Consider the following 68,342-nt stretch of genomic DNA (forward strand, 5'->3'; position numbering starts at 1 on the left):
GTGGGTTTTGATGTACCTTTCTTCAAGTTCAAGGAAACCCCCCCTGTAGCCAGGGTTGGCAGAGCAGGTCTCAGCAACCCAGCGGTGGCTTTGCAGAGAAGAAGGCAGTAGGCATGCGTGCGAAATACACCAAGAACCAAGAACCATTTTACCCAAGGAAGCCAAGAAAAGAAGGGGTCCAGAGGAATACAGAGTTCCAACTCATGAAAGTGTCTAAGGAAATGTTTAGGATGGTATCATATAGAGAGAAATTCAAGTATTTCCCAGATCGGGTGGAACTCCACGGTTGGAATACTGAGATGAACTAAAATTGCCTCTCCACAAACTGTCCCTCACCTTCTCTCTGCTTCCCTTCCCTTCCGTCCTGGCTTTGGCAACCTCTAGACCCATTAGGTTTTACACAAATTATGCAAGAAAAAAAAAAAACCTTCCATTTCCTAAGCACTGAAACCAAAGACTAACAGAGAATGAACTGTAGTGAACGGGAATTAACTAACTGTAGTGAACGCCACCCTAGCCACCTCCGGCTTTGTCCGAACAGACCGCAAGGGCCCTGCGCGCTGACAAAGATGTCTACCGCTCATTCCCTGTCTGCCTTGTGGCTTTTCACAGTTCCATCCTCCGCTCCCCTTGGACAAAGGCCCCTAGCAAGCTGAAACTGAGAAAATCTGCCTTTTCCTTGTCCCCCACACTCCCTCGTTCAAAGACAAGAAAAAGAGCAGCAGCAGGAATCTGGGGGTGGGGGTGGTGGGGATGTTCCCTCGCCCAAGTCCTAGCGCCCACAATTCCCTCCCTGTGTCGCGGCACCACCACTCCCCCCCCCGGGGGGTAACTCGGTCCCCGAGGCTGATCAGCCGCGACTGGACACGTGGGGAGTTGTCTTCTGGAGACCCGGGACTCCAGACAGGTGGAAAGCGGGGCCTGCAAAGCGGGAACCACATTTAGAAGAAGGCGTAGGGTTAGGGGGGTGTGGGGAGCAGAGGAAGCTAGGTTGGAGATACAAAAATAGAGATCATTTTGGGGGAACCCCGCCAGGCCTTCACAGCGGCCCCTCCCCCCACTCCCCAACTCGGGCAGGTTCCTTTCACCCTCCCGTGCCCCGGGGCGCCCCCTGGAGGCAGCACTAGCGGAGGGCCAAACGGGGACGGGGGTGGGGGGGGAACCCCGACGGGGCGCACGCCCAGAGGCTCGGCGCGGCCCCTGGCGGCGGCGTAGTTATCTGGTGAGCGGCGCCTCGTCCCTCTGGTCCGGCGGGCTGACGGCGGTCTTGCTGAGCACCGCGGCCGAATAGGGCAGGAAGCCGCTCTCGGAGCGCGGCGCCGCGGCGCTGCAGCCGAAGTCCGAGCCACCCGCCGTCCCGGTCCCCCCGCCGCCACCCCCGCCGCCGCCGCCGCCGCCGCCCCGGGAGCCCAGCGCTGCCGCGGCGGCGGCGGCGGCGGCGGCGGCCGACTGGCTGCTGTGACAACTGAGGCACGAGCAGGGCGCCGAGCCACCGCTGGGGGGCGCCCCGGCCGCCGCCGCCGAGGAGGCCGCCGCGGCTGCAGCCGCCGCCGCCGCCGCCGCCGACGCCGCGCTGTTGAGCCCCGCGGCGGCGGCCGGCGCCTGGTAGAGCCCCGGGTGGCGGAAGCTGCAGAGCAGTTCCGGCCGCGAGTAGGGATGCGAGAGCGCGCGGAAGGTGTCCAGGGGACGGATGGATGTGGCGAAGGGCGAGGAGGCCGCCGCCGCCGCTCCCGACGCCGCGGCCGCCGCTGCCGCCGCGGTGACGCCCACGTGCGGGTAGTAGTGCAGCGGCACGTGCGAGTGGAAAGGGTAGGGGAGGCTTCCGGTGGCCGCCGCGTGCGTCATCATGTAGGTGTAGAAGCTGGGGTCCGCTGGATGAGGCCACGACATGGCCAGGCGCTGCCGCTTGTCCTTCATGCGCCGGTTCTGGAACCACACCTGCGGGGACAGCCGCGCCACCGCCCGGGTTAGGGAGCGCTGGGCATTCCCAGTCCCTGCCCAGGGCTCTCCAAGCCCTCCCTGGGTCCCAGAGTGGCCTGGCCTGCTTTTCTGGCTCTGGGCTTAATCCCTCTGTGCTCCTATGCAGGACGGGGTGCACATTAACTTGCTGGCTGTCTAGGGTACACCCTCCTCAGCCACAAGAGTCTCCCGCTCCTGAGTTTTAGTGGGATTCCTCAGGTCCTGTCTCTACGCTTGCTGCTTTTTGTTTTTCCATCCCAAACTAACCTTTTTTTTTTTTTTATCTCCCTCTGTCTAACCACCCACCGGCGCCCAGCCTCACTGAACACCGGTCTGTCAATCCCAGGATTTGCACGGGGATTCTAGGCAGCCTTTGAAGAGAGGCTGTCTAGTAGTTTTTCTGAGAGGAAGCAGCTCCAGGTCTTGAGCCCTCGGAGCTGCAAGGACTGTTCCCTAGGGTTATGGGTCCGATTAGGGTATTGAAAAGATGATTTTGTTGGAATCATTTGCTTTAAATGTGTGACCAAAAAAAAAAAAAAAAAGGCTGTGTGCCCACTCTGTCTAGCACAGAATCGAATAAAGACATCATTCGTCACAACTCTAAATAAAAGAAAGCCCGATCAAACTAGAGGAAGACTTCTAGACTAGTCTCTTATCCCATGGGAGATGGGATAAGAGAGTCCTCTTTTGCTGGAGAAGAGCGCTCCGTGAAACGTTCACCAAGCCTACCTGGTTTCTAGCCATCTCTTCTGGATGCATAATAAAAAATTAATAACCTAAATATATACATATATACATAAGTGTATATACACAAACAAGAGCAATTTCGTTCTTTCACGCTGTCCAGGAGGAAAAAAAATCTTCAGGAAACCTCGTTTTCAATCCAATCGACTTTTTAAAAAAATATTGTAACCTTTTCTTCAGGTAACAACGCTTTATGTGGGAAATAAATCTCTGAGATCAGGAACGAACGAAAAGTTGCACCTCAGGTTTGTGCCAGAGAAACAAAAACCAGCCCGCCTTGCTGCTTGGGACAAAGTAGAACCTTGGGCACAAGTAAGGGGACACCTGGACAACCGTTGGGCAGAACTGAGGTAGGCGAGGGGCCGCTCTGAAGCACGGCCTCGGGATTCAGGGCTCCTCAGTTCAGCCAGGCCTGTCAACCGATTCCAGTTCGGCACAGGAGAAATAAAGAAGCCTGCTCCTTCGGAGACAAACCCCGGTGGATTTCCACACCGAATTCTCGCCACCCAGAAGGAGAGGGGAAGGGGGTAAAAACCCAAACCCACCCAGGTGCCCCGAGGGGCAATCGATACCTTGATGGTGGTTTCGGGCAGGTTGAGGGCGGCGGCCAGCTCGCACCGGCGGGGCCGAGACACATAGTTCTCTCTGTAGAACTCCTTCTCCAGGCGCGCGATCTGTTCGCGGGTGAATGCCGTTCGGTACCGCCGCACCTGATCGGCGCCCGAACCGGAGCCAGAGCCGCCCAACGCCGCACCCCCGCTACTGCCGCCGCCGCCTCCGTGCAGACTGCCGAGGCCGGAGCCGGAGGCCGACGTCGTGGTGCCCGCGACAGAGCCGCTCTCCGCATACCCTAGCAAGCAAACAGTCCACAGCGCATGAGTAGTTGGAAGGGCCGAGAACACAAAGTTGGGGTTGCTAGCTGGTGGCAAAAGAGGCTTTGGGAAGGAAAGTCGCTGTCACAATTGATGGGATCTGTCAGGCTTACAAATTGCTGCCGTTAATGGAATCAATGAAGTTTGGGGGAGCCTTTCCTAACCAAATAATAGAAACGGAATTTGAAAAGGTTGTTCTTTCCCCAGCAATTAGGAAATTTCCACTCGGTTAGGAAAACTCGCTGGGGGAAAGAACGCCTGCCTCCTCGGGAGCAGTTGAAGAAGCTGTGGGTTTGACATAGTCTAGAAACCGCAGGTCAACTCTTTCTTTATACGGCCCCCAACCTTTCTTTGACAGCCTTTGGGTTTAAAATATCTTAAGATTAGAAAGCGTCTGCAGCTCAAACCCGAGCCAGTCAAGGGGAAAAGGTGTCCACTTTTCAAACTCTTTTCTGCCCGCCGACTTAAGCGGTTGAGCAGAGGCGTGAGGCCAGACTGTCTGTCTCACACTTACCCAGAGGAGTGCTTCCTCCACCCGGCCCTGGGGGCTCCAAAAGCACCAGAGTTCGGAGCTCCTGCCCTGGGCACCCTTACCGCCAAAGCAACTAAGCCACACGGGCTAGCGCTGTGTCGCCTCGCCCCAGCGCTTAGATCCGCAAGCGAACCATTTACTGTGACTCGGGCCGGAGCCTGGGCGCGTGGGCCTGGCTCCTTAGGCTCCACGGGCCCGGGCTGTGCAGGGAAGCTCAAACAGCAGAGCAGGGGAGGGGGATCGGTTCCTAGCCTGGGTCCCTCCCCAGCCCCTGCTAGCTCTGTGCAGCACTTAAGTTAAGAGTCAGACACCGGCTAAGGCGTGGAAAGGGCTGGTGAGGCCCCCGAGAGAGCCCGGAGGATGGGGCTGGAGTCCGCGGGGTACCCGGTTACCTTTGGCATTGTTTTCCTTGAGCGGCGCGGCGCCCAGGCCGCTGGGGGAGCGCAGTGCGGAGCAGCCCACCTCCACGTCGCTGCTCATGTCGGCCTCAGCGGCCGCCTCTGAGAAATGACTAGGCTTCTTGCGGCTCTCGGCGGCGGAGGCGATTTCGGAGGAGACGGTGCTTTCGCTGGTCGGGTGCTGCAGGTTGAACAAAGTGTCTATTTCGAATTTGCCCTTGGCGGGGAGGTCTCCCAGAGCACCGTGCAGCGGGGCGGACGGCAGGCGCGGACTGAGGCGAGCCGGGTGCTGCGAATTTTCCAGGGCCTCCAGCACAGCACTGCCAGCCGAGTCGGACAAATTGGAGAACCTCTTACCAGCAGCAGGGCTATGGAGCCCTCTCTCCATCAGAATCATCTCTTTTCTTATTCTTTCCATCATCTCAGCTTTATAAAAAAAAATGTCACAATGGCCTGGCTGTCCCGTCCTAATGATGGGCTGAGCCTAGGGCTGATTCTCATTCAGCCCCAGCAAGCGGCTCTAAATATTATTATCTCTTTTGGAGGGAGGCGGAAAAATTGTGGGATGCCAGAGCGAGGGAATGACTGGTCAAAATGACCCATACATCCTTCCGAGTCGGAGATGTCATTCATCAAAAAGTAGCGCCCGCTCGTCATTAAGGTACGAATGACGCCGTTCGAATAATCATTTATTGTAACAGGTTTATAAGCAAATAAATACACGCTCCTGTCAGTGGGTAATGAAGGCGACTTCAGAGCAGACAAATAGATCCAGGTAGGAGTCGAGAAGACACGAGAAGTGAGGAAGAAGGCTCCGGTCCTTTGCCCGCTCCCAGCCAGTTCTGCTCGCCCGGGGGTTTGGCCTCGGGGGTGAAATTGACAGTCTGATTAATAGAGCACTCCGCGGCACATTTCCCCCTTCATTTAGGGGCATCATTACGTTCTCAGTTTGCTGGGTTGCCCCTCAGGTCCTAATCACGCAGCTCCTTCCTCATTTTTTTCCACGAACACAGATACGTGCTAAATAATAGATAATGCTTTGAATTTTCCAGGATAGATTCTTGAGAAGTTTTTGTTTTGTTTTGTTTTAACATTTACAAGCTGGGCGCGCAAGGGGGGCGGGTAAGGGGGAGGATACAGGAAGAGTTGCGTAAGAAGACCTTATGCCCACTCCTGTCAGGATTACTTATCTTTCTGTTTTAAGAACCAAATATTAATAATAAGTATTTTATTTAACAAATAGGATCCTGAGTTCTTTTCTCTCCTTCTTCCTCTCAGTCTGGGTGCTCCCCTCTAACAGACACAGACACAGAGACAGGCAGAGACAGAATATGTCTTGTCGACTTTTAAAAATGCTTTCTTGCTACGTGGCTGGGGAGGTACGTAGGGCCCGTGCCTCCAAACGGAAATCATTACATCTTCTCTGATTTTTCTACCACCGTTTGCAGGCTGACTTCTGAACTCGAAGACCCTAGATTTTTAGTTTTATAATCTGGCTGATGGATAAGCTTCTCACCCTCGCATTTTCCCTTAGGGGAAATAAACTAGACTGGAGGGTTTGATAGTAGAATTCGACAGCTAACTTTAAACACAGTCATGATTTACCGTACCATAGGGGCCCCACGCAGAATCCACTTTTTTTTAATTGCCGGCTTTCTCCTACCCTTTTCAAATAGAGGAATTCGTGGTGAAGTAACTGGGTTTCAGGGGTGGGGGTCAAAGTGGAGGGAATGGGATCTCTGGCTGCCTCCCTTCCTTTCTCACTTTGTTCTTCTTCCCCTTCTTCGTCTCCCCCACCCCCTTCTCCACCCTAGCCCCTTACCTGTGGCCCCCGGTGTTCCTGGTGCTGACTCGGGGCACAGAGAATCTCTGACCAGCCTTGCCTCTTCTTCCCGCCCGAGGTTGGAGGCTGAGCCTCTTGACGATAACTTTGATAGTCATAATGACGCCGGTGGCAACCATTTTAAGGAAGATCAATCTTCACTCAAATGCGCTCATCTCCTCCCGCGCTTGCGCCCCACCCTGCCCCACTCAGATGCGTGGTGCCAGCTGCCCCAGAGGAAGAGCTTCGCCCGCACTGGCGAGGTCCACAAAGGACAGGGACAGGACACAGTGGTCTTTCCGAAGCAGCCTAAGGAGCCTGGAAATCTGAACGCTGGTCTCGGGTTTTGCATCCCGGTCACAAACACTAACTCAGACCCTAACCCGGGCCCCCCTCCTTCCCGCCTTGAGACACACCCAGCATATTGGGGTGTGTTAGGGGGCAAACCCCTGATCTAATTGCCCATCTGTCTGTTGGCGCTTTCTTTTTAACCTTGGACCCGTTGGGGGCGCGTCAGGAATGTAAGGGGAGGTGAGGTGTGAGGTATATTTATATACATGTGTACACATATATAGTCAATGCCAAAAGTTTTTCTTCTCTTCCCCTTGGCGCCAACTTATTTCTACAGGCAAGCTTTGCTGCTGGGGGGGGGGTGTCAATCCCACCTCTTTAAAGTCCTAACGGGAAAGCCGGATAGGCTCCTGGGCTCAGGAGAATGGTCTGGTGGGCAATGACCTCTATTTGAGAACTTGACCCAGCATCCACCTTTGCCCCGTCCCATTGGCTATTCTACCCCAGTGGTCATTCTGCTCCTGACACTTGCGTTCACCTCAGGCAGGTTTTTGGCTACCTCTCTTCGCTCTTCACTCGAATAAGAGCCCAGCTCTGCGAGAACCCCCAACCGCTTCACAGCCAGGACTCCTAGCTCCACCGGTCCAGGTAGTCGTTGTCCCAGTGTCTCTGGGAGGATCCGGCTACCTAATCGTTCCCTGCCCAAGGGACTATAAGAGACTCTTTGGTCTAGGTTAAGCTCCATGGGGGGGCCAAGACCCTGGCCGCAAGTGGTCGCTCAGCCTGGGCGGAAATCCGCCCGATGCCTTTATTGCTGTCATTTGGCGCCCCCATCTGTTTTCCTCGCGGTTTCAGCGGCTGTGAGCTACTTTTCTGTCCCAGAAGCCCCAACAGCCTAGGAAGATTTCTTACCTTCTTCTAGGACGTCACCCCCCCCCCGCAACACACACCCCTGCCTCTGGTTTCAAAAGCTAACCAAGTACGACCTTATTGAAAATGAAAAAAATTATCATTTCTCCGCGACATCTTCATTCATTAGTGGTTTTGAAACTAGCTTACACCTTTTAAGTAATAGTGATATGGCATTTCTAGAATGTTTATTGAAGCACATATACTGTGATCGTGTCGGGGAAGCTATCACTGTGAGAAACACCGATAACTGTTCACTGCACTTAGCAGGCCATAGCATTTCACAGTGACTATTCCATTTTAATTGTTAATAGCCCTTTAGATCCCATACCAATCACTAGTAATAATATTGGCTAATTTATGCAACTCAATTACTATGCAACTACAAGTGGCTTTTGACATGGATTATAGCTTCTGAAGACCTGAAGACCAGAGAACCCCTGAATAATTAGTCCCCCCGCTTTTAGGAGAGAAGAACGTCTTACACTGAACACTTTGGTAATAATTCATGATTTATGCTTGTCTTCAATAATACATAAGTCATGGAGTGGGGGCTGAAAGTTTTGCATAACAGTTTTTTCCTTTGTGTTGCCTGTCTTATTTTGAGGCAGGCTTACCTCAAAAAACGTTACACCAGTGAAGAAAGTGGGGGGCGGGGGGGGAGAGAGAAGTACTGTTGTATTTGTTCTTTAAAAATACAGTAACTTCATACCCTTCCCAGAATGGAGAGGCTGAGGCTAAAAACTGACCCAGTTTTAAGCCTCTGGTGTGTTCAAAGTACCACCCCCAAAGAGCAGGACCACCCAATTAGAGAAAAATCTCACCGATGCCCCCATGTCTTCAAAGGGCATCTTCCACCTATGACAAAGGACGTGCCAACATTTCAAGATTGGTGAGTGCGGTGACGTACAGGAAAAACTTTCTCCATATTACCCAAAAAGCAAGTTTTCCTGGCAAAACTGACATAAATAAAGCAGGGCCTGTTTTTTTCCTTTTCTTTCCTCTCCTTTTTTTTCCTCCTTCTCTTTTTCTTCATTTCTTTCTTTTTCTTTCTTCCTTTCCCTCGACGTGGGGTTAGACCGCCAAACTAAGTGTTTTGTTTTTTTGTGAGCAGTTGGGTCCTCCAGTTAAAGTGGTGAACGGTTGACCTGTAATTTCAGGTAAAATCTTGTTCTAGATTTACAGAGGGATGGGGCAAGAGTAAAGCCGGAGCCTCAAAGGGGCCTCACGGTGCGAGCGGTGGTCTCAGCCACCTCTTCCGGTGGAAGATGCCAGTCAGTAAGACCCACCCTTTCTCAGCCTGCGTCTCAAGCTCGCTGGGGAACTGGGAATGCAGATGGTGTGGAAGGGCAGTAGGCACCTGCAGAGTCTTAGCTGCGGGCACGGCACGTTTTCTTTAGGCTAAGTGTGGTCTTTGGGACCAGGTTTCGATTTATAGGAGAGGGTGAGGATTGGAGTAACAAAACCTGCCTTCGCTACGCTTCATTCTCCCATTTCTCCTCAGGCAAGCGTCTCGCTCTCTGCCTTACCTGGGTTAACCCATTTATTTCAGTTTTCCTTCTCCCCTCCGCCTACAACCCCAGGCTAGAATGGTTGTAAGAGAGGTCATTGGTGGCTACATCTTCCTGGACCCCGAGGCTACTCAGATTTGCCGACAGCCAGGAGTTTACGTGCCCTCAGATCAGACCCAAGAACTTGCAGGGACATCTAGCGCCAGGCGCGGGGAACTGCGGACGCCTTTCAGGGATCCGAGCCCCACCACTGGCATCCTTTGCCCGCCTCTCAACTCCTCCTACACTGTTAGGTGGCTTTCTATTCCTCATTCGCTTTGCTTTGCTGATATCCACGATGTGGAATGCCCGTGGAGAATGTGAATTCTTTGAAATGGTAATAAGCTTCTATTTAGCAAGTTAGAAAAGCTGTTGCTAGAAATGCAGTTTCAACAAGTCAGACAAAACAGCAAACTGTGGTCTTTGTTTCTATTTAGGAAGAAAGAAGTCCATCCTTACCTTCTAGAGCCTCCTCTCTAGAAAAGCTCAGCATTTCTTTGGAAGAGAAACTCTTCCTGATTCCTATAGTCTACAGCTAGAGGAGTTCTGTCATCTCAAATAGGAGGCCTGCTGTCCAGTGGGAGGCAAACTCACAATTTTTTTAATCACATGGTATTTGAGGGAGGGGTGTCTTTATTGTTGCCTGAGATTTTCATTAAATAGAAGCTCATTTTGCTGCTAAACCCAAAAGGAGCCCAGCTTTTAGATTTAGAAAATGTTCCAAACACAGGACACCTTCTGGGCTGTCGCTAGAATCTGCCCTCTACACAACATTCTGTGCTTCTGTTGGGTTTCGCTTCATACTTTGTTTGCTCTTTTGTTTCTTTCCCAGACTGAGTGAAGTTGATTATTAGCTGGAGAGGGAAAATTAGCTCCAGAGCTTGCAGACACATGTGGTAAAAAAGAAACAGTAACCAGCCAGTTCTCAGCTTAAGACTGTGCTTCTGAATTGAGATTTTTTTTTTCTACTGAAACTTTTGTTTCTCAAAAGTTAATTAAAGGGGTGTCCTGCATTTCCTGGTTGTGATCATCAAGGTGAATCCTTTCAAAGGAATCTCCCACAACTCCTTCCTGATAGGATCCTGCCATTCTGGCTGTAATGCTAAGCAGTCTGTTGTTGTCTTGGTAAACAGGACACTTGAATAAGTCTAAATCCCAGCCCGTATCTACTCGCTTTCCATCCCCAAACAGATGTACAATTTGTGAGACCTACCAGAACAGAAACTACATCTCCAGCACAGGTTCAACACTCAAAGGGGTGCTTGAGAGAGGGAAGAAGAAAGAGGAGCCAATGGAGAGAAACGCAGGAGGACTTGGGGCGGCAACGAACATCATGGCCTCTTCACCAAAATCCAGAAATGTAGCTTTTTTAAAAAACAGAACAAAAGGTAAGTATTTGGAGACAATTGTCATTGCTAAACTCTTTTGCTTCGTTAAGATTTCGCTACGATTTGTGTGTGCTCCCACACAAATGTAGGGCTCACACTGTGTTCTTGGACATCTGAAGAAACTGGTTATGAGTCAGACACAGTGGCTCATGCCTGTAATCCCACCCCTTTTGAAAGTTTAAGGCCAGCCTTGACTATAGAGTGGGTCTATGTCTCAAAAAAAATTAAGAAAAAACCACGGATTACAATTAAAATTTCAGTTTGAATACAATTTGGACACAAGATATACAAACTATAGGAAAACCTTTCTTCTGATTTAACCTCAGAATTCTCTCCACACCTGCTTACCCACCTTGTAAACTCTGAACCTTATTAGTTCCCACACAGAGCAATCCTAATTTTGCCTCCTACTCAGCCTCAGTGGCATAGCAGTAACTTCCCTGGGATCCTTTGGAGTTCTCCTTGTGGGTCCTCTCAGAGACTTTTTCCAGTGTAACCTACCTCTGTGGACCTAGACTTAACTTTGTTGAAGTCACAGAAAAGCCAGCGATAGAAAAATGATAAAATCGATTATTTAAAGCTGTCTTTATTTCCAAATAACCTTTGAAATTGGCAGAGAGAGAAACCCTAAATTCTACAAGGGCACCACCGAGCCTTATAGGGAAGAAGCCAGACTGAGAGGTTTCAGCCTAAGCATGAACTCTAAGGTTCCTCTCCATCAAGTACTTTCTTGCATGATAAAGTAAACTAAGGCTGATGTGTGAACTGGAGTCTCAGAACATGACAGATTCTTCTCTTGTTTTAGCTTCTTCAATTAAAATATAAAGTGCTTATTAAATGTATTAGTCAGATTTTTTTTTAAAAAAATGTTACTGAAACCCAAAGAACACAAAACTACTACATTATTGAGTTTTAGGAGACTGAGGTGTGCTGGTTCCGGTTACTTCTCTTTCCTTACAGTAAGTGTTTGAAGCCATTGGGGGGAGGATCAATAGCTCCCATGTCTCTCTCTCTCTCTCTCTCTCTCACACACACACACACACACACACACAGAGAGAGAGAGAGAGAGAGAGAGAGAGAGAGAGAGAGAGAGAGAGAGAGAGAAACACGGGGGACAGGGGGGGGGGGGACAAAACAGCTAACTGTTAATCTTTTTCAAAAGCTCACAAACTCTGCTAACTGGCCCTTTAATTGCAACCCAGCTTCTATTCTAACCTTCAGACTCTCTCAAGTAATCAAAATTAAACAGGCTATCCATCCCAACTCCGCAAAACCCTGGATAGACCTTCTGGGTTTGCATCTGACCATGAACAAGTCTAGGATTTTTTTTAAACGTACACAAAATTTCTTACTTTCTCGTTCCAGTACCTCTCATAACCCCACCACCTTTATTTGAGCCTTTCATGGTTACTGTGATTTTTGTGCCAACACCCCCACGCCATCCGCCCACCCTGCGATGCCAGACCAGACCAGGCCCAGGAGGACCTTGCTCTCACTCTTTCTTCTTCTTTCTCGGATCCTGTTTTCAGAGAGCAGTGGCGCTGACTGACAAGCTGGCCTCAGTACAGGTTTGGGGGAACGATTTTCTTAAGAGATAAACTGACCCAAAGGTTGATAGTACAAAGTGGCTCACTTTGAGGCTGTCCCTTCTACCCAGCACTCTTAACTCACCAAGTCTACTATAGCTCCCCGGAGACCGACCTAGGTTCAACTCAGGGCTCACAGGGATGACCCATAAATTGTTAAGACTGCGTGAGGGGTGGAAATACGGAGAGATTAGAACTGCCCTGTCTAACTCTCTATCTGGGATTAGCTCCTCCAGTACTCCTATTAGAGCTTACCCTGTCTCTGTGAAATCGAACCTAAGTGCTCCGGACTGCGCCTGTCACCAGCCCGACTTTACTTGCAGGGGGTTAGGGGGTGGAGAAGAAACCAACATCCTTTTAACTTGGCACACTCCATTCTTTGCAGTTGGCAGCCTGGAAAAAGGAAGCGAAACAAAGGTCCCTGGGAAAGTGAAGTTTTCAATTAATTGGTGTGAGTAACGGGCGGGGGTGGGTGGTGGCTGCAAAATGCTGGAGGCCGGTAGGCTGTGGGCAAGGCGCAGAAAAATCGTGGCACTCTACTGAGTGGCTTTCTCCTCCTGCGCTGGTACGGAGTCTTTTGGGCTGGCCTGGAGGAGACCATGCCGAAGCTAAGAAGGCCAGCCAGGCGAAGTGACTGCCCGCTGGCCAAGAGTAGAGATGTGGGCTTTCCAGTTTTGCGCTGATTGTCAGGCTTGGGTTCCGAGAGGAGCTGTATGTCTTTGATGCTGCCCCAAGACAGTTTCGTGAGTATTTTTGTGGACCGATGGTGCTGAATAGAAAGGCTCTTCTCCGACTGACCGCCTATGTGTGGAATACTTTTACCCGCTAGGTATATTCAACGTAGGAGAAATGAGCTGTCTGGAATTTGGGGTGATGAGATAGACTAAGGAAAGATTAAGCAACAGGTTTACTAAAATAGATTTGTTCTGTTTTCACGTCACTCCGGTCATCTCTGTCCTTCATCCTGACTTTGGTTGTGCAGCTCGAGGAGCCAAAGAGCAGTGGCAAAAACAGCGGTTGCGGAGATGAGGCGCAGGCCTCGCCGCCCGCCTTTCAGACAGGCCCGAGAAGGGCCGTCGCGCAATCAACTCGAGGGGGTGGCTGCAAAGCAAACTCCTGAGTCTGGGGGAGGGCGGGAATGGGAGGTGGGCCTCCCAAAGGGCTGGGGAGGAGTGGGGATAGGGTGGGTGGGTCCAGCCGGACCTGGGCTGGGAGCCAGGCTCTCCCGCGCCCCCACCCCCACGTGTCCCAGCGCAGCCAATGGCACGGTCCCCGGCCGGCGCCCTCGGGGCGGGAGGCGGCCCCCCGATCGTCCCAGGCCCCCTCCCAACCTGAACTTCGTTTTTATAAACGTCCCGCGATGAGCTAACCTGTTGGAGGGCGGGCGGGCGGGCGGGCAGGAGGCGGGAGGCTCGCGGAGGGAGAGAGGACGGGAGGGAGAGGGCGGGAGCGAGCGCGGCGCGGAGCACAGCGAGGAGGGAGGAGGCGCAGCGCGCCATGGTGTCCTGCGCGGGGCCCAGGCCGGGGCCCGGGCCGGGCAGGGCCGGGCCATGAGCCGCTCGGGGACTTGGGACATGGATGGGCTGCGGGCGGACGGCGGGGCCGCTGGGGCGGCACCGGCCTCCTCCTCCTCCTCTGTGGCGGCGCCGGGCCAGTGTCGCGGCTTCCTGTCGGCGCCGGTGTTCGCGGGCGCACATTCCGGACGTGCGGCGGCGGCAGCGGCGGCAGCTGCGGCGGCGGCGGCGGCGGCATCCAGCTTCGCGTACCCAGGGACCTCTGAGCGCACGGGCTCGTCGTCGTCGTCGTCATCCTCGGCTGTGATCGCCACCCGCCCGGAGGCTCCAGTGGCCAAAGAGTGTCCCGCGCCAACGGCCGCCGCGACCGCTGCAGCACCTCCTGGCGCTCCCGCGCTGGGCTATGGCTACCACTTCGGCAATGGGTACTACAGCTGCCGCATGTCCCACGGCGTGGGCTTACAGCAGAACGCCCTCAAGTCGTCGCCGCACGCCTCTCTGGGAGGTTTCCCGGTGGAGAAGTACATGGACGTGTCGGGCCTGGCTAGCAGCAGCGTACCGACCAACGAGGTGCCCGCGCGAGCCAAGGAAGTGTCCTTCTACCAGGGCTACACGAGTCCCTATCAGCACGTGCCTGGGTATATCGACATGGTGTCCACTTTTGGATCCGGGGAACCTCGGCACGAGGCGTACATCTCCATGGAGGGCTACCAGTCTTGGACGCTAGCCAACGGGTGGAACAGCCAGGTGTACTGTGCCAAGGACCAGCCACAGGGGTCCCATTTTTGGAAATCATCCTTTCCAGGTAGGAGCAATGTAGAAAGGGGATGAACATGCGGGAGGAGGAGGGAGAGAAAAGAAAAGCCCCTATTTGGGAGTGGTTACTTATATTCCAGGCCTGACCAGGTATAATCCACTTGAACTTTGTTTAGTTTCTGCAATCTCTGACTTTCGCGACTAAAACTGTCTCTGCTCTCCTTTTCTTCCCGTGAAGCATAGGTGCTTTTTATCCATTAAAGTTCAAGTTACCTTTGCAGCTTCTCCTCCCCTTCCTCACTTCTCCCTCCTCTTTCTTCTTCCTCCCTCCCTCCTCCCTTCCTCACTCTCCTGACTAAAGAGGTTTTTGAAAGGTGTCAGAGTTTGGTCCCCATTTTTCAAGTGGGGTTCCAATAACCACTAAAGCTCCTAAGAGCCCAGAAACTCCAAACACGTAAAAGAAAGTAAAGCTTGAGTTAAAAAAAAAAAAAAAATTTGGTGTGTGTGTGTCTCTGTGTGTGTGTGTGTGAGAGAGAGAGAGAGAGAGAGAGAGAGAGAGAGAGAGAGAGAGAGAGAGAGAGCAACTGGCAATTGCAGAAACTGTCCTTATGAGCTTCCCCCAATAACCAGACCATAAAATCACAGGCTTGTTAAAATGCCGGTTTGAAAAACCATGATGATCCATCAAATTAGCCTTTGTCTTGAAGTGCAAATAGTCTTTCTTTAATACTGTGCAAAGAATAATAAAGTATAAACAATTGTATTTTCTTCATTCCTTATCCCTCCCCTCCCCCCCCCCCCCGCCCAGTACTAACAAATACACAAACACGTTCACATAACACAACTCAAAGCGTAGGGGTTCCAGCCTCCAGTCTAACTTTCCCATGTTGTTGTTTGTGGCAGGGGATGTGGCTTTAAACCAGCCGGACATGTGTGTCTACCGTCGGGGAAGGAAGAAAAGGGTACCCTACACCAAACTGCAGCTCAAAGAACTGGAGAATGAGTATGCCATTAACAAGTTCATTAACAAGGACAAGCGGCGGCGGATCTCCGCTGCTACGAACCTATCCGAGAGACAAGTAACCATTTGGTTTCAGAATCGAAGAGTGAAAGACAAGAAAATCGTCTCCAAGCTCAAAGATACTGTCTCCTGATGTGGGCCTGGTTGGCCACAGACAGTTTAAATGCTTTCAGTTGTCTCCAAAAATACCTTTGAAAAGACTTGAAAATGTATTTAATTCCACACCCCGCCCCCCTTCCCAGACTAGAACGGCAAGCATTGTGAACTGTTTTTTTCTCTCTTGACTTTTATCTGGCTCTAAAACGTTTTGCTGCCCAATCTGACTTTGTGATTCTGTTTCTTACTTGCTTGTTATTGGTTTTGTTCCTGTCTAGGATTTTTTTTTTATAATTTTTAAACATTGTTTCTCCCTCCAGGCCAGTATAAAAAAACTTGAAGTATTTTTTCCCCAATAATCCCCAAAAATGAATTTCAGAAGTGTCCTTGGATTTAAGGGTTTATTTTTTTAACAGGATTTTATATGTGTTTCCAGCACTGATTATGCCTATAACCCATTAGGCCAGAATCGTTTTCAGCCTCTCATACCCTGTGATTGTGTAATTGAATCATTAGCTCTCAGAAGTTTCCCCAAGGCAAGTGGAAACAGCTCTTTAGACATTCAATGATTTAGGATCGCTGGGAGAGTCTGAAACTCGGAGGTTGAAGGCACGTGATGACTTTCAAAGCCGCTACCTGATTAATATTGAAATGAAGACAACCTTCCTTATCTCTGGCAGCCTCCTCTGCTGTTCTGTGTGGTTTTAACATACCTTATAGCTGTCATCTTTGAATCTGAAAACAGTATTCCTTGTGAATACCTTCATTTCTCCAACTCTAGACGCAGCTATTAAAATATTTACACTCAGCAGAATGGCTCTAGATGGTACAAATTCTTTCCTTTCCGTGGGTCTGTGGGAATGGAACTGACCCAGTGCCATCTCCTCAATTCTTGGAAAGAGACTGAGCCAGTGTGGCCATGGGTGGGAATTCCTGTCCAGAACAGAAATTAATTATCTGAATGCATGAGCCTCTCTGAGCTTTAAAATATCTTACACAGTTTTCAAGTGTGGAGCTCTAAGGACTAAGAGGGGGAAAGATGCTTCTGAAAGTGATGATGAACTGCTTTCAAAAATGTTGCATATTCATGCGACTGAAAGATTATTTTTGTAGATGCAATGTGTGTGAGCGGTGCTTCAAGCATTTTTTTTTAAAAAGTCACATTTTACTCCTAGGGAGATATAAATAAAAAGAACTCTCTTGTCTCCACTGAGTCTTCACAATTTGTTTTCTTCAAGCTTGTGCTGCCTCTAGGAACTGTTCTTATTTATTATAAAATTTTGCTGTCCTCGACATCTGTAAATGAAGGAACCAACACCAGTTCTGATCTCTGAAACTTCCGTGTTCTGTCCTTCTCTGTCCTCCGCCTCCCTCCAGCACAAATAGTGATGTTTAAAAGGAGGATATTATCTGTGATGTCTAAAATGATCATCCTTTAACCAGGTCAACTCATTAAAAATCAATAAATTTTATTCCTTTCAATATTTTCAATGTATTTAACAAGTTTATTTATTTATTATTCAGTTGTGAATGTGGGCACCTGGGTAGAGGAAAACTCACTGGAACACTTGGGGCCTACAGTTCCCTGAGAAGGTTGTGAAATTAGGGAAAGCTATATTCGTATCTGGCAATCAATAAAGAAAAGAAACACTTCAACCATCCCATGTCACATGCAGTAGTTGACAACTGAGACTACTAATATATAACCCTGGCAGCTAGTCACAAGTTCCAGGAATCAGGAACTTTTTTTTCCTGATTCAGCCCTCTTTGCCACGCAGAGCCAAAAGAAAGGGTGGGGGTGGGGACTCTTTGTAGCCACTGCTACAATCTCCTGTGAGCTAACTTTCTGATGAGCAAGTTAGTTGAACAGATTTCTAAACGCTCACACATGTCAACTCTCGTGGTCCGAGGGCTCCTTTAGAGCTGTTGGGGAAACACGGGGCCTTCAAGATGAGAATTACTTTCGTTTTCTCTGGTCCTGCTCGACGCGTTTCACGTCTTACTGCCAACTGCCGAGGCTTCTTCCTTTATAGAGGGGGAGGATACGGGCAAAGATAGAGAAATAGGGATGCAGAGGGGGGTTCAATCTATGGGGGGTAAACCCCTGAGAAGGGGAGTCACATCATCCTGGACGTCCGTCACTTAGGGAAGGAAATCTTAATACCTTCTCTATTTTTTTCACAAGATATGTTGTGTGTGGGGGGGGAGGCAACCAACCAACCAACCAAAAATACAGGCCTTGTTTTTTTTTCAACCACCCTTCTCCCTGTTCCCTCATTTCTTTTTCTTATTTCGTTTTCAATTTCGTTCCTTCCTTTTTCTTTCCTTCTCCTCCTCCTCCTCCTCCTATTATTATCATCATCATCATTATTATTATTATTATTATTATTATTATTATTATTATTATTAATCTTCATCTTGTAGGTTCTAGTCCCCAAGGCCACACTTCATCACACAGGTCCATTTCTCAGGTTTCCTATATTGGATAGAGGGAATTGCCCCGAGGTTTTTCTTTCATCTGCAGGTCGCCCGTCAGTTTCGCTGAGCCTAAAAGAAATGGGGTTTGCAGAAGATTAAAACTGCGCTCAAATGCACTCTGGTGGTATTTGGATTGATGGCTAAATGAAGAACAGATGAAGGCTTTGTTATTTATATGTGTGCCTTTTATATTCGGAATTGCGGGAGGAGGAGAGCCAGAGGTTAGTGGCTGAGGCCCTGGAAGTGAGGCCCGCGGGGAGCCCGAAAGGCCGAGGGAGTTTGGAGAAAGGCTTTTCCTTCCGTTAGAGGCTGAGAGCCTCTCAAAAAATTAGCTCCGTTATTAGCGATCGGAGTAGGAACCAAGATCGGCACATCGACTAGTGATTCAAGAGATGAAAAAGGCGTTAGGACAGAAGCGGAAGATGAAACAAACAAAACCGTGGCCACAGGCTTCCTTGCGTCAGGTCCCTTGGCTCTGCTGTCTGGGCCAGTTGCTACAGTCTCTGGCTTTCTGAGAGTGTTCTTAGCGCCTTGGCAGCGGGCCATGACCGCGAGCACTGGAGACCCCAAGCCCGCCCCACCGCCCTTCACTGTTGATCTTGACCGTGCGGCGGCGCCTCGCCAGGCGTGGAGCACGCTCGCCATCTCCTGGGCGTTTGGTGACATTGGCAGACTTTGCCATTCGGCTCCTCAGCTTTCTCCCCTCACCCCCCACCTCCAGATAACAAGCCCCCCCTTCTCTCTCTCCAGCCTTCAGCCACCAGACTCCTCAAAAAGAACTTTGCCTTGGGGGAAATAAAGGGGAACTAAGGGGGGAAAAATCTAGCTGTTCTTTTCTTTCCTCGTTCACACTTATACATTTAGTCCCGAGAAGCAGTCTAAGGCTGCACCCTTAGGCCTTTAACTACCTGGGAATCGCTGTGCAGGAGGCAGGGGCACCGAGAATGCTGGGCCTATTAGAACTGAAAATTCAGGCCAGAAGCTGCTCTAGTAGAAAAGGGAGACTTCTTCAAAATGAAAGCTATGGATTACCTAAGGCTTGGGTCCCCCTGAACTTCTATAAACAGACTTGGAAAAAAAACAAAACAAAACAAAACGGAGTATGGAGTCTTGTCCCAGTGCCTGTGAAGGAGGAAACTCATGAAATGCCCCTGAGGAGCCCTAGACTTCCCCCACCCCCACTCTCCTCCCCAGAACAGGAGGAAGAGGCCGATTGCGTCCTGAGAGCCGCCCAATTGGTCGCCATAACTCACACAATAAAGTCCCAGCGAGGTGGTCAGCCTTGCCCTCCGGCGGCGCCTGTGTGGTCTCCTTGCCAGAGCTGGGGGCCTAACCAGTTCCAGCTTGGCTCAGGGACCGTGGGTCCTGCTATAGGCTAGAGCAGGCTCCCATAACACAGTCTCTGGAGGGGGGGAAAGCCTTATTCCCTCTGGATTATCCAGAAGACCCTGTCGCAGGGGCTAAGCATACTACTGCACGCGAGGAGCGGTTACTTTTCCTGCTTCCCCGTTTGCCTAGACAGTGAACCCGCAGTCACCCGCGTGCTGGCTGATTGTTCCTGTGCGACTGCTCTTCCTCAGCAAGGTGGCCCTGGCTTTTCTGCCTCCCCAACGCTCAGTTGGACAGCGAGGAGCTCTGACTAATAGGGACTAGTCACCAAGTTGACTCCAGGAGATAAAAGAAATGTAGTTTTTCCACAAGATTGGCTCCTCGGACTGCGGGATTACCTGAGGGGCTTGGATAACAACACAGTTCCTGGGAACAAATGTCGGTCAGGAACAGTGTGAAGAATTCTTAGGTACCACACTTGAGCCTCTCGCCATTGTTTGATCGACCTCTTGTATTGTGTGTGACCTGGGACTACAAAATCAAGTGAATGGGTCCTTGCTGCCATGTGCCTTGGGCAAAAGTCACTTTAGAGGCCCTTTCTATAAAAAGGATTGGTCTCGGAGAGGCATTGCTCAGAACCAGGAGCAGGCGGTGGCAATGCCAGACCATCTCCAGTCAAGCCCAGAGGTACCCTCATTAGAAAATGTCTGAATTGCAACTTAAAGTTGGTAAAAACTAGCCTGGCCCAGACAGCCGGCGAAATGAGGGCTGGCAAGACCAACCCACACCAGGAAAACTCCCAAGAGACAGACACTTGGGCAAAGGCACCTTTATCCCAATGTCACCTCCTGAAACAGGTCTGGAAACTCTCAAGGGCTTTGCCTTTCCTCAACACTCTTTGGCTTTGCTGGCAGGCTCGTCCTTCGCCCCGTCGAACATCGCGGGTGTTATCATAATACCCTGAAAAGGGGTGGGGGTGGGGACCGGTCGGGAGATGTAGGCGGTGCTGAAATGACCGGCTTTGAAGAACCTGCAGGCGAAGTTTCGTCCAATCCTCTGAGCCGGTCCTCTTATTCCGGGTTGTAACTAAATACTGTTGCGAGCACAGCCGAGGCCCTTTGTTGGAGATGTGTGAGCGCAGTCTCTACAGAGCTGGCTATGTGGGCTCGCTTCTGAATTTACAGTCACCGGACTCTTTCTACTTCTCCAACCTGCGACCCAATGGCAGCCAGTTGGCCGCTCTTCCCCCCATCTCGTACCCTCGCGGCGCGCTGCCCTGGGCCGCTACGCCCGCCTCATGCACCCCTGCGCAGCCTGCCACCGCCTCTGCCTTTGGAGGCTTCTCTCAGCCTTACTTGACCAGCTCTGGGCCTATTGGCCTTCAGTCTCCAGGCTCCAAGGACGGACCCGAAGACCAGGTCAAGTTCTATACGCCTGATGCGGCCACCGCATCTGAGGAACGCAGCCGGACTAGGCCACCCTTCACCCCCGAGTCTAGTCTGGTTCACTCGGCTCTCAAAGGCACCAAGTACGACTACTCGGGTGTAGGCCGGGCCGCTCCAGGCTCTGCGACCCTGCTCCAGGGGGCCCCCTGCGCCTCCAGCTTCAAGGAAGACACCAAAGGCTCGCTCAACTTGAACATGGCAGTGCAAGTTGCTGGGGTGGCATCTTGCCTGCGATCTTCGCTGCCCGACGGTAAACGGTGTCCATGGTCCCCACGTCAGTTTAGGCAGGGACGGGAGGTGGGAAGTCAGGGACAGTTGTACAGGGAGGAGATCCGGCAGGAGTTGGTGAGCCTCTGTGGGGGCGGGCAGTTGATCTGAGAAGGCTGACATGGGTCGGGGCTCTGTTTCAGGCCTGCCGTGGGGGGCGGCCCCGGGGAGGGCCCGCAAGAAGAGAAAACCCTACACAAAGCAGCAGATCGCGGAGCTGGAGAATGAATTCCTGGTCAATGAGTTCATCAACCGGCAGAAGCGTAAGGAATTGTCCAACAGGCTGAACCTCAGCGACCAGCAGGTCAAAATCTGGTTCCAGAACCGGCGCATGAAGAAGAAACGTGTAGTGCAACGCGAGCAGGCCCTGGCGCTCTATTAGCTGCCCACAGGGGCCGAGGCCTTGCCAAGCCTGCCCTTTTGGACCGAGGCCTGGCTGTGGAGGAGGTGTTGGGGCTGGAGATTTCCCTCCCACTCCTCTGGTCCTGGGCGCCCTCTGGCTCAGTCTGCAGCCCAGGAGCCGGGAGGAGATTTGGAGATGAGGCCAGCGGAGCCCCTTCCCTTCCAGCTTTCTTTGAGACCCTCCTAAGAGGTCTTTGGGAATTACAATCTAACACTGGCTTTAAGCATTCGGCATGGTGTCTGGGGTCAACTGTCCTTGGCTGTGATGTTTACATCTAGGGCTCACTATTGAAACACTGTATATGGGTTTTTCAGTTTTCAACTTGTTCTTTTTTTCTTTTTCTTTCTCTATCCAGCTCTTTCTGCATTAAACAGGAGCCTAGCTAGAGCTCCGAATAGAAGTGCATGTAGAAAGGCCATGTAGAGACCCCCGTTGAAGTGCAAAGGGCTGAGGATAACTCCAGCCTCTTTGCAGCAGAAGCCTTTTGTGACAAAGCTAGGCTCTCCACTCTGGGGGAAGGAAGGCTCCTGATTCCACCACAACCCCCATCTGCCTGAATGATTTGGGAGGACAAAAGCTACCCTAGAGACCTTCAGACTTGTAGGGAATGATGGGATGCCTTGGAATCTCAGCTCCACAAAAGCTATATGCTGGAAGATCTCCTTCTCAGAGATAGGGAGAGAAACTACGGTTTCTAGACTGGCAGAAGTTCCCCTGCTCCAGCCTCACCTATCACCCGAGCCAAGGCCATGCACTCTGTAACTAGATCCCTAGATCTGCACTATGGTGGGGGGAGCCCCTGGCCTGTTTTGAGGCTTGGCTGCACAGGGAAGGAAAAAGAGCAAGCGAGGGAGGGAGGAGGGTCTGCACTCAGGCTGTAACTTTGACTTTTGAATGGATGAAGGTGTTTATGTGTCTGTCTTTCTTGAATTTCCTTAATGGATCATCACAAGAAGAGACAGAAAGAAAGAAAGAAAGAAAGAAAGAAAGAAAGAAAGAAAGAAAGAAAGAGAAAGAAAAGAAAAAGAAAGAGAAAGAAAAGAAGGAGAGCATCCTTGAGAAGTCTGAAGGATGGGAGAAGAGATCTCTCAGATTCTCAGCCTGTGGTTGTTGCTTTTAAAGGACAGAAAGACCTAGAACTTCTCCCCAACCCTCTCCACCACCCACCATCAATTCCATCAAAACGTGGCCAGTATACCTTTTCTCAGAAACCTGTGGTCAGCTCTTATGAAGCTTTGGAGGCCCTGAGCCCTGCCAGGTTTACCTTGAGAAGCCTAGGTTTTCTGAATTGTGAATAAGGTTGCTCTATGCCTGTTACAGAAATCTGTCCAGCCATATTCTCAGTTAATTCAACCCCGCCTCCCCTACAATCTTTGCATCTTCTTTTGAGCTTTAAGCCCCACCCCCAGCCCTTAGCAAGATGCACAACATCCCAAAGGCTCGTGATTCCTAATATCCAATGGCTTTTCCTTTAGCGAAGGTCTCCTGGAACTGGACCTCAAAGGCCATCTCACAGGGACCTTCGAGCCTCGCCCCAACTGACCTCGGTTGGTGTTTTAAATATTATCTTCTGTCCTAACAGTTGCTGTATATGTATAATTTTTTATTTTGTAAAATAACATTTCCTTGTATATATTAGCTGCATAGTGAAAATAAATATCCGGGTCCCAGCCAAGTTATTAGGGAGCTGATGTTCATTTTAAAAAGATGTTTTAAATTCTTTTGTAATTTTTTTCAGGCTCTCAAAATTGTTCTTGTTTTTCTCCATTTGGGTTTCAATTCTGGTCTTTGCTGTTCATTAAATAAAAAAGAAAAATAGCTTCCCAGGCAGTCAGAAGACATATGTATGTATATATATATATATATATATATATATATATATATATATATATATATATATATATATATATATGAAATATTCAAGTTCTTAAGTAGATTTGCTTAGGTCTCAAACACAAAGCAAACCGGGAGTTTGCAGACTAAGGATTCTCAATTTTGCCTGAATTCTCAAATTTAAAGCTCACTGTTATTGGTGGGGGAAGAGAGAGTGGAGATTTGCAGCTCCTCGGATTTCAAAACAAAATATCTCTCTGCCAAGTTTTGGTCAGAGTTCTCAGGACCAAGCTAAGTTCTAGCATGCTCCCTAGGCGACTGCACCAGGAGTTCAGCAGGCTCCCTTGGGAATTCCGCCTTATGCCTCTGGACCCAGAGTTCAGTCAAATAAAGCCAGGGCCTGCTTAAAACTAACCCCTTTGAAAATCCTGACTCTTAGAGAGATAGAAAGTAGCTTCTCACCAGAGAAAGAATAAGTAAGACCGATGCATCTCTAATACTGAATAACCAAGTTCCAATTCCCTTCCTGGGAAACGAATTCGATGTATACATGCAAGTTTTTTTTTATAATTAAAAAAAATGCCCACAATTAGAAGGTAAGAAAGAGGGGGTTGTAAAGGTCCTGTGCTTGCAATGTTTCCTCATCTGATTGTGCAGGAAAGGAGTACTGAGCCAGGTTTTAGGAGTCTGAGTCTGTATTGAGAGGTTTTTCTCCTCGAAAACAACTGAACAAAGGCAGAAGCCATACTGAGAGACCTTAGGTCCAGAGGACTGAAAAAGGAAGAAGAAACCAGACTTTCTCAGACCCAGACCCTAAAACAAAACATGCAGGCCAATTTCCTAGATAGATGTGATACTAAGCCATTATGTTTCTCTGTAGTCTGGGATGGGTTGGGAGGGTTAGTCCTAGGGGCCCAGAAAAAAAATTAGCCTAAATATAAAATCTTATCTGTAGGTCCTGCAATGTTTTCCAAATGCATCCCCTTTGCTGACCCACACAAATTCAAAGATCACAATGTCTCCTTCCCTAACGGAAGTTGTGGCAGAAATTTGGAACCAGGGCACTAAACAAATGCCAAAGAGAAACAATATTGAAATCTGAAACGCTACAGTCCACGAGGCCTCTTGACTAAGAAAGAGGTTTTAAAATGGAAAAAAAAAAAAAAAAAAAAAAAAAAAAAAAAAAAAACAATTTACCCCACTGTTCACTCCGTTGATAGCTCTGGAGGCCGAAAAGGGGGAAGCTTTTAAGGGCCGAGGGTTCTCCCCTTGGGAGGCGGGCTAGGGAGGCTTCCTGGCTGCAAGCTAGTGGAGGAGAAATCCAGAATCGTTGTAAATATTCATGTCTGGTGGTGGGGGAGGGAGGTGTGCCCCATCACTGGCCTCTCCCAGCTGCATCCACTCCCCTCGGTGGTAGTGGGGGGGGACATAGCGCCGGTCCAACAGCCCTTGGACAAAGGTGATCTTCCCACATTTGTTGTTGTTGTTGTTATTTTGTTGTTTTACAGTCTTCAGTTAAGAAGTCTTTCCGGTAGGCTCTGCAGGGAAGAGAGTGGCTCTGGGTGTTTCTCTTACCTCCCCTGCTTTTCTCTTCTTTCGTTTCCTAAAAGAGCATAAATAATTAAAGTTTGGCAGGGAGGAAAAGCTTTCTTGCAGAACTGTAGCGGTAATAAATGAAATGACTCAGAATCCCTTCCCCAGTCAGCTTTTACGAGAGCTGCCAGACAGTGTCTGTTCACGTTCTCCAGATACCAGGGGCGCCCTGACAAAGTTAAGGTCAAGTTAGTGTCTTATCTTGGGTGGCTCAAAATTACCGCATCGCGTCTACGAGCGGCGCAGAAAGCTATCGTTCTCGGAGCTGCTGGCCGAGCCCCGAAAGTCGTGAGTGCTCCCTGTGTTTCGAGTAGGACCGCAGTAGCAAGGACACAAGGACACAACGCCCGGGTTTTCACGGTAGGTTCTCTAGCGGAACGCGCGGGTCCATGGGCTGTGGATTTTCATGGTTTTTTTTTTTTTGTTTTTTCGGGGTGATGACCAACGCAGAGAGCTCGGACTAAAGAGCAAAGCGGGTTGGGCCAAGGATGAATGCTGTGGTTGGTTTGTGGGGGCGACTTGCACGCTAAAGCGTGGAGGGGGGCCCATCGCCCTTTCCCCTGTGTGCTAGCGCGCCGCTACAGATGGCGCACCCTCCCCTGCCAAAGCACGGCTCCCGCCGGAGCTGCCGTCGCCATGTCGTTGAACTTGAATGGTTCCTCCTTTCCCTTTTCGGCAGCCAGCAGACTTCACTTTAGGGGCGATGGTCTGTCTTACAACTCACTAGGTGGGGTGAGCAAAGAGAAGGTGGGGAAATTGTTTTGCATCCCAAGACATGCAAAGATTGGGGGGGGCGCCGCCTCCTTCCGTCCTGAACGACCCCAGGAACTCCGTGCTGCGTCTGGGGAGCCATTTTAGGAGACAGATCCAGGGGCGTCGACCAAGGTTCAGAAAGGGAGAATCTTGGCACCGGGATGGAGATAGGGAGGCAGATAAAAATACGTTGTGTGTTGAACTCTGGGCAAAGAGAATGGTGCCAATAGGAATCGGCGGGGTGGGGGTTGCAGGGAGGGGTTCACATAGGATGAACAGCTAGGTGGAAGAGAGCTTGGAGAGCTTCAGTCATCACTGCCACAGACCTGTTTGCGCAGTTTTGGGGGGAGGAAAGCAAATGTGGGTGAGGGCGGAGAGAAAAGAGGAATGGAGAAAGGAGGGAGGAGAAGAGGAAGGGGCGACGGCTAGAAAATAGATATTAACCGAGACCACCAGCCTTTCCCCTTAAGTCGGCTCTGTGCGCAAAGAGCACAGGACCCGAACTGCAGCGGCCTGGGGGAAGGGAGGGAACCAGCACACAAACAGAGCTGCTTAACCAGGGCATAGCGCTGAAGCCCCGGCCTCTGGGCTGATTTTTCTGAGGATAGGAATACTGAGGAAGGAGGCAGGCTGCTGCCTTTGGGTCTGGGATTTGGATTTGGGGAGACACTAAAGCCTGGCAAGCTGGAGGTGGGAGCTCAGGCCTCTTCTGGACTCCAGGCCTGAGAGGATTGCTGAAGCCAGAAGAAAGTAAGGTTTTGGAGCAATTGGCTGGGGACCTGAAAAGTCTACCTCCGAGTCAGGTGGCGCATATAGACTCCAGCAGGCAGGCGGATGCAATAGAGGGCCCCTGGAGAACCAACCGCTCTCCCTGGGAGTTGTTATGGCCGTCAAATTCAAGGCTCCAGAGGAGTCTTGGGGATATGCCATGAGATTGCTCAGGCCTTAGTGGGGCTTCAACGCAGTGATAGCTCCAAGGGACATGAACACTGAAGACGGTGAGGAAGGCCAAAGCGCTAGGGGTTTGTGTGTGGGCGGTGAGTAGGGCCTTATTCTGTGAGAATGGGACTTGTCTTCCTTTTGTTCTTGAGACTCTCGGGCTTTGAGGAAAGCCAGAAAACCGGGAGCTCTGGGTTTCCTCGCTGGCTGAGTATTGAGAGAGGAGAGGAGAGGAGAGGAAAAGAGTGGAGAGAGAGAGAGAGAGAGAGAGAGAGAGAGAGAGAGAGAGAGAGAGAGAGAGAGAGAGAGAGAGAAAAGAATGGAGGTACTGAGAAAGACTGGGGAAGGGGAGAAAACGGAACGGACGTGAGGAAATAAAAAGAAGAAGACAGAAGAGAGAAAGGAGAGGAGTGAGGAGTAAGCAAAGAAAGGAGGGACGGGAACCGAGCGGGAGAACCTGGAAGAGAAAGGGCCGAATGGCCCACGCCAAGCCTAGCTCCTGGGAGTCATTTTTCCAGGGTCTGCACTCTAGTGTCAGAACCCAAGAGAGACAAATCCCCACCAGCCGGAACGCACACCGCAGAGAAATATGTAAATCAGGGCTCCCTGCGCCCTAGAGAGTGTCGCAATTACGCCCCTTGAACAAGAAGCAACAAGCTCCCAGCCGGAGAGCTACAGAGGGTGGCTGTGTCCTGGGGGAGGGAGCGGCTTCAGGAAAGGTGGGGGTGGGAACCTCACACTCTCACACCTAGTCCTCTGTGCCAGGGCCGGGGCTCCCCCCACTGCTCTCGGCTGCTCTCCCTTCCCCCTTCCTCCCCCTCCTTCTCCCTCCCTCCTCCTCCCCTCCGGCCTAGGTCCGGGTACTTAAAGCAGCGCGGGCGTGCTAAGGCGGGCGGGCGGCCCAGTCCGGTGGCGGCAGATGCGCCCAGCGGTGGCAGCCGCCGGCGGCGCGCAGGTGACCCGGCCTGCAGCGCAGCCTGGTCAGGGAGTGCCCTGGGAGAGCTGGCGGGAACTGGAGGCCGATCCGCCCCCAGCGTGCGCGCGTCTCGGCGCCAGGAGCTGTCCCGGGGCGTGTTGGCGAGAGCTGATATAGATATAAGGACATTTCTCTCCATGGCGTCACGTGACATAATTACCACCAGAATCAATCAAGATGAATTGCACGTCAGCGCCCGGTGGGGATTTTTGCTTAGTTGATCCTGGCCCAAGCCTCTTGTGCAATCGATGGCTCAGGTTGGAGGCACCGGGAGCGGCCCGAGGCTCGCCGGCGTGCACGCCGCGCAGCCATGAACGACTTTGACGAGTGCGGCCCCAGCGCAGCCAGCATGTACCTGCCGGGCTGCGCTTACTACGTGGCCCCGTCGGACTTCGCCAGCAAGCCGTCGTTCCTCTCGCAGCCGTCCTCGTGCCAGATGACTTTCCCCTACTCGTCCAACCTGGCTCCGCACGTCCAGCCCGTGCGGGAGGTGGCCTTTCGCGACTACGGCCTGGAGCGCGCCAAGTGGCCGTACCGCGGCGGCGGCGGCGGTGGCGCGGGGGGCGGCGGCGGCGGTGGCCCCGCCGGGGGCGGCGGCGGCTCCGGGGGCTACGCTCCCTACTACGCGGCGGCGGCGGCGGCAGCGGCGGCGGCGGCGGCGGCCGAGGAGGCGGCCATGCAGCGCGATCTGCTCCCTCCCGCCGGCCGCCGGCCAGACGTGCTCTTCAAGGCTCCCGAGCCGGTGTGCGGCGCTCCCGGGCCGCCGCACGGGCCCGCGGCCGCCGCCTCTAACTTCTACAGCGCCGTGGGTCGCAACGGAATCCTGCCCCAGGGCTTTGATCAGTTCTACGAGGCGGCGCCAGGACCCCCGTTCGCCGGCCCGCAGCCCCAGCCCGCTCCAGCACCGCCGCAGCCCGAGGGCGCCGTTGACAAGGGCGACCCCAAGCCTGGGGCTGGTGGCGGCGGGGGCAGTCCCTGCTCCAAGGCGACTCCGGGCCCGGAGCCCAAGGGGGCAGCGGAAGGCGGCGGTGGTGAAGGCGAGGGCCCCCCGGGGGAGGCGGGGGCCGAAAAGAGCGGCGGCACAGGTAGGCGCGGGCCGAGGGGCTGGCCCGGGGCGGTGGAGGGGGGGCGGCGGGGACCTCCCTCTGCTTGCGCCGTTTTATGTGCTACTTTATAAGCATTCGAGGGGGTTTATACATCCTATAAGATTTCCCGGGTCGTTGTAAAGCGTGTTTATGATAGGAAACCAATTTAGGTGGGCTTAAGGTAGACTTCGAAGAGGACATTAATCGCCCTAGAGAGCTTTCTCTCTATTTGGGTGGGGGTGGGTGAGTTGAGGACCTTAGAGGAGGGAAGGACATTTGGAGCCAGTTGGTGAGTGGGAACGCGGCAGCCTCCTCCTGCCTTTCAGGGAGGGGACAGGTGATCTTCCACACTGGACTTAACCCAAGCCCCTGGCTGACACTCAGCTCGGAGTTGAGCAGATGCCCCCTTTGGGAGCATCCCTGTCTCCCTCTCCTTACGTTCCAGTTCAGAGTCTGCCTTCTTGCCATCTTTTTTCCTATCAGTGCCAGCCAGCCTGGTGTGTGTGTGTGTGTGTGTGTGTGTGTGTGTGTGTGTGTGTGTGTGTGTCCCCGGGCGTGCACACATGTCCACGCCCGCACTCTCCTGTGCCCGCCCATATATCATCCCCCACGATGCAGGCAGGGCCTTTCAAAGGCGGCAAGGGACGTCCCTAACTGGGCCAAGGCCTGGCCCTAGCTCAGTGGCCACAGCGGGTGGGGGCAAGTAGTAGCCTCTCTCACCCCTTGGTTTCTTTCCCTCGCAGTGGCCCCCCAGAGGTCCCGGAAAAAGCGCTGTCCCTACACCAAGTACCAGATCCGCGAACTGGAACGCGAGTTTTTCTTTAATGTATACATAAACAAAGAGAAAAGACTCCAACTCTCTCGGATGCTCAACCTCACTGACCGGCAAGTCAAAATCTGGTTCCAGAATCGCAGGATGAAAGAAAAGAAACTGAACAGGGACCGTCTGCAGTATTTCACTGGAAACCCCTTATTTTGAGAGCTCCAGGATGTACCCCCTTCCCAGAGCCCCACTTACCCACCCTCCTCCCCATCAGCCTGCCCTCCGCAGGCCCAATGTCCTTGGGTTCAATGACGCCTCTTCTATGTGGAACTTCACGATTCCTTCTCGCGTTCAACTCGGGACCTCCCTGCGACTGCTACATGCTGAGGAAGAGGCCCGGAACTTGGCTGAGCGGATCCTAATAAGGGGAACATGGTAAATGCAAACATCCCTTTTCAATTTTACCGCCAATGTACTGTTGTTCCTCTTCTCCCTCTCCTTGTGGACGCGGCGAGATCTGTAGGGAGTTAGGCCATGGGGCTAGAAGGAGCCTGGTGTTTTGTTTTGAGTTTAAGAAATCCCACTCTTCCCCCTCAGTGAACACAGATTATTTAAACTCTGGGAAATGTACCTTTGGGCATGAGTCACTGTTTTTTTGTGTGTGTGAATAAATGGTTTCTAGCAAAATGGAGGTTACAGCTTCAATACACTGCATGGGTTTTACTGTTTGAAGAAGTTTAGTGGCTAATCAGGCGGTCTTAGTGACCAGAACCTCATCTCCCCATGCAACTGAAAGCCTGTTGAGGCACCTTTTAATCTCACCATAATAGGAGTTGGTCCTTCACACCCCCTGTAGGCTACACTAGCTCTTAAAAAAAAAAAAAAAAAACATGTTAGTGTTACATTTCTGAATTGATGACATGATCCAGCAGTACCCGTTGTCTTTTTTCCAGGCAATGGGATTGAAGCAATAGGAGTCTAAAAGCCAATTCTCACCACACCCCCATCCCTAAGTCTAATGAACTTGAAATTTTTGAAAAGGCAAAACAATTTTAAAAAATTAACTAGAAGATCCAAATGATCTCTTAACATGGTGACAAGGAGCCAGAGTCCCTTAAGAAGAAGAAGAAACCCTCCATGTGAGGCGGGGGCAGTTTGCTAAGAGGAAGTTAATAGGTACAGGGGACTGGGGTCTTTCTGGTGTCATGCAGCAGGGACTGTGAGTCCTCCCCCCTCAAGGGACTAAAACCAGGGGCTGCAAAACTGCTTCTCGCCACATTTATCGCTTTAAGTTAAAGAATGTGGTGAGGGCTGCAGCATACTTTATGTCACAGAGCCAAGCCAGGCTGTTTACAAAACCTTGAACTGTCTAGACAACACCATAAAACCCAAAGTTCTAAACAGCTTAATTGGGTTATATTATACACCTTCTGGTGGGCCCAAAAGAGATTTCCGCAGTGTGCAATAAACCGGGGACGTGAGAAAACCTCCTCTTGATCTGACAAAAGTGAATTGGATCTTATGACTCTTAACCTCTCAGAAGCCCAAAGTCTAAAAATAAATCCACAATATGCACAGCCCCTCATGCCTCTTCTGAGGAAGTTTGTTTTTTAAAATATGATTTTTAAAAAATAGCCAAAGCTTTTAGGGGGAGGTAAAGAAAAACATAAGTGCATAAGTGTATGCCTTTGAACTTCCAAAATGTCAAGGTCATCACCTTTAACCTCTCTGAATAATTAGGCGCCTTAAAGTTCTTCTGTGATTTCCAACCACCACCCAGTCTCATAACACAGGCTTGCATCCAGACCCACACACATATTTATGATCATACAGAATCACACTGGGGGTTCACCATAAATCTAAGAAAATTCCTAATTTCAGGATCAATAACTATAATTTCTCCCCAAGCACTTGAGTAATTTAATAGCAACTGACTTTTTTAGAAAAAATAAATAAAAACACTTGTTAGATCAAAATGCCTACTAACTATTACTAGAGTGAGGGTGTGCTGAGAATTGGGGAAGATCTTAGAAAGAGTTTCTCTATGCTGTAATGAAGAACTACAGTTTTTAAAAAGACATTTGAGAGAGTACATTCTGATTAGGCTTACATTATCCCAAGCATTTGAAAGCAATTCTCCACCTTGCTAAATAAACTCAGGCACTTTATAAAATATAGAGCAAAATGAAATATATTTATACTGTTTCGTAAACGTATTTCTAAATCTTTGGTAAAGAATAAAATAGGAACAAAGCAGACAATCAAAGTATTTCACTCAGAAAGCGATCATTTTGTTTAGAATTCTGTGCACTTATAAACGCCCTAATAATATGATCTTTCTCGGGTCAATTCTATTTGTTTGAAACAAACCATAAAACTGGTTTGTTTCTTTCTCTTTATTTTTCCTTTTTCTTCTTCTTCTTTTAACTGCGTCTAAATGTTCAAGCTGTGTGACAGCCAGCATACTCCAGGCAAAGGAGAGAAAATACTATTTTCCGTTTGCAAGAACTTCTACAGCCACACGAGGGCGCGCTCACGTTCCAGAAACCTTATTTGCCAAGAGGCTGTGGGTACCTTCCCCCCCCCACCCCACCCCCAAGTCCTAGATTCTAATAAGGAATCTTGGCCCGTCCGTTAGAAACAGGCAGTAGTTAAGGTGTTCGCTATTTGCTTGTTCTAACCAGCCATGAGTTTGAGAAGTTGTAGAGAGACAGAGGAAAAGACGCAACCGGTATTCTGAAACAGAAGATTCCCCCCAACCGTTGTCTCCTTAAAGCCGCTGTGAAAAATACCTTGGTATCTAACCTGATGGTGTCAAGAAGATATTTATTAAAAGACAAATAGCTGTGGTTTAAAATATGTCGTAGCCACTGAGGGTTAATTGAATTAGGGAAATCTATTTTCGTGTTGGTTTGAGTGTGGAGAGCGATGAGAAACGTTAAGACTCCTTCCCACCTCTCCAAAATCGCACGCGTCTCCTGAGCTTTCAGATGGCTGGGGTGATTAAACGGCTTTTGTTTAAAATAGATTAGGGCGTTGGCAACTTAGCTGAGCGTGTACTTGGGGGGGGGGGATGAAAACTCCGTGAGGACCATGGGCGTCGTTTGGGGCTGAGGATTCCAGTCCATGCATGGCCCGGTGCTACCCGTGGCTACCCCAGGGGCAGGGAGGGCTAGAAGTTGGGGTGCGGGTGCCAGACTGAACCGATGCGGCTACCGGAGATAGTAGACTCTTTGTGAGGACGTTTGTATTTCAAAGTGTCGTGAATGGAAAAGACTTGAAGTAATAGCCACAGTAATTGACGGAATCCGGGCCACCTTTCCTAGCTGGCCCGCTGACCTTGAGGTGCGCAGTTTGTTTGGTCACGGGCTCTTACAAACAGTTAAAATTGTTCCCGTGGTTCACTGCTCCTGCAAAGCCCCGGACATTTGGGGAAATGTCTATGTCCCCTTTCTCTTGCATCCTTGCCTGCGGTCCACAAGTGTGAAGAAAGGGCTCCCGGACATGGGTGGCTCAAAGGAAGGATGGCGGCCCCCTCTCCCTTTCACCCCTAAATTCCTTGTTAAGAACCTGCAGCCCCTGGAATTTGCACTGACCTCTGTCTCCCTCCCTCCATCCGCTGGACCTCAAGCTCTAGGGTTCTCTCATCCGCTAGTTCTCCCGGCTTCCGGGAGCTGGCTTTGGTTTGCGGGAGGCTGGGGCGCCATGACTCCCCGGCTAGGCGCCAGAGAGAGGCGTGGGTGTTCCCCGCGCGGATGCCTGGCTCTTGCCTGTCTTGCTGCCGGTCGGCTTTGCTCCTGTAAAGCGACCTTTCTCTGGGCCTAACCTCGGTTTCAGTCTAATGGGGTGAGACCTCCCTTCCCAAATGTCGTTGTCTTCCTTTGTAGGCGGCTCCACCGACCGCGCATCTGGCTGTGCGGGGCCCCTTGGCCTTGGCTGGCAGCCGCCGGCGGACCACCGCTGCTGCGCGGTCCACAATGTCATTCCTCCCGGCCGCGCTTGCCCAATGTGGTCCTGATACGGGCCAGGGGATGGGATTAGAAATTTCAGGGGCCGAAAATCCCCCGTTTTAGGGCCTCCTACAGTGCATGGGGCTCCTTGACGGCGGCCATCGATTCTGAGGCGCCAAGTTCTCGGATTCTGAAGTAGAGAGAAAATGCGCCAAGTAAGAAGGAGTCTTTTGTGTCTGTGTAGAGAGAGGCTCGGCTCTTCTCCATCTCTTTTTTGCTTATCTCTGTCGATCCCTTACCGAGTCCGTAGTAGTCTCCCATTTGCCCCTTCCTTTCAGATTGCTGCCACAGTGCAATCCAGACGGGCGTCTCGGGGAGGCAGCTTTTAATTTGTCCCTACCCATTCTATGTCCAAAGAGTGACAGAATCCAGAGGCAGCTCACTGCCTTAATTCAGGGAGACTATAGGAGCCCATAGGTCCTCTTAGGCCCAAAGCCTCCACCCCACCCTCTTAAAGAAGACCAGAAGGTGAAGATGTAAGCCAGATTATTATTATTATTATTATTATTATTATTATTATTATTATTATCATCATCATCATCATCATCATCATCATCATTATTATAAATGGTAATTTCTTGCTAAGGCGACCTTTTATTTTTTTCCCCCTCTGGAAAAATAACTGCCAGGGAGACAGGCGTCTTGGTACAAATATGAATATCCATCTCTTTTACGATGCAATATTGACTTGTTATTAATATTAACTGCTCTAAAAGACCTAAAGATGACTTTTAAAAACACTAGCCACTACATTTAAACACTCGAAGCAAAATAAAAGTTGGATTTGAAAGCTACTGCCTTTCCCTTCCGCTTGCTTTGTTTCAGCTCTACAGTCTTAAGGCACATTTTCTGTCCTCCCTTACAGTCTTTTCATTTTGCTCGAGTTTTAAATTCTAGAAATCTAACATATGGACAGTTTGGGCCCCGAGGAAGTCTGAAGGCAGAAATTCGAAAGAGAAAGAAAATTAGAATTTTGAGAGAATAGATCCCAGTTTTAAATTGGCATACAAATTTCCTCCCTGCCTTTGAGTGAAGGTCTATTTAAACCCCAGTCTGGTGCGAGGTGACTTTGAGCTTGAAGCCATAGGACACGGAAACAGAAAGACCCACACACAGAGAAGCAGATTTTGCTTCTCCTACTTCACTGAAGACTTACCAGCTCAGTAAGGAATTGCTGGCTCTTGGACGAGGTGTTTGCTTCGTGTATAAATAAAGATTATGAAAGGGCATTTGATGGGCATAAAATTCCTGATTAGATTGAACAGTTCTGCATTGCTTGGGATTAGGAAAAATTGGCAGTGGAAATCTGGGCCGCTCTCCTGGCCGAAATACAAGGCGACACAATGCTAAAGCGCCAAGCTGGCGTCAGGGTGACTGTCGAGAGAGACCCGTGCAGCGGGCACTTTATCCAGCTCTGGGCATATTTAGCTGTAGCTCCGAATTTTATCGCCATAAATGTAAAAAGGGAAATTTTGAGGTGCTAATCAGTAGCTGTTAGGGTTGATCAAGATCTTAGCAACTTAGGGACAAAAGTTATTCCCCCCTATGCCTTACTTAACACCCCACACCCCCTCCCCAGCTTAAAAATAGCCACCCCTGTAGAAAGGTAATGTTTAAATCTCGGGCTCCGCCACCGGGGTGCAGCAGCCAGAGCAGTAAGAGGCGCCAGGCTTTAACCTGACAATGATGTTGTATTTGAACAGCTGCGTAAAGGTTTAAAAGGTCTGTCTCATTGCCACCGTGGAGTTTTTTAAAAGGGGTTATTGTTTGGGCGAGGGCGCTGCGAGGAGACTAGCCAATCGGTCCCAAGGCCGAAAATAACCTCCAAGCCTGTTTTTTTCAGGCCCGGAGAAATTCCTTTAGGGGAGGGGGGGGGACAAAGGACTTTGCTGGGGTATGTGTGAAATGTTTTTGTGAAGGAGCAACTAGGTCCCCAAGAACGCTGGGGGCTCCTTTAAAGAGCACCTAACCCCGCAGAAATGTTCTGTTGAGGCGGAAAACAGATTTATCCACAAGTTCAGTCTCTCGGCCTGAAATCCAAGGCCAGCCCATTCCTGGGTAAATGTGGGAGAAAAGAACACAGTTGTCTTCTCCGGCTGGGAGCTGGTTCACGTTCACAGTTTCCGGGTCCGTTTTACTTTCTTGACTGCCGGGAAAGGGACCCGGAAGACCGAAAGACGCTCCCCCACACTGGCAGGGCCTCTGATCCAGGGCTAGTCTTTGGAAATCAAGGTTAAAGCTCCCTGCTGCTGTCCTAAGGCCCCCGGCTTCCGCAAGGCGGCTGACCCGCCTGCAACCGGAGAAGAAGGGAGGAAGTTGTTCAAGTTTCTCATAAAACTCTTGAGTTTCCACGGTGGTTGTGGCAGTGGTGGCTCTTTAATGAACTGGACCACAAGCCCAGACCGTACCCTCTTTATAAAACTTTCCCTTACCAGAGGAAACGGAAGACTAAGTCTCTCTCATCTTATTCCCCTTCTTTTTCAAACAAAACCTTGTCAAAGAATTTTAGGGACAGTCCAAAACTATAAAATTTAACTTCTGACAAAAGTATGGCTTTTAATATTTGACGATTTGTGTTAAAACAAAAATTGACCTTCTTGGTTAGTAGTGAAGGGGAAAAATCAATAGTATAATTTTCAATAATTCATAAAGCGAACGCCATTATGCTAAATCTTAACTATTAATCTTATCCTTACAAAGTCTCGATTGATTTGTTAATAAAATATCTTCCCGTTTGTGGCAACAGCGGGTATAACTCTTTAAAAACCTTCAGAAGCAAGAAAATTACCAAGTAGCCCAAGAATGTAGATGAGAATTTTATTGATCGCCCTGATTCTTCTTAATACGTATTAATAAATTCCACCACCCTTTGTACCTTACACTTGTCAGAAACCAATGCTTTTACAAAATCCATAAAAGGAAAACATATTTTTCTTTGCAGAAGATCCAAATGACACGTTTGCTTTGCTCTCTTCTTTTTTTTCCCCCCTGGCCCGGTTTTCTAAAACTTGTGGGGTCCGGGGGTCAGAGCTTTCCCTTTTTTTTTGAAAAAATATTTTCTTTTTTCCTTCCTTCCTCTCTGCCCTGTGTTATCAGGGAAAGGAACTCTTGGTTTAACTGTCTCTGGGAGCCGGAGAGACGCTTTCGAGGGTAGGGAATGGCTGGCAAAGGCTTATCTCCAAGCTAGGAAGCTCCCAGCAGCCGGCCGCAAAGGTCAGGGTGTGGTTACTCTCAGAGTCAAGGCCCCAGGAGCTCCTGGGTGCCGAACCCCCTCCCACCCGGCCCGGAGTTCTGACAGAAGGATCTAAGGAGAGGGGTAACTACGGGCTGAAAACATCATCGGGTTTGCTTCGGGTTTGCCCAGCTGCCTGGCCTCTCGACCTTCGCGGCCCTATTCGCCAGTGCTTCCCTTGGTCCAGTCTTTGCCCTGGAGATTTTCAGCCCCCTTTGGAACCCTAGGGAGGGATGTTTCAGAACTAGAGGAATCGGACTCACCTTCCTGGCTGCCCAGTACTAAATTAACCAGCCCGCGCCCCTATCCCTTGCTTGGAACCGGCCCTCTGGGGCGCGTTCAGCCTGGGTATGGGCAGGCGCCACAGCGCTCTGACTTCCCTCAGTGCGCGTGTCCTCCCGGAGGCCCCTCGAATCGAGCCTTTCCTTCCGCTGGCGGGGCTCGGTGGCCCGGTGGGGGGACTCGAGTGGGGCAGACAGGCCTGCCAAACAAGCCCCGGGAGACAGGCTGGCCGGCAGCAGAGCTCTGGGCCGGTTGTCTACCGCGCGCACTATCACAGGCGCTTAGTAGATGTCGCTGTTGTCCGCGCTTCCGCGGCCGGCCGGCCGGGCTGTGGAACACGTGACCTGCAAGGAGGCTGCGGCTCAAGGCCATTTTCAAATCTCATTGGCTTGGTTGTCATGTGGTCGGCAGAGGCATCCACAATTACACCGGGAATGTTTTCCTAGCGATGTCAGCCTACAAAGGACACAATCTCTCTTCTTCAAATTCCTCCCCAAAATGTCCTTTCCCAACAGCTCTCCTGCCGCTAATACTTTTTTAGTAGATTCCTTGATCAGTGCCTGCAGGAGTGACAGTTTTTACTCGGGCAGCGCCAGCATGTATATGCCACCACCTAGCGCAGACATGGGGACCTATGGAATGCAAACCTGTGGACTGCTCCCGTCTCTGGCCAAAAGAGAAGTGAACCACCAAAATATGGGTATGAATGTGCATCCTTATATACCTCAAGTAGACAGTTGGACAGACCCGAACAGATCTTGTCGAATAGAGCAACCTGTTACACAGCAAGTCCCCACTTGCTCATTCACCGCCAACATTAAAGAAGAATCCAATTGCTGCATGTATTCTGATAAGCGCAACAAACTCATTTCTGCCGAGGTCCCTTCGTACCAGAGGCTGGTCCCCGAGTCTTGTCCTGTTGAGAACCCCGAGGTTCCTGTCCCTGGATATTTTAGACTGAGTCAGACCTACGCCACCGGGAAAACCCAAGAGTACAATAACAGCCCCGAAGGCAGCTCCACTGTCATGCTCCAGCTCAACCCTCGTGGCGCGGCCAAGCCGCAGCTCTCGGCTGCCCAGCTGCAGATGGAAAAGAAGATGAACGAAACCGCGAACGGCCAGGAGCCCACTAAAGTCTCCCAAGTGGAGAGCCCTGAGGCCAAAGGCGGCCTTCCAGAAGAGAGGAGCTGCCTGGCTGAGGTCTCCGTGTCCAGTCCCGAAGTGCAGGAGAAGGAAAGCAAAGGTATGAACAGAGTTGCCACCCCAGCGGGGCGTGCAGCCCCGGTAAAACCGAGAAAAGGGAGCGTTCGGGTACCCAGAGCGGAGCCTGGGCAGCGGAGCCCAGAGCCTAACTCCGCAGGTGCTGCTCCACCCGGCTTTTAGAAGGGAGACCCCAGCCTTGAAAGGGTCCCGGCTTCTCTCCCGCTGCTCCGGCCAGACCTGGCCCCAAGCTGATGGCGCCTGGGCAGAGGAGAGGCTTGCTGGGTTTATCTGTCTTGGGCCAGATCCGAAATACAACAAAAGAGCTAAAAGGAGACCAGCCGCTTGTAAACAGGGCTCCAGTGCCCGCTTTTCTTTGGCTCAGATTTGCAGCCCTAGTTTTGCCTTGAACCCAAGGATCGTTTTAAGGTAGCCCAAGACACCATGTTTGTGTTCAAGGGTTTGCACCCCGCATCCTGCGATCTAAGAGGGGAAGGAAATGGTTTGGCCTGTTGGTGCTTGGGTGGGGAAGCGGAGGACTTCTTGCCTTTACAGAGCTAGGTAACCTTGGCTTTGTCTGGGGAAAGTGCCGCAGGCCTTGCAATCTTCTACAAAGGAGGCAAAAGCGGAGGAGGGAGAGAACCATCTGCCTTGCCCAACCTAGGGCTGGGTAAAGCAAAGAACCGGGGATATGGGTTTCTAAGAAGGAATCTGGGGCCCTCACCCCCTCCCCCGTTTCTGCAGTCTGTCCCTCAATGTCTACCACAGAGTTACATTTCTGGAGGAAGGCTTTTGTGTGAGAGCAAAGAAAATTTGAGGAAATTGGGGGGTGGGGGGGAACTGCAACAATGCCCAGTCAGGGTGGAGAAGGTATCCTTGCTTCCTCGGTTATCTCTTGAAACAGGCTGGGTCCCTATAAAGCTGGTTGTGAAACTCCTTGTCTGCCTAGGAGGGGTGGGTGAGAAGCGGCCGACCTGGGGCCCTGGACCAGCAGTGAGTTTGGTAGATGAAGAAAGATATGGTTTCTTCTGGTGAACTGACAGCTTAGGATGGTTTTTGAGGGAAATCCTGTAAAGTTCGCTATTATAGTGATATTTTGTGCAAGCCAGAAAGTTGAGAGAGAGAGCGAGAGAGAGAGAGAGAGAGAGAGAGAGAGAGAGAGAGAGAGAGAGAGAATATGAAGAGGCAGAAGCAGCCCCTGGCACTGAATATTCTTTAATTCATCTAGTTAAGTATTTAGTTATAAATTGGTACCGATTTATAGTCCCTCTCATACCCACCTTTGTAAATGATGTTTAATACCAGCATTGTCAAAAGCAGCCTGTCTGGTGGCAGGGTCATGGCCAAGGGTATATTTGAATGGACTGAGAGAAAAAAAAAATTCTTGATTTTTTTTCTTCTCCCTTTAATTTTGTTAGAGGAAATCAAGTCTGATACTCCAACCAGCAATTGGCTCACTGCAAAGAGTGGCAGAAAGAAGAGGTGCCCTTACACTAAGCACCAAACGCTGGAATTAGAAAAGGAGTTCTTGTTCAATATGTACCTCACCCGCGAGCGCCGCCTAGAGATCAGTAAGAGCGTTAACCTCACCGACAGGCAGGTCAAGATTTGGTTTCAAAACCGCCGCATGAAACTCAAGAAGATGAGCCGAGAGAATCGAATCCGAGAACTGACCGCCAACCTCACCTTTTCTTAGGTCTGAGGCCCACGTGAGGCCAGGATCCGAGAGGGGGCACCGAGTTCCAGGCCCAAGTGCTGGAGGACTGGGAAGGCGGAAACAAAACCTTCATTGCTCTTTGGGTTTTTTTGTTTTGTTTTGTTTTGTTCTGTTCTGTTCTGTTTTCCTGCTAGAATGTGACTTTGGGGTCATTCTGTTCGTGCTGCAAGTGATCTGTAATCCCTATGAGTACATATATATATATATATATTAAAAACTTAGCACGTGTAATTTATTTTTTCATCGTAATGCAGGGTAACTATTACTGCGCATTTTCATTTGGGTCTTAACTTATTGGAACTGTAGAACATCCATTTAACCTTATCCACTCACCCAGCCATTTTTGCAGCCAGCAATGTGACTTTTCCATGTTTTTCCTAACATAAAACTGCTGTGTGTGGTTAGCCCACGAACTCATGGCATTTTTGAAAACATCCAGTACTTAAAGAAAAGCAAAAAACAAAACAAAAAAAAAAAAAACAAAAAACCTATATATATATATATATTTCAAAAAAGATTAAGAAAACCCACAAGCTTGGGGGGGGGGGAAGGGGACTTTAAAAAGCACATTACAATGTATCTTTTCACAAATGAACTTAGCAATTGTCCTTGGTGAAATGGAGTATTAATGACTTATGCCTTGTAGCCTTTCCTTGTGGTGCATCTGTGGTTTGGTAGAAATACAAGAGCAACCTAAGCTTTTCTGTGCATGTTCTGGTCGCATGTGTAATGCAATAAACTCTAGAAATGAGTTTGTTCCCTCTGCTTTCTGAAATGGAAATACGTTTTGATGGAGAGGAAAGCCTTTGGGGAGGGTGTCTTCGGACTACACTGTTCTGGGGGGAAGCTGAGTCGGGGAGTGGGGGTCAGGAGGAAGGAGATGGGAGGAGAGAAGCTGGAGAAGACCTAGGGTGTTTGAATATGGCCATGATGGGGTGAGAAGAGTTTATGATTCAGCCTGGGAGTGCAGTCTTCATAACTGGGAAGACCTTCCTCTCTTCTCCTACGCCCTAATCTTATTAATATAATCACCTTCTCAATGGGATGAACTTCCCTCTACCCCTGAGCCTGGTAAGTAAGCCTATGTCCGGTTTTCCCCTTCAGTTCTCCATTGGTGTGTGTTCTCTTTGGTTTTGGTTATGTTATTTTTTTTAATGCTTTCAGTGAGTTCTTGCTGACTTCCAGCTGGGGAATCCATCTTCAGAGGCTAGGTTGAAACTAGTATTGCCCACCTGGAACCTGTCTGGCCTCCATTGCAGGAACAAGCAACAGCTTAGTACGGCACCGGATCCAATTGTCCCCCCACCCCCTTCCCACCCACCCACCCCAAGCTCAAGACAACCAGACCCAGACCCAGCGAAGCCAAGGTTGGGTGAGTTTTCTCATTTTACTTTACCTTGGTTCCTTTCCGAAAGAAACATTAATATTCAGACATTACCTTTGAGTGGCCCATATTAACTTTTTCAAGGAAAAAAAATGGAAATATTTCCCCAGTCAAATCTCTCACTATTTAATTATAAAATGCTCATTGAAGCCACTGCGTGTCTGAGCTGTCAGGTGACTGAAAAAATTTGCAAGTGACCATGACTTCCCAACAAGTCTGTCCAGTGGTCCTTTTACACACATAGATTGGAAAATTCGAACCAGCTCTGTAGAGCCCTACCTATGAGCCCACATTCATCTAGGGCTGCTGGGAAAAGGGGAAGAGATCCTTGTAGAAAGAGGTGACTGAACTCGTTACCCCAGGTCCGGCCTGTGGTTTTAACCCATTTTCAAAGAATTACAAAACAAGATTTTTTTTTTCTTTTAAACACAGGCCCATTTCCTCCCAAAGAACAGCTTGAGGCCCCCATGCTCTGGGATGCTGAGTATTTATTCTTTTAAACTTCCTCTCCCAAACCCCAAATCCTCCCAAATTCCAAGACATGTCCCTTTGGAGTAGATTTTTCTGAGGCTAGCAGAGAGAGAGGTGTCTAACTCAATACTAGCTTGAGAGGACTAGAATAAATTTGCCCCTGACTTACCTTGGATGGGCAAAAGTAGAATAATTTTAACCTCTGCTTTCTCCCATCGATGTGGGGAGCGCCATTAGTTGCTGATAGGGGGAAACCTGTGCTACAGGAAAAGGGCAGGCCCCCCCTGAAACAAAATCGGAAAGTCATTCGCAAAGGTAATCAATCAGGCCCTAAGTACCCATTTACCCCCTTTCTTTCCAGGGCTAGAGGTGGACTGAGAGCCCTCCAAGGGTGATCTGGGCTAGTTGTAGAGCGAGGAATATGCCCTCTCAGCCGCGGTTGTTGTGCGGCTTTTATCTCACAGCCAAGCTTTGTACCATGGATTTGGGAGTGACAATGGGCATTTCTCTCAGATTCAAGGCTGCCCGGCCTTACCTCTCAAGGCAAGTGAGTAAACCTGGAAATAGAGTGGATCAACGACCTGTCCTTTCGCCTGGATTTTGAAGACATCTTCAGAATCTGTTTGCAGGCCTCTCAGTGCGAAAGGCATGCAGCGACCCTACCTTCAGAGATGCGGTTCCTGCAGGCCTCACTGAGGCTGGGCTAATTCGGACTAGTGAGAACCGGCCTCACTGGCCTTTGGGTTCCCCCCTGTGGCATGTTTTCTTCCAGGGCCATTGCCGAAATCAGGGAAAAGATGAGGCACCATGGCCATCCTTGGGACTCCAGTGGTCACCAGTCATCCGAGGGCAGAGAGACACCCCTTGGTGGCTGACCCTTGGAAGCAATGCTGAGTTGGACCAGGCCTGGGAGTCCAGTTGACCCAGCTCACCCCTTGAGCCTCGGGTCGTGTGCCTAGCCTCACGTCGAGGGTGTATGTGTGGCTGCCCTGGGAGTGTGTGAGTGTGGTAGAGGGAGGGGGCCCTCCGAGCTGCTCCATCCGTCCGTTTTATTAGGGACACATTAATCTATAATCAAATACACCTCATAAAATTTTTATTGAAAGGCATAATATCATTACAGAGGTCTTCCACCTGTTTTAAACAACACGACAAGCTGTGAGAGAGCGTGTGTGGGTATGTGTGGGGAGGGGTGGGTTTAGGTAAGAAAAGAGGCGAGGGGAGAACGACTCCCTTTGGGCGACTGGAGGCCGCCCTTAAAGGCCCGCCTGCCTGGGGCAGCACCGGCCCGGGAGCCTCCAACTGCTCCCGGGCTTTGGATAATCGCCTAGGTGTGACTTAGAAGCCCGGCCCACGGCTCAGAGCCCAGGAGTCGGAGAGCCAGAGTCCGGGTGGAGATCGCAGGACCCAGAGAGGCAAGAAGAGGCGAACAAATAGTCCCCAGCGCCTCCTGCGGCCGCAGTGAGGCCTGTGGTCGCCGCCGCTACCAAGGCGGGCTGAGCCGGGCCAGGCCGGGCTGGCGCGTGGACCGGGGCTCGGCAGCTCTAATTGCAACGTTCCTGTTGATGATGATTTTTTTTTTTAAATCACAGCAGCCCCCAGTTTAGCGGACTGATTTACTCCGGGTATTGGTAAATATGATCACGTGGGCCGCGCGACCAATGGTGGTGGCTGCAGCCTGCGAACTAGTCGGCGGCTCGGGCGCCGGCGAGGAGCCGCTCGGCGTTGGGCAGTGTAACCTTGGGTGGGGAGCCCGGGGCGCCTCAACATGTCGTCCAGTGGCACCCTCAGCAACTACTACGTGGACTCGCTCATAGGCCATGAGGGCGACGAGGTGTTCGCCGCGCGCTTTGGGCCACCGGGGCCGGGGACACAGGGCCGGCCCGCAGGTGTGGCCGATGGCCCGGCCGCCGCCGCCGAGTTCGCCTCGTGTAGTTTTGCCCCCAAATCCTCCGTGTTCTCCGCCTCGTGGTCCGCGGTGGCCGCCCAGCCCCCGGCGGCGGCGACGATGAGCGGCCTGTACCACCCGTACGTGTCCCCGCCGCCCCTGGCCGCCGCCGAGCCGGGCCGCTACGTACGCTCCTGGATGGAGCCGCTGCCCGGCTTCCCTGGCGGCGCGGGTGGTGGAGGTGGCGGTGGCAGTGGTGGCGGCGGTGGCGGAGGCCCGGGTCCCGTTCCCAGCCCCGGCGGCCCAGCCAACGGGCGCCACTACGGGATTAAGCCTGAAACCGGAGCGGCCCCGGCCCCCGCTGCAGCCTCCACCTCCTCCTCCACCTCCTCCTCCTCCTCCTCCTCCTCCAAAAGGACTGAGTGCTCCGCGGCCCGGGAGTCCCAGGGGAGCGGCGGCCCAGAATTCCCGTGCAACTCGTTCCTGCGGGACAAGGCGGCGGCGGCGGCGGCGGCAGGGAACGGGCCGGGGGTGGGAATCGGGACCGGGCCTGGGGCGGGAGGCTCGTCCGAACCCTCAGCTTGCAGCGATCACCCGAGCCCGGGCTGCCCGCTGAAGGAGGAGGAGAAGCAGCCGCCGCAGCCGTCGCAGCAGCAACTTGACCCAAGTAAGTGCAAAAGAAATTGCCCCCTGATTTATTACTGAAACCTGTAAGGCTCGAATGTGCAAAACTGATAGTTTTACTAACCTATAAAAACGTCTAGACGCCTACCCAAGCCTAGGCGAGCCACACGTATCCATAAAAAAGCTCCCCATAACCACCTACCTTGGGCGCGCGGTTTGTACGGTAAACAGAGCGCGCGGGCATTAAGGCTTTTTATGATAATTCCCCCAAGTTGTGAAAAGCGTCCATCCTTGCTGAAATTAATTTAACGACCTCTCTTCCCCACCCTGTCGTCTCTCCCTGCCTCCCCTCCGCCCCTCACTCCCTTGTCTGCAAACCCCCCTCTTCCTAGACAACCCTGCAGCGAACTGGATCCACGCTCGCTCCACCCGGAAAAAACGCTGTCCCTACACCAAATACCAGACGCTAGAGCTGGAGAAGGAATTCCTCTTCAACATGTACCTCACCCGAGACCGGCGCTACGAGGTGGCCAGGATTCTGAACCTAACAGAGAGACAAGTCAAAATCTGGTTCCAGAACCGTAGGATGAAAATGAAAAAGATGAGCAAGGAGAAATGCCCCAAAGGAGACTGACCCAGTGTGCGTCTGGTCTGCGGCGCTCAAAAGGCAGCGGGTTTGGGGGTTTTGTTGTTGATGATTGTTTTCTTTGTGGGTGCTTGATTCAGAAACTCTGCAACTATTCGGACATTCTTCTTTTCTAGATAGAAGTGACTGTGTGGTTGGGTCTCAGTGAGTTATTTGGGGACACTGTATTTGCTCGCATACGTATTGGAGAAACCAAGTGGCTTTGGAGTCTTGTCCTATCCCACTCCTTCCTTTCCCTATTCCCTTGGTTCCCTAAGGAAATGCTCTATTTTGTGAGTGCACGCAGGCTTGATGGAGCCCTATCCTGTGTAAATGTCCCTCATGTTTCTGAAAAGTGCTGTAGTGTAGGTCTCACCCCAGCCAGCCTCCCAAATAGGGCCAACTATCTAATTCCGAGAATCTGAAGGAAGAGACTGTGGGCACCCCTCCTCTGCTCTCCCAACCAAAACCCAGCTCAGCTGCAGGAAAACCCCTGTCCTCAGGGAGCCCGTGGACTGACTTCCAGAGAGGCCTACCGAGAAGCCCTGGGCCCTGGGGCAAGAGGTTGGGGATGGGAGTGGAGAGGCTTAGTCCTCAGAGCACCAGGAAAACTACTTTCTCCCCAGGAGGGCTGGGCTCCCTTGGGCGGCTTCGGGAGGTGGCTCTCCATATTCCTGCCTGAGAACCAGTTGTAAATGTTACCGCTTCCAACAAATAAATGCTGATCTGGACAAATGGAGCCCAGCCGCTGGCCCTGGACATTGTGTGACTTGTTCTCTGTGTCTTTGCAAAATAACATAATCATCAGACTGTCCCATCCCTGAAATGGGACACATTGCTAAAGGTTAGAGGCCCTAGCACCTGGAGGGTTCACTGGGGCGCCTTGGGGCTCCCCGTTGTGTAAGCACACCTGACCGGAAGTTTTCTAAGATGTCTTCCATCATCCTGCAGCCAGGGCCACAACGAACTCTCCGCCTTAGGCCCTGGGTGAACCTCTCTGCAGAGCCACTGGCGCCAGGAACCAGGCACCCTTTGGCTAAGGGCTTGACACACCGCACCTCTGACTTAGTTCTACCCTGGAGACCCAGCCGCCAACCCCCCTCCCACCTCCAAACAAGGGAAAGAGCACTCTGAAGTAACTCCCCCAGGCCTGCGAGGCTGGCTGGCTCCAGGAGGTCCTAGCCCGTTGGGCAGTGAGCTTCCACCCTTCCCCACCAAAGCCCCAAAGTGACCTTTAGCGGATCAAAATGGTCAAGGCTCTCCTCGCCAACCCCTAATCCTGTCGCCCGTCGTCCCCCTCCAACCAGTTTCTGTGTGTGTTTAGCTCCCAGCTTGGCCTTCTGAGGCCGCTTTGAGAGGCTAAAATGAAGGTCATTGTGACGGTTTAGGCGAATCACTGGCGTTGTAGGCCCTAGAGGAGGCCGCGGCGCCGGGCAGCCTGGGTTGGGCGGAAGGCAGGGGTGATGGTAGAGATCTTGGGGATCCTGATGAAAGAGGGGGACTCCAAGGAAAAGCAGATGGGGGCTGGGAGGGAAAGCCAAGGCCCAGATCCGGCCGAAGGTGCTGCCTCCTCCGCCCCTTAGGCCAGGCGGATACCTACAGCTCTTTGAAAACAGGAAGACCAAGGTGTCATAAAGCCATCGAGCCGGCGAGACGTCTGGAGGTAATGAGTTTACGACAGCCCAGGCGCTTCGCTTTGAAACCATCTCATTTTGATGTTTGTGGGAGGAAAGGAAAAATGCAGACAAAACTGGGTCTTAAAATCTGGACAATAAAATATAAACAAGACCTGGACCAAGAAGGAAAGGGCTTGGAAACCCCCCAGTGAGGTGTGAGCATCCAGAAAATAAAATTTGAGAGAGAGAGAGAGAGAGAGAGAGAGAGAGAGAGAGAGAGAGAGAGAGAGAGAGAGAGGTGTGATATATTTCTGATTTTTAAAACTGAGCGAACGTTAGAGGTAATCTATGGCCGGTGTCTCTTTAATATTTTGATTGTGGCCAAGGTCTGTCTGGTTCTTTTAATAAGAAAAATAAGACAATAATGACACTATGTTGTTTCTTGAGATGGCACGGGGAAGGGGTGCAGCGGAGAAGTGATCTTGGGCCATTAACTCAAGCAGGCATCTTTTAGAATTACATCTTGTTGGGGGAAGGGGGAGTTGCACCCCTCTTTATGGGTTCCCCACTCCAAATTTCAGGCAAAAATATAGAAGTTTATTCGTTCACTTATTACAGACACAGTCATTTTAGCTAAATTGGAAAAAAAATTCTGAAAATGGGAGAGAGACAGAAATTAATTTAACAAGAAACACACTGATTTGTTTGTTTTTTTAGAGACAAGTAGAGCACTTATCTAATTCGGTTTAGTCTGTGACTTATACAACTTTTAAAAATTCTCATTTATAGTCTAGAGAAATTTGAATAAACATAACCCCAACAGGGACTTTCCAGACGGGTGCTCGAGATGCAGCAAAAGCTTCTAAATTGACTTTAATTCATCCCAACTTATTCAGTTTAATGTGCTCACGACATTACAATTAGAAAGTTGAATTAGCAACTATTGATGATTTAATGTTGTAACAGCCTTTAAGAGAAAGATAATAATATTTGACTTCCAGGATTTTTTAGCTGTTAAAGTGCCTGGTTTCTTTGGGGGGAAAAAGACTTACCAATTAATATTTTTAAAGTTCTGATTTTTGTTAAATCTCGCCTGTCCTGTAATTGTGCCTAGAAAGCACAGCTGGGAGATTACAGAACGAGGGACTTGCGGTGTCTGGCAAAAGACCGTCTGGGAGCTTTTGGCAAACAAGCTTCTTGCAAGCTCTTGTGAGCACAAATGAGAATTTCCTCTGCATTCGGGAGCCCGGTTTGCTGCACTTGACTTGTTGACAGTCAAGGAGATGAAGCATTATTAGTGTCAGCGGTCCAAGCCCAAGTCAAACTACAGAATTAAGATTAGAATTGGTTTGAGGCAAATGAAAGAAAAATCAAACTCGATTGGCTTGCGACCACATTTGGCCACTAGAGAGCGGTGTTGCTCCACTTTCTGATCTCGTGAGTGTTGTGAGCAGGAAGGTTTTGATTAAAAATATTTACAATCTTACTTTTAATCTTAAATTAGGATGAATTTAACAAAAATAAACAACAAGAACTATTAAATTCTCAGGCCGTGCTAGACAGGCATAAAATTTTGGCTCATTCAGCATTTTAGAAAATCTGGACCGTTGTGCAGAAAACTATAAAACGCTGGAAGTTAATGCATTTCACCAAAACAGAAATGTGTAAAAGCACAGATATTTACGAAGTTAACCAGCTCTTCTTTTCGGGCAACAGACGGAATGCTTAAATAACATTGAAAAAAACCCACACATTTTGTCATCAAAGTGAACGCTTTGTTGTTTTAAAAATTAGGCCTGAATCTGTAGAAATGACTGCTATGTTCATGGACAACCTCCCAAATACATGGAGTTTTTAAAGTGCCGTGTGTGAGAGATCTGGGTTCTCAAAATTTCCCCCATCCCATTCCCAAACCTGTCATTCAGTCAAAGTAAATACACCCACGTTAACAGGAGTCAAAGGGGAATAAAAAGGGCACAATTACCAAGTTATGCTCCAAGGCTTTATTGAAAGGAGAAACATTTAATTGCATATTTGCAGGACAGAAGTTCAAATCCTAAACAGTCAGAATCAGTTGTTAAACTTCGCATTTGAAAGATACTTGAAAGAAAGAAAAAAGACAATGAAACACCCTTGCCCTTGACCACCCCAATAACAAACAAGTCTCCCATACTTTCTAATATACATTTTAATAACACATGCCTTTATCATCTACGGGTTCATCAATAATCTTTACCTTCACCACTTTCAGCCATTCCTTGTCGAAATAATTGAGTCGGACAGTACTAACGAAAATGCCTTTCTATGGCGACCTTGTTTATAAAAAGGAGACTCAGTCCGTTCGGACTGACCTCACCATTCTCTCCCCTAAGGAAGTGAAGGTCGTTAAAATTCTGGCCTGCTGCATCTTTGAGTCCATCTGGGGTTTTAGGCATTTGTGTTTGGCCGTGGAAAGTCAGCATGGTGTGATTTAGTGTAAGCTTTGGTGAGCTGGGGTGTATCTTCAAGGTCTGTTCTCCAGAGCAGAGAACCTGGTGTTCTCTAGACACCGGATTACCCCGAAAGATAAAGGGCTCAGCACCTAAGGGGGAGGGAGGAGGAGGGAAAGGTATAGAGATGAGAGAGGAGAGGGAGAATAAAAATATCAGTATGTTTATTGGACATTCAAACGGGGGTGGGTGAAAGTTGTGGGGAAGCGGTTGTTGGTGTACAGCCACGCAGCTTTGCACAGGTGCCTGTTTCCGAAAACGCACATCCTGAACTTGCGCGGACGACACTGCTTCTCTTCCTCAACCCAGGAGCCAGGCGTTCTCTTTATTTCTGAGCCCCCTCTTCCTCTCGGGAGAGCCAAGTTTAAGCTAAGGCCTGCATCCAGTCTCTGGCAGTTATTTCTGATCGCTCCGTGAGCCCAAGTCGTTAAGCACAGAACAGGGAGGATCTGCCTGTAGCTGCCTGGAACCGGCCCGGTCCCGAATGTCGACTGGGGGACTCGATTTCTTGTGCGCCCCCTCCCCCCCCCCCCGTGCCACGCTCCACCGGGCGCCTGGGCTGGGACCCTGGAGCCTTTGTGCCCTGTCCCAGGAAGTGCCACCCACCCTGGCTTGAGTCCTCCTGCCCACTGGGAATGTTTCTGCCACTCTTCACTCCCTCGGCGACGCTAACGTCCCCTTCCCACATTCTCTCGCCTCCCCCCACCCCTTTCCCCGTGGCCAACGCTGACGTCTACCGAGGGTGAAATGATGGAAACCATATTCATGGGCATGATTTCCATTAAATATCAATTAACCTGGGAGCCTCAACTAGGCATGCAGTGCGTCAAGGGTAAATGTACATCTCATTTCCACAAGGCCTGCTCAGCTGGAAAAGGAAAAAGCAGGACTTTGATTCGCTTTGATAAGGTCGGGATTCGGAGGCTGGGTTGTGGCTTTTTAATCAGGACCACTTAGCTAGGCCCAAACAAATGCAAAGGACCAACCCGCCAACCTCGCTCGCCCACGGACAAAAAATGCAAAAAGAAAAAAAAAGAAATAATAATAATAAAAGATATTAAAAGAGAAAAGGCAAAAGCCACGGCCAGCCTGTCCTGGGCAGACCCAGGAGCGGTGCGGAGGGACAGACGGTCCCCTGGGAGTGACCTCCCCGACTGCCCCAAGGCTAAGGTTCGGCCGCGCCCCCCTCTCTGCGGACCCGGGGGCCCCCCGGCGAGCCCTTGGCAGTGCGGCTTTATGGGCCCCCTTTAAGGCTGGCGGAGGCATCCCGGGGCCGCCGTGCGGCGTCCCGTCCGGCGCTGAGGCCGCTTCGCCGCCGCCGGGATCCCTCCGCGCGGTTATCTCGGCCCCCCATCTCGCTCCCTCTCCTCGCAGTGGCGGGGTGCGAAAATGCCTCGCCGGCGCGCACCGGGGCGGCAGCCACGGCGGCTGCGGCGACAGCGCTGGGAGGGGGCGGCGGGGGGAGGGCTGAGGTGAGAGGTGGCACCGGGCAGAGGGTGTGTGGCGTGGCTCTTTTTTTTTTTTTTTTTTTTCCTTTTTCGTGTCCCTGCAGAGCGGGGACTCGGGAACCCCAGCCGGAGCGTCTCCCCCGCGTGGGCCGCGCGCGCACTCTTTTCCTCGTCCCGGTGAGGAGCCTGGAGGCCGCGGGGCAGGCTCGCCCGGGGCGTCGGCGCTTCCCTCGCGGCCCAGCAGGCGCGCTCCGGGAGAGGCCGGCAGGGCGGAGGCGCGAGGCCCAGACGGAGGCGCGAGAGCCCGGCATGAGCGGCCGGCGGCCGGACGGCCGGGCCTGAGCAGGGGGGGGGGAAGAGGCGCGCTCCGGGCGACGAGGCCCGGCGGCCCCCGCGGCTCGGGCGAGCCGTCCCAGAGGCCCCCGCGGCGGCGCGGCCGAGCTGAGGCGCGCCCCTCACCCGCCCGCGGCCGCCGGCCCGATGAGCTCGTACTTCGTGAACCCGCTGTACTCCAAGTACAAGGCGGCGGCCGTGGCGGCGGCGGCGGCGGCGGCGGCGGCCGCGGCGGGCGAGGCCATCAGTCCCACTTACTACGACTGTCATTTCGCGCCCGAGGTCAGCGGCCGCCACGCCGCCGCCCTGCAGCTCTATGGCAACAGCGCCGCCGGCTTCCCGCACGCGCCCCCGCAGGCGCACGCGCACCCGCACCCGTCGCCGCCGCCCGGGTGCGGCGGAGGGGGCGGCCCGGGCCCCGGCCCCGGCCAGGACTACTTCCACGCCGGCGCGGGCAGCCCCGTCGCTGCCTACCAGGCCGCCCCACCTCCTCCTCCGCACCCTCCGCCTCCGCCGCCGCCTCCCCCCTGCGGCGGGATTGCCTGTCACGGGGAGCCCGCGAAGTTTTACGGATACGATAACTTACAGAGACAGCCGATTTTTACGACCCAGCAAGAGGCCGAGCTGGTACAATATCCTGACTGTAAATCGTCCAGTGGTAATATTGGCGAGGACCCAGACCACTTAAATCAGAGCTCGTCTCCTTCTCAAATGTTTCCCTGGATGAGACCACAAGGTTGGGATGCACTTTTTTTTTTTTTTTGAAAGGAGGGGAGAAAGGGAGAAATCTGCTTTCATCTCACGTTCTAGCTTTAAAACTCCCCTGTCCTTTCCCTCTCCCCCTCCTTTTCCTTCTGGTGTAGCCACTGCGGCTCATGTACATAAACTAATACAGACTTTTTAAAAGTATGTAAAAGCAGGGACAGAATAATTGTGAAGACCCTGTCTCTGCCTCTCTTCCCTGCTCACCCTATATCCGTGTCAGAATTAAAGACCACTGTGTATTTCACCTCTTAAGCCTGTTCAGAAAACTCCAGCAGAGAATCAACCATTTTTTTTTAAAAAAAAAAAGTTGATTTTCCTTCCTTTTTTTTGTTTTTTGTTTTTTTGTTTTTTGTTTTTTTTTAAATCAGCAGCTCCTGGTAGACGGAGAGGAAGACAAACCTACAGTCGCTTCCAAACCCTAGAGTTGGAAAAGGAATTCCTTTTTAACCCTTATCTGACCCGGAAGAGGAGAATCGAGGTCTCCCATACTCTGGCCCTCACGGAGAGACAGGTAAAAATCTGGTTCCAGAACAGGAGAATGAAATGGAAAAAGGAAAACAACAAAGACAAGTTTCCCGCGTCCCGGCCGGAGGCAAAGGATGGAGACCCCAAAAAGGAAGTCTCGGGGCTGGAGGAAGACCGAGCTGAAGGCCCCACAAATTAAAGTCTACCTTTACCACAGACTATTAAGACTAGCGATCAGTATAAGTATACTGGTGAATACCACCGTTTCTCCCCTCTTCTTTTTTGGAAAGGACTTTTCCCCTGTGTTTCAGGCTACCTTAATGTCGCTGCTCTTGAGGTTTCTGCGCTTTGAAAGGGATTTGGGTGTTTTTTAAGGAAAATAGTTTGTAGTGTCCCATAGAAGCAGCCCTTGAGCTGTCCTAGAGAGGGTAATTTGATACCGACCGACCTTGTAGCTATATTTTTATAATAGTAGTTTTTAACGTCTGAGCTGGTGATTTGCCTCAACAACATAAACTTCCTAATAATCAGCACTAGATGATTGAATATAAAATGCTTTATTAATCAAACAAGTGCACTTGAACAATTTAAATCTTTATGGTGAGTAAATTAAAAGAAGTTTTATTAATAATGTTTTTAAAATTATGCCTGCAGAATATTTACTTTATTATTTGATTAAATGTATTATTTATATTTTTCTTTCTGCTTTTGTAACGATGGTTCAGGTGTCTTCTGGTTTACTTCCAGAAGGTTGCTTTGAGCATTTTGTAAATGTTTGTCAGGGAAGAGTCTGGGCCAAATATTGGAAAAGCACATTAGCTGAAGAGTGCAATGATTTGTCCAGAGTGCTGTGCTTGTGACAGGCGCTTCAGGAGGATTCAAACTCAGCGTTCAGTTGTGTTCCTATGGTCCATCAAATTATGGCCAGCGAATAATCTAGAGAATTAATACTTGAAAACTAATTGCAACATTTTCACTAACTATTCATCCTGGCAAGTGGCCTTGCTTTCATTTTGAACCCCGCTTGTGATCACCTGGGATCTCTGGGTCTCTGTGCTGTGTTTCTGTTTTTTTCAAGTAGGTGCCATATTTATTGTGTTCTCCTTGTGCCGCTCCTTGCTCATTTTTAAGCCAGCTCGCTGTGTTCATCTCAGATGTCGGTTGGTACGTCCATCCTCTGCGGTTCTTCGGGAAACCATGGCCTCGCCTGTGTGCAATGAGCCCTTCGTGTAAACAACCGCTCCAGAGCACAGCTCTAATAAAGAGATGCGCCTCCACCAAGAGCAGAGCTGGTATCTTTGAGCGCTCGCCGCGAAAACCATCACAAACAATGACCAGGGCTCTCATGAGCACAGTGACTCAGTCAAGCCTTCGATAAAGGGGTGTTCTCAAATTGTTTGATGATTGTGATGGTGGTGTGGGAGCCTCCTAGCACCGGCTAACTGTCCACACTTCTTTCATTAAATAGTTCTGTCATGATACTGCGACAGCTTTGAACTTCAAAAGGATTCAAATTAAGTCATAGGCCTGATGACCCAGAGCCCAGGTTGCACCACAGATTATTTCCAAAAGGTCCTAGTTGAAGCTGGGGTTTGGCATCTGTTATTAACGGGATCTCTATTTGCCATTTAGGGTTGTTCATGCAGCTGCCTTTTTATACAGGGGTGTGGGGAAAAAAAAAAGAGGAGAAATTCAGGTAAATACATTTCTCATGGGAAAAAATGAAAACACCTTAAAGTAGACACTGATAGCTGCTTTTTCTAGCCACATTTACTTCTATGGGCATGGTTTTTGTTTTTGTTTTATTGTTAATACCCAGGCTGATTTCTTTTAAATCAGTAAGAAAAGATTCTTTGGCTTTGAATCAGGTCCACTGCCAGGTATTAGTGGGTGGTTTGTCTGCTGTCTTGTGGATAGCAGCAGGGTTAGTACTGGCTGGGTTAGAGGTCACCACCTGGCTCTCCCAGGGACGAGGCCATGGCTGTGACATTTGTCAACCTAAGCCCGGAAAGACGATTTAAGTCCGGAGTGGCCGAGGCTTAAACATTTGTACAGAGCAGACAGCTGCAAAGGCCAGCACTGGATTTGGGGATGTTTTGCTGCCTGAACCAATAGCTCTCTTTGTTGGCTGGAACTGAGCAAGGAAGCCTTGGGCTAAGAGCCTCATTGGGAAACAGCCTCAGGCATAAACTACCTGAAGACCAGCACCACCGAACTCCAGCTGCTTTTGATTTAAGGGACTCTTTAAACTTTGCTATTTTGGGGGCTGGAAAGATGGTTCAGCAGTTAAGAGCACTTGTTGCTCTTGCAGAAGGCCAAGGTTCCAGTTCTTAGCATTGATGTGGTGACTCAGAACCATCTATAATTCCAGTTCCAGTGAATGGAGTGTGGTATGCTTACATGCATGCTGCCAAAACATTTCTTCACATAAAAAATCAATACACTTAAAATTGGTATGTCCAACTCAAGAATGCTCCCCCAAATATCACTCTTCAGACTATAGTATTTGGCAAGATTCAATTAGGAAAAGGACCTACTAAGTGGATAAGTGGGAATAGAAATCAAGGATAGAGAACGAGGTAGAAATGCCACATCTGGCACTCTGGCAAACTATACAGCTCTGGAAATACATCTTTGTTTTGGGCCACAGTCACATTCCAGCTCAAGAACAAAATGCTGCAACAGATGATATTTGAGATTATAGATTTGGACAGACACATAGACTCACACATGTTGATAATGAAAATGTTGATAATAAACGTAGAAATGGATGTTTCTGCAGCTACCAGAGAGCATAGGTTTTCTAAATAAAGGCCTTGAGGAATTACTTTCCTCCATTCCTCTCTTCCTCTCACAGAGGTTGGACCCCCCTCCCCATGGTGTCTTGGTAGAGAAGGGGCAGCTAGGGTGCAGGCACGATGCTTTCCTGATTGGTTCAGGTCTGTAAACAGCGAAGCGCGGCATAAATTTACATAAACCTCCAGAGACCTTGCAAAACCAGGTGGAGCTTTTCTATCCTGAACCGATGGAAAATCAACCCCCTCCACGTGAACACGGGCTAAAACAGGAGAGCCTTCTGAGTGACTAGAAAACGCAAGAGCCAGAAACACAAAAAGAGGGTGTGGCTGTTACTCCTTTTCAGAGAAAGGTCAGTTCAAGGATACCATTTTCTGAGTGGTATTGCTTCCCTCCGCACTGCTGACAGCGCAATATGGCTGCCTCTCTGCGCAGCCTCTTCCCCTCCCTCACACCCCCCCCCCCACTGGAAAGGCAAAGGATAGGCTCTGCTTTTATTTGGATAGAGGGCAGATGATGCAGAGGCATCTGAGATTAGTCTTTAGGATGTTTTAAAATTGAACACTGTCTTTACCCGCTTCCATGTGTATAGACCAGGAAATAAACACCGGTTTGCCCGTTTACCCGTGTGTGATAACGTATTGTTTAATTCACTGCATAAGAATTCACATCCAGCATCTGTCCTCCATACCGCTGGCGTTTGTCGAATCCTCGGGTGTCTAGAGGTGGAAAGGGAAAGAGGAAAAAAAAACCCATTTTAATGGACTAGCAAGATTAGGGTCCACTGGCCTTTTCAAGAATTAAGAGTTTTGCTGACAGATGGTGGTAGAAACCTCTTCGTTAAAATTATCCAAGGTCATCAGAACTTCCTCTTGGGATACAAAGGGCCTGCACAAAAGGATGCTATGCATTTCTTACTTAAATAAGTTCATTACCACTAGTTATTTACAGGGTATAACGATGTTTCTGTCAGAGAGCTTCAGCATCCCATGCAGATACTTGGAAACATCTTGCTAGATTGTTCTGAAATGACTGTGCAGGGTGGTGGCCTCTTTCTGGTAGGCACTGGTAGGCAGTGCCCATGAGAGAAACCTGCAATAGCACTAACTTTCAGGTGGAGCTCACCAGAGAGCTTCCCCCTGACTCCAACCTTTGAGGAAAACATTTATCCCTAGATACTCTTTTCAGGAACAGATAAAACCCTTTTTCTTCCCAGGGCAGCATTGAATATCATTCAATGCTCAAACATGGTGGTAAGGGGCTGAAATGATAAAAGAAAGCATAGAGGATTAGTATTAACTCCCCAATAAGCAAGAATTGGTCTTGGGACCTCAAGTGAGGGACTTGGTGGGTGGGTGTGTTCGTTTCTGTGACAATAGGTTAGAAGCCCAACAGTGGGTGCCCAAAATGGTATTTCAGAGAGGCAGACAAGTATCCCAAACCATTTAACAGCCTTTGGGATGGGTGATTGCTCCCCCACCACAGAAAACCGCAGGGGGCGGGAGGGACCCAAATTTAGGTTGGAGCCACGTGAGAAATAAATGTGCTCTCTTGGCCTGTGCGGCCCTGTTTAATGGGGAAAGTATTGGGATGTGGCTTTCCTGAAATTAGCGGGTAAAGACTTGTGTTTGGTTTTCTTTCTGGACAAGTATTTTTGTGGGGGAGAGGAAGAGAGAAGCCAAGTGACCAACGTGTGTGTGGGGAGGATGGGGGAAGTCGTGGTACTAGAGGAGGTGCTGTGGGTTGACAGCCCCCCCCCCAGCTTGAGCGCTGCTTGCTCTCTCATTTTCCTCCCACATGGCGGCCAATTGCACAGATGTTTTGAGCCAAGCAAAACCAAAAATGCCCAGTAATTCCTAGAAAAGGTGTGTGTGTGTGTGTGTGTGTGTGTGTGTGTGTGTGTGTGTGTGTGTGGTGTGTGGTGTGTATCTGTGAGAGATTGGGGGGAGAGGGAGAAGGGGAGACAGACAGACAGACAGACAGACAGACAGAAAGACAGACAGGCAGAGACAGAGCGTGAGAACACACACACACAGAGAGAGAGAGAGAGAGAGAGAGAGAGAGAGAGAGGAGAGAGAGAGAGAGAGAGAGAGAGAGAGAGAGAGAGAGAGAGAGAGAGAGAGAGAGAGAACAGAAGAGAGGAAAGGAATTCCGAGGAGAAAGGAAAGAAGATTTAAAAAAAGAGGAGGGGTAGGGATTCCTAAGAGAAAGGAAAGAAGAAAGGTAAAAAAGAGGAGGGGTAGTAAGGAGAGAGAGGAGAGTGATGAGAGAAAGAGAAGAGGAAAAACATGGCGCTTGCGAGCTGTATGTGCAAAATCCGCAAGGAATTGCAGTAAATTCCTTTTTGTTTGAAGAAAATTTACAACTTGGTAATAGACCTTTTTATGACCTATTTGCGGTCGTCATTGGCTGCGGCTGGTCATGTGCAGGCGCCGCTCGCCTTCACGGCCTTTTTCCTGATTTCCCAGGCGAATTTGCCCCCGCATTCTGCTTTCCCAGAGCCTCACCCCCTCTTTTTCTAACCTTTGTCTCTGCAGAGGTGGGCTCTAGTTGCCGGCTGCGGGATCGCGTGGTCCGCAGCGGCCTGGGCTCCCGCCGCGACTCCACGGCAGCTCGCCCCGGGTCGCGATCGCGGCCGCCTCCGGAGCCGGCGGGGAGCCCGGAAGGAGCCCCGGGCGCAGAGCCACCCGCCGCCGCTCACACTCCAGCGGGGAGCCGACCGCCTGCTTCGCCAGGGCGACCCCGGCCGCGCGCTTCCCACCGATCCCTCCAGCAACATGAACCCAAACCTGCCGCCGAGGGTAAGCGCAGCCCGGCAGCCCCGGATGGACTCCAGCCGCCGCCCGGAGCGCCCGGGCCGCCCGCCCGCAGCTCGGCACCCTCCGGGTAAGAGCCGCCCTGCTGGCGCCGGTGCTGCCCGCGCCACGGCCTCGGGCAGTGGGTGCCACTTCCCCAGCCCTCTGCAGTATCCAAGATCCTGGGGATCTCTCTCTCTCTCTCTCTCTCTCTCTGCATCCCCGTCCGTAACGTAGGTCCCTTGGGGCCTAAGTAGGGTCCCGCTAGGCTCAAAAGTGCATAGGGGACTCCATCCCCCCCTCCCCAGATTCCTTGACTTGGAAACCCGCAGATCCGGAACCCCCCTCCCCCAATCCGCCCAGGGAAGAAGAATGTGCAAATGGTTTCTGGACTCCTTAGCTTGGCTGGGGGTGGGGGTCAGTAAAGGTTTCCTATAATGCAGAATACAGTGTTTCTGTGGTTTGATGGTGGTCAGAGCTACCCTAGACTAACAGGTGTTTTTCGAGGGTTGGGTCGTGGGTGGGGGTGGGGCGGCTTCGGTGTATTCAGGATGTGTTTCATGGGTGAGGCCAATTTTTGGGCTCTATAAAACTATAGATTGGGCCTTGTGTATAAAGCCGCTTTAGGTATTTTTTTAAACGTTTCTCTAATTCTTGAGGGGAAAATGGTAATAACCCAAGCTAGGTTTCTCCTACATCCGATAATGTGTCAGGTGAATTGGGACTATTTTATGTCACATAATGGGTGTTTGTTATGAGAAATAATATCAGAAAATCTGGTACAGGTTTTAGGATAAACCCAATAGATATTTGAGAAATGCAAAGCATTCCGAAGTTCAAACATCGCGTGTGTTTCTCATTTGTCAGAGCAGTGGAAGAGTGTATCTCTTTGCTTTCTAGATGCGTTGTGGTATTTTTTTTTTCATTTCCAGTAAACACCATACAGCAATATTTTCCCTACTTTGAATCTACTGGACCGAAACACACAGGGAAAGAAAAAGGAAAAAAAATCTTTGCAGAACATATTGTTGTTTTACTCCCCAAATTTTTGGCTGGTATTTGAAGATGCATTCTGAAATCCCCATTTCCTGTTCTTTCATGGACACATAGGGAAACATTGAAACCTTAGACAATCTGCCGCATTGCGCATGAGACTGCACGTGGTGGTGGACTATAGTCCCCAAAGTGCCTATCCTAAAGCCTTATTGCTTGCCCAAATATTCCTGTATAACAGTGTTAGCTGTACAAATATTTGTGAACAATAGGTGGTATATTTGTAGAAAGGTGGTTTTAGTAATTAAAGATGGAATCACGCTCATTTCAAAATGGAGGACCAGTTGACATCTGCAGAATTGTCCTGGGTCAGTAACCCCGAGGCTCACTGTCTCTAGAGTGGGTTTTTGTGTTTTCATTTTTATTCTGAATGTCTGTATTTTATAAGCAGTTTCCCATTTCACAGTGATGACCCTGAGATCATCCTCTGGTAGTGAGAGGAAACACCAGCCTTTTGAAAAGCAAACTCCTCCACTGGGTCCATAGGCCCTGCTGCTAGCTAGGTCCATTGAAGTTGGGTGGGGCTCAAAGACTTGACGGTCTGAGACAGGGTGGGGATGGGGGTGGACTTGGAGTCCTGAGGTTGGGCGGGGCTGGGGTGGGCTTGATGTTCTGCTGGCCAGGTGGTAGGTTTGAGGTTTCAGCTGCTTCCTGGGTTTGGTGTCCCAGCCTGCTTCAGGGACTAACATGGTTCTGATTACTCGGAGGAAGGTGATGTCACGTACAGACATGGATGATTGAGGTTATCTTTTTAAGCCCTCTGGTAATATTTTAAAGCTTATTAGAAAGAAACGGTTGGTTGAATCTTGAGGAATACATGTTTGGGAAGTCATTTTTCCCTATGAGGTAAGGCTGGAGCCGTCATAACTGCCTTCATTGTCTCTGTGAACCTAACAACAACAAAAATAAATTAAAAGGAGAGGAAACGGAGAGAAAAAGAAACGAAATTTAAAGGTTATTCGGAGCCTAAGAGCTCAGAGGCTTGTGGGCAAAACTCCCAGAGTCCTGGGTCCAAACCTCTATTTATAGACTGGGGGAGCCAACCTTCTGGCTTTGGTGTCTTCTTGTGTGGATACAGAGCTTGGAATGCGGTCTCTAGAAAGGCTAGGAACAACAAAAAAGCAAAGTTCGCTATTACAAACACCGCCAAAACAAACTGGCTGAAACCAACCGTCTTTTTCCTATCATATCTTTCTACGAAAACGTATATTTTGCTAGAATTCGGTTCTCTGGGCTCAAGAGGCAGGGGAAACCGGAACAAAGACAGTATTTCACCCTGGGCTGGCAGGCAGCTGTTAGAGGCCTTGTCGCAGTGCGGCGGCCAGTGAGGGTATGAGGGGGCAAAGGAAACTGTGGAGAAGCAACCAAGAACTCGGAATTCCGATTTAAATCCAATTTAGGTGCACTTTTTCGGAAATGATAAAAATAGATAAAAAAAAAAAACAATTTCCATTGTTTCAAAGGAAAGTATCTCCTAGACTTGATAGCTTTGCAAAACTAAAGGAGAAATTATGCTCTCCAAAGGCAGGGTGGTGTTCCCCCTCTACATTAACAGAGGACAGGGGGAAGCTGCACCCCATATGTGAAAATTCTGATCCGAATACAATGCGCAGAGTGTCCAACATGGAGATTTTGTTGATTTGAAGGAACCAGACTAGCAAACTAGAAAGATTGATCTAGGCAGTAAATCAGATTTTCCTGCAAAAGAAACTACGTTTCCTGCCTCCTTTAGATAGGATTTTCAAGTCCCTCCACAGCCAGGCGCTGGAGTAGTGTGCTCGAGGGGACACTGCTCGAGGCCCGACATTGCTCAGAGCCTCTGCAGTGCGGGGCTGCGCACGCCCAGCGCATGTGCAGTGAAATAGCCCAGCCCAGGGATTGACCCAGCACTGCACAGACTGGGGCGGGGGAGGGAGCGATAGGAGGAGATAACCAGATCCATTACCCCTTCCTTAGAAGAAACATAAATGCTCATGTTTCTTCCTGCCTTTCATTAAAGACAGCCACTATTTTCTCCTTGACTACAATTACTTTCAACTTAATAACGTGTCTGTACATTAGAAATAGGTTACAAATATGAGCTAGTTAGTAGTGAGTAGATTTTTTTTTCTTGTTCAGGTGTGCGTGCGCGCGCACGTGCGCGCCAGCGCGTGTGTACACACACACACACACACACACACACACACACACTCATGCCCCTCAGAAATACATAGATTTTTTTTTTTTTTAAGTCTGGTTCTGCCTGCTCTGGGAAAAGGCCTTTCTCCCTGGCGCCCGTTCACACTGACAGACTGCGGGACAACCGGTCTCGGATCTTGCTAGGCACACCAGCACAGCCAGTTCTAAGGCTTAGGCTCAGCAGAGAGCAATCAAGTAAATAAATAAGTAAATACATAAACAAACTGGAGGGATTTTCCTCCTGCCTCGCCTAATTAATGAGAGATGGTCGCTTCTGGGTCACAGGCTTGTTGTCTGAGCTGGGGGTGGGGCGGTGAGAGGGAGCCGCAAGGACTTTTGGACTCCTTTTTGCCTCTCCAGGGGACGTGGCAGGACCAACTTCTGATGCCCCAGGAAGGAAGTGCCTGGTCTTGGTTTTCTAGGGCTGCTGGTGTCCCTTTTCGGCTGTCTAGAGCTTTGTCCAGGAGGAGGCGCTGTAGGACAAGCGTCTCGCTGGCTTCGCCGATGCTGCAGATGCCCTGGGTGGGAGGGGAATGGGAGAGCACAAGAGCCACCCCTTCCTCTGCCCCGCCTTTCTCCTCAGATCGCTCCACGTGCGTGACATCAGACAAGGGTAAATGGTGTGGTCACTTATCCGCTAGTTGCCCTCAACCAGAGGCATCTCTGAGGTCCTGAGAACCTGAAAACTGATTGGGGGTAAAAGGCCACCTTGTTTCCCTCGCCTACCCAGAGGGGGCGTTATTTCCTTACTCTGTTCTCTAGGAGCAGGCTACTAGATTTTGTGGTAGAGCAAGCTGTTCCTAAACCACAGGACCCCAGTGTGAAGCAGCCTCAGTCCCTGCCTTTCCCTTCTTCCAAGCTCTTAGCGCCCAGCATGGCTTGGGAAATCACAGCAAAGCAACTGCTTCTTTACATCAGGGCCTGGGCCCGGGACCCATTTCCCACTCTCTGAAAGCCTAGGGGAAATCCTACCCTGCACACCCACAGCTTGAGAATCAGGCTGATGTGTGGACTTCTGTCCCCAGCACCACTGCCCTGCCACTGTGCTAATTGCAGGCCTACTGTGTGCTTCGCTGGCTGGTCTGGATTCAAAAGTGGCATGACCTCAACTCACCCTGATCCTCTGTTGTCCCCTGCAATGTCCCCCTCCTCCCTATTTCAGGGCGATGATTCTCAGGAAAGGTCTGTGTGAGCCCAGACGTCTGGATAAATGAGGTTTCTAGGTTGCACCCCAAACACCCTGAATTCCAGTGTCCAGGCATCCTGAAAACATTCTCCCCAAGGCAGTGAGGCTATGTACTTAGGTTGGAGAGCCATGGAAAGAGTGTCTCTGCTTAGCTCTTTATTCTCCTGATCTGGAGTTTCTTGTGTCTACACTGGGCACGCGCAGAGCCTCTGGACTCTCAGATATGTTTTGTCTTTAAGTTACCACTCTATAGGTGAGTAATGTCTTCCAAGTTATGGATGAAATTACAGGGTCTATGCATTCCTCACGTTGAGTTTGGAAAGCTCAAAGAGCAGGTTCTAAGCTAAGTTCAGGCTTAATTAGGTTCAAACCTGTACCCTAAGATTGCTTGCTGCTTGACCCTAAGTGAACAGGACAATACTTTTGAGTTTGCTTTCTCCTTTGAAAGTAGAAATAATAACAGTATCGTCAGTTCTTATGAGGCTCTTACTTTTTAAAGGCAGGATGTCATTACGGTGCTTGGACTTAGGGCAAGCCTTCTTCTGCTCCAGTCCTCAGGGGACCGTGGGACATAAGCCCACCACACGTGTCTTGATCTTCGATTTCATGTTACTTTTGTATTGAGCATAACACTAACTGTGTTGAGTACGCTTATTAGCTAAGTACTTAAAAACGGTGCTTTGGAACATAAAAATGTAACACATGGCCCTTAATAGTTTTGGCTCTGCTTTCCCATGACACCTTGGCTTTTACAGACCAAAGGCTGGGTTACTCACTAAATCCTCAAGTTCTGCAGAGGATGGAGAGACCTGAACATGAGGGTTCCCGCCTATCGTCCCAACACTGAAGGAGCCGCAGCAGAAAGATCAACATTTGAATTTGAGGCCAGCCTGGGCTTCATATAGAGTTCAAACCCAGCCTAGATTACTTAGCAAGTCAATGTCTAAATGAAATGAAGCAATAAAATAAAGTCAGTCTTGGTCTCATCAGCAATGGCCCGTGAGATCTCGGTGTCTAGTATTGACACACATCAGTGTTCCGCCCGGAGGAAAGTGCTTTCGGCTCCTTAACAGGTGGCCTCATACTCCAGTGTGTTTTGACCTGCTTGGGAGGGCTGGCAGTCTCTCCTGAGATCACTGTCAGGTCCTCAGTCCCTGCCAGCATCACCCTGTTGTCCTGTCCACCACACCCAGCCAGAGGTTCATTCTTTTACAGTTCCAGGGCATCTAGTCTCCAGGAATGGGAAGGGGATGGAGTAAGAAAGCAAAAAAAAAACCAGGCCCCTCTCCCTAGCTTAATCTACCTGTACCCTATGATTTAGACATCAGGCCTATGGCTAAATCCAAGACCCAACTTGGAGCAAGAGTAACGACAAAGTGTGCTTTCAGAAGGACTTAACCTTCCAGTTTCCAAAGGTCCTTCCATTCCTTTGAAAGAAACAAACAAAAATTTGGAGACAGGACCCTGTGGCAAAGCTAAAACTTGTCACAAATTGTCAATCACCCTGCTTCAGCCTCCCAAATGTGAGGCTTGATTGTAGGTGTGTGCCTCTGTGCTTGGTTGAACTTCTCTTTTCTGACACTGTTTCAGGCTATAACCCACATGTGCGTGTACACTCCCCAAGACCAGGTTCCCCCTCTTTAGCTCTGGCTTCCACCACCATTTTACAAGCTCCTTTTCTTGATGACTCCAAGACACTGAGTTAGATTATCTCTGAAACCACACAGAGTTTCTTCTCCCTCCAGCTTGTGCCTTGTAAAGTTCTGTCTATAGCCTAAGGGAGCAACAATACAGGCCATCTAATTCCCATGCTATCTACCCAAGTCCTCTCTAGTGCTTTTAAATACTTTTCTTGAAACCACAGAAGCCTATTCTAGCCTCTGACCCCAAGTCAGACATCCTGCCTCCAGGCCCTTTTCCATGATGAAAGGTTCTTATATCCTATGAAGAGATTTTCCCTTTAGGATCTTCCTTTCCTTACAGAGGGCTCTAAACTAGTAAGTAGCTCCTTTGAGAGGAACTTCAGTTGTGGAGTGCCCAGAGGATAAAAATTCACATTTCTCGACTGCTTGGGAGTCCCTGTTCAGTTCTTCTCTGGATCTAACCCTAGTCTGTATCCTTAAGCACAAGTCCTGGGCAGTGTCCTCGTACAACATGTCTCTGGCCAGGGATTCAAACAAGGCTTCACCCTCTCTGTCCCTACTTGAGCATACATTTAGCTTGAGAGCTCAACATTCTCTCTAGGAAATAGGCCTCTTACTGAACCAACATGAGTTTCTTTAGAGTGTACTGTAGCTTGACCTTCATCAAACCTGAAATATCTCATGCTGTCTTCTGGGACCCCTTCCCTCCTTCCTGGGGGCATCTGGGTTGGAGAAGTCTTACAGAGGACCTTATATCATGAAAGAGCACTGGGAAGAAATTCTCAGGATTGGCTGTAGCTAAATGAGTAGAAGCAATACCCAGGTCCTAGTTCACTGGGAAACCAATTTCTTACAGGTTTTTTGTTTTGTTTTGTTGGTTTGTCTTATTTTGTTTTGTTTTTCTAAGACAGAACCTCTCTTTTTAGCCCTGGCTGGAACTTATCAAGTTGCCCTTGAACTCACAAGAGATGTTCCTGCCTCTGCACCCCAAGTGCTGGGATTAAAGGCCTGCACCACCACTGCCCAGGTTCCTTACAGATTTTAAAGGAGGACCACCATCTCTTCTCCCTTCCTTGTCAACTGGAACAATTACCAACATTCAAAGTTTTTGGGAGGCAGGACATTGTCTGGGGCTCAGAGTTTGGGCACTTGCACCTGGCATTCCCAAGTTCCTACCAGGAATTTCAATTGGAGGGGGTGGGGTAGAAAAGCCCCGGGTAACCTGAAATACTTCAGAACAGAAGACCTGTTTTTCCCACTAATGCTCAACTTCTCTCTGCCAGACACCTAGTCTCTCTTGCTCTTTCACAAAACCTAAGCCCCTGAAGGTGTGACATAGTTACAAGGGATGATTGGAGAAAGATACATACTTGCTTCTTAATCATTTTGCCTTTGAGGCTAAGATCAGAAAACAAAGATGTCTGCCTCAATGTATTTCTTTCTCCCCCTCCCCCCATTTTCTCACACCTGACCTCATTTCCTGTCACTCCCTTAAACACCCAGAGTAGGCTGCATCTTTCTGTGGAACCTACAGTCTATAGTCGAGTGTGAAAGCATGTCTCAGACACCATTTTTCATAACTTCTCATCCATAAAAAGTAACTACTGATCCCCAACTAGATACCGGGAACTATTATCCATCTGCCTCATCTCAGGCTTGTTTTTAACTGGCTCTCACCTCCTTACAAAAGACTCATCACAATGGCCTAGAAGGTCAACTACCCTTTGATTCCTCATATCCTAAAACTAAAACTTTTCTCGGTGCCCTGGTGCTCATTATCTCCTTCAGGATTCATTTCGAAGTTGCTCACTACAGTACACTAGTGCTACCAAAAATCAGTTCTTGAAGGATTATCTCTACCCGTTACTTTAAGAATATACCACCAAACAAAACAAAACCCACAAGAGTCTTTCTACCTGGCTGATGGATATTTTGGGGGGTGGATTAGAGGGGATAAGGGGGGTCCTAGTGTCTGGTCTAACAACCCCCAGTTTTCTGGCTAATGAGAGTCAAATCAGGAAGTGTGTTTGCAAATGCACATATAATGGCTGGAAATTAGCATGCAAAGAGATTTTTACACAAAGAATTTCTCTTCTGGGCTGTAGATGGGGTTTTTTTGATAGGAGTTGTTGCAAATGCATCTGATTTATAAATCAAATGTGTGTGTGTGTGTGTGTGTGTGTGTGCACACGCGCTTTACAAATCTGTGGGGCACATCCATTATTTTATCAGAGTAGTAAAACATATCACAGATTTTCACAAGGTTTGTGGCACTTCTGTAGGCTACTAAAGGGTGATGGGGGCCAATCCTCTTTTTATTTGTGCCTCCTCTTGGGAGGTGGTGGGTCTCCCTGCCACCCCCACCTCTGTCTCTCATATCTCCCGAAAGCAGAGACAGCCGCATTCTCAGTGTGGGGTGTCCAGCCCTTTTCCTGGATTTCTCAGCAGGATAGATGGAGATAGTCCTACACTTCTTTCTTAATCTCTCCCTGTGATGGGGGCCAGCAGTGGGCAGGAGTGGGCCTTCAGGGACCCTTGAGCCCTGTGCTAAATGACTCGGGCATACAGTGGGATTGTGCACATCTGACTTCCTGGGCTCAGGTTCTTTAAGAGCCTCACACCCGGCCCCTTCACACCAGGGCTGTTTTATTGTTTTATAACCTTCTTTAGAGCCTGAGTTGCCAGAGTCCGGCGGGGGCTATTCTCCACTTTCTCACTTCACCAAACCCCAAGGCATGCTGTTTTAAGCAGTTTGGTCACTTGCAAAGGCTTCTCTTTCAGATCTAAGCAAATTATAAAAACCCCTAGGCATGTGGCAACCTTCAACTTTCTCCAAGCCCCCATCCACAACAATACAGAGGACACTAAGTGTTAATCCCAGCTGCCTCCCCACCCCCAAGGCCACCCAGCCTCTCCCCTAACCACTCTTCTCTATTGAATCAAGCAAAAAAAAAAAAAAAAAAAAAAATCTCAAATAATTTTCCAACTTTGGTGATAAGCAAGTAAGAAGTGGCCTTTGTCTTTCCTGCTTACCACATCGAATGCTAGCAAATGATTGAAATAAAGGAGCCGATGGTACTCACAGCGAATGCAGCCAAAGAGTCATAAGACATGCCCACCAACCAGCCTTTCCCAAATAGCACTAACCCCCAATTTAAACAGCGTTCTCTGAAAAGACGAAAGTTGAAAAGCCTGGGGTATTGATATGAATATGACCTCTCTTGCATTCTGGATATTTGGAACTATTTAAATCCAAGGGAACAGTTGCAGTGAACCTTTATTTAGTGAATAAAAGTTTAAAGCCAAAGGTTATTTATGGTTCTGCAGAGAAGGGACCTGAATGGCTATTTACAAGCACATGATTCCAATAAACTTTGTTTTATGGCTTGAGAGTTGACAAGCCAAAATATAATTCCCACCATAAATTAGGTTAAGAGCATATACAAGTGCAGATGCTTGGTTCCTGTAGCACCGTAGAAAGTGAGAGGTTCCAGCCAGCGCCGGGGCTCAGGAGACAGCTCTACTCTGAGCTACCCGACCCACTAGAAAAGAAAAACAGTAAGTCACTTACTTCTTCCACCATAACTCTAAAGTCGTGGGGCAGGGGGTCTGAGCCCAGCCTTCTCTGCTTGGGGAAATCCTATCTATCGAAGTTCATTGTAATTTTAGCCTAAACCCAACTTAAATAGACTGAGGCTCTTAGTGTCTCCTCCTCCTTTGTACACCTGGAAAGTTGGGAGATGAGGGTTTCTACCTCAAAAGCAGGATGTACATTCTCCTCTCAGTCGTGGAGCTACTACTTGAAAAGTGGAAGAAAGCAGTGATGGTTGGGGGTGGGGAGGGAGAGGGGACGGGTGAGGAGCTGTTACCTCTGAGATAGCTCAGAGCGGGTCCCCCCCCCCACTTTCTGTTCCTAGAAGAGTAAATAAAAGAGTAAAAACTTGAAGATGGACCAGCACCTGAGGAAGCACTGCTCTGTTGGGTCGGTCTGTAGTTTCTTCCGAAGGTATGTTAAAAAAAAAATAGTGTCAACCAGATAGAACTGAATCATGTTTTAGACCTTTTTTTTTTTTTTTTTTTTTTTTTGTAAGATCTCGATCATTTTCCTCTAAACACATCAATTTTTTTTCTGGTTATCTTTTGGGTTCTCGTTTCCCCTTGAAAGGAAATGACTGTTTTGAATTGGAGACCTGAAAAAGTACGCCTGCTATGCTTGCCCCTTCTTTGAGGAGAATGCAGGTTTGGACGCTGGGGTGGAATTCGAAACCGACCTGAAACTGGAAAAGGAGGGCTGGACTGTTCCCAGAGGAAGCAGACTGGGAACTGGGGTCGGGACAAATAGAATATCTGCGGGCTCACCAGTAGACCTGCACCCACTCGCCTGCAGCAGAAGGAACTGCACAAAGGCCTATCTTCTGACTTCCCAGTTTCCCCCCTGGGGAAATCTTGCCTCAGGCAGTCTGGGTCAGGCCTGGTAACCCATAGAGTTTTGCCCAAGGGTGCTGTGAAGTAGGGGAGGTGACCAAGACCAACTTCCATGCCCCTTAGCTCTTTGATGATGCTATCGAGAAGAACTTTGCGCAGTTCCTGCAGTTCCGAAGGCAGTCACCAGAATCAAGGAGTTCTAGGTATTGGTGGAGTGTTTGGGCCTTGTCACGTTCTGCTTTCTATGTCTGCTTTATTTTGAGTGACCCCATTTTCATTGCAACAGGTTTCAGAGCATCAGGGAGAACCACTCAAGTACCTTTCCTATTCTTCCGAGTAAGGAAAGGGCAGTGCTAACGCTGGGAAGCGGTGGGCGGAAGGTCAGCGCCAGCGGAGATGGGAGGGTTAAGGCTGA

The 68,342-nt window shown here is 50.0% G+C and overlaps 7 protein-coding genes across 9 annotated transcripts; 6 read left to right on the forward strand and 1 right to left on the reverse strand.

Moving 5' to 3' along the window:
• Positions 1-1,215: 1,215 nt before the first annotated feature.
• On the reverse strand, positions 1,216-4,926 carry EVX2 (even-skipped homeobox 2; the record flags this gene model as incomplete). Its single annotated transcript, XM_080927873.1, has 3 exons — positions 1,216-1,938; positions 3,276-3,553; positions 4,500-4,926. The coding sequence occupies 3 exons, from the start codon at positions 4,924-4,926 to the stop codon at positions 1,216-1,218; spliced, it is 1,428 nt and encodes a 475-aa protein (XP_080783999.1).
• Positions 4,927-13,601: 8,675 nt separating this feature from the next.
• Positions 13,602-15,475, forward strand: HOXD13 (homeobox D13; the record flags this gene model as incomplete). Its single annotated transcript, XM_080927431.1, has 2 exons — positions 13,602-14,370; positions 15,225-15,475. The coding sequence occupies 2 exons, from the start codon at positions 13,602-13,604 to the stop codon at positions 15,473-15,475; spliced, it is 1,020 nt and encodes a 339-aa protein (XP_080783557.1).
• A 4,781-nt stretch (positions 15,476-20,256) lies between these two features.
• On the forward strand, positions 20,257-21,339 carry HOXD12 (homeobox D12; the record flags this gene model as incomplete). The annotated part of the gene is made up of 2 exons (XM_080928159.1): positions 20,257-20,940; positions 21,101-21,339. The coding sequence occupies exons 1-2, from the start codon at positions 20,373-20,375 to the stop codon at positions 21,337-21,339; spliced, it is 807 nt and encodes a 268-aa protein (XP_080784285.1). The 5' UTR covers positions 20,257-20,372.
• Positions 21,340-27,764: 6,425 nt separating this feature from the next.
• Positions 27,765-29,518, forward strand: HOXD11 (homeobox D11; the record flags this gene model as incomplete). The annotated part of the gene is made up of 2 exons (XM_080928157.1): positions 27,765-28,539; positions 29,283-29,518. 2 exons carry the CDS (start codon positions 27,765-27,767, stop codon positions 29,516-29,518), a joined length of 1,011 nt encoding a protein of 336 aa, XP_080784283.1.
• Positions 29,519-37,309: 7,791 nt separating this feature from the next.
• Positions 37,310-40,115, forward strand: HOXD10 (homeobox D10). The gene is made up of 2 exons (XM_080928261.1): positions 37,310-38,069; positions 39,445-40,115. Exons 1-2 carry the CDS (start codon positions 37,325-37,327, stop codon positions 39,720-39,722), a joined length of 1,023 nt encoding a protein of 340 aa, XP_080784387.1. The 5' UTR covers positions 37,310-37,324; the 3' UTR covers positions 39,723-40,115.
• Positions 40,116-43,004: 2,889 nt separating this feature from the next.
• Positions 43,005-45,478, forward strand: HOXD9 (homeobox D9). Its single transcript, XM_080928089.1, has 2 exons — positions 43,005-44,153; positions 44,503-45,478. The coding sequence occupies exons 1-2, from the start codon at positions 43,367-43,369 to the stop codon at positions 44,742-44,744; spliced, it is 1,029 nt and encodes a 342-aa protein (XP_080784215.1). The 5' UTR covers positions 43,005-43,366; the 3' UTR covers positions 44,745-45,478.
• Positions 45,479-50,318: 4,840 nt separating this feature from the next.
• HOXD8 (homeobox D8) lies at positions 50,319-53,134 on the forward strand. 3 transcript variants are annotated; one of them, XM_080928178.1, is made up of 3 exons: positions 50,319-51,357; positions 51,755-51,897; positions 52,983-53,134. In XM_080928178.1, the coding sequence occupies exons 1-3, from the start codon at positions 50,769-50,771 to the stop codon at positions 53,082-53,084; spliced, it is 834 nt and encodes a 277-aa protein (XP_080784304.1). In that variant the 5' UTR covers positions 50,319-50,768; the 3' UTR covers positions 53,085-53,134. The 3 variants fall into 3 exon arrangements, with proteins under 3 accessions (XP_080784304.1, XP_080784302.1, XP_080784303.1); XM_080928176.1 differs by having other exon boundaries at positions 51,755-53,134; XM_080928177.1 differs by having other exon boundaries at positions 51,758-53,134.
• Positions 53,135-68,342: the final 15,208 nt, after the last annotated feature.

This window comes from Micromys minutus (assembly GCF_963924665.1).
Source record: "Micromys minutus genome assembly, chromosome: 13".
NCBI classification, from domain to species: Eukaryota; Metazoa; Chordata; class Mammalia; order Rodentia; family Muridae; genus Micromys; species Micromys minutus.

Excerpts from the sequence above, each read along its gene's own strand:
- HOXD10 (XM_080928261.1), top strand. The coding sequence starts at position 37,325 with ATGTCCTTTCCCAACAGCTCTCCTGCCGCTAATACTTTTTTAGTAGAT. Across the intron at positions 38,070-39,444 it reads GCAGGAGAAGGAAAGCAAAG|AGGAAATCAAGTCTGATACT; the intron begins GTATGAACAGAG and ends TAATTTTGTTAG.
- HOXD9 (XM_080928089.1), top strand. The coding sequence starts at position 43,367 with ATGTCGTCCAGTGGCACCCTCAGCAACTACTACGTGGACTCGCTCATA. Across the intron at positions 44,154-44,502 it reads GCAGCAGCAACTTGACCCAA|ACAACCCTGCAGCGAACTGG; the intron begins GTAAGTGCAAAA and ends CCCTCTTCCTAG.
- HOXD8 (XM_080928176.1), top strand. The coding sequence starts at position 50,769 with ATGAGCTCGTACTTCGTGAACCCGCTGTACTCCAAGTACAAGGCGGCG. Across the intron at positions 51,358-51,754 it reads TCCCTGGATGAGACCACAAG|CAGCTCCTGGTAGACGGAGA; the intron begins GTTGGGATGCAC and ends TTTTTAAATCAG.